A 72,089-nucleotide genomic window follows, 5' to 3' on the forward strand; every position below is an offset into this window, starting at 1 on the left:
TACTTGTCTTTATAAGTTTTTTAAGCCCCCTGCAGGTTGAGCTAAGAACAGACTCTCTCTTTGGGTAGTGAAGACTTTGAACACTCACTTTCAAGCGTTTAGCACAAAGACTGCTTACTTTTGCAGAAGAGTTTGTGCCTTGCTAACATGTCTCCATGTCATGCTTTAAAGCAAGGATGGCAACTTTTTTCTTTGAGAGTTAAACAAGGTCACATTGTCTCTCTTTTAGCTCAGTCTCCAGAGCTGTGATATTCCTATCTACTGTTATTGAGGTTTTGCAGTCACACAACCACTAACTTGTCACTAGATGTGACAGTTTAAGGTCAAATGAATAAGGCCACGGTTATAGAGATCTAAACACCAGTCCATAAATACGTGGTAAACAATGCAAACAAAGGAGCAACGTGTATTTCCTGACAAGTTGGCAAAATCCCCTTGTGACTGCCATAGTTGCCCAAAGTTTAATTTCAATTTAATTCAGTTCTGTTTATATAGTACCAATTCATAACAACAGTTGCCTCAAGGCACTTTGGTAAAGACCCTAAACTAATACAGAGAAAAATGTCAAATGATTCCCTATGAGCAAGCACTTGACAACTGTGGGAAAGACAAGCTCCCTTTGTACAGGAAGAAATCTCTGGCAGAAACAGGCTCAGAGAGGAGCAGCCATCTGCTGCAACTGGTTCCATGAAACACGCTGACTTTGACTGCAAACACCTTTTACTTTAAAAACATCACACTTTTTGAAGTGTTTCTACCAGTGGGCTAGCAGTTAGTAATGTTTTTTTCCTGACGGGTCTGCAACTCATTTCTGGAGGTTGAGGCTGAAGCTAGTGGAAATCGGTCACAAAGAGTATGCTTCACCAAAAACATCCTTACGATTGCTTTAGCAGATTTCTGCGGTTGCCTGTAGTTTGCATGGAAGACAATGACTTTTCTTCAAACATTAACTACTTGCTTGAGTGGTAGGAATACTTGAGAAAGTGACAGGTAAACCAGAAATGCAAAGTAAAAGTTGGGCCTCAGCACTACAGCTAACAGATTTAAAAAGGAGCAACTTTTATTTTGAAGGTGAATGGTCTCCTTTTCCGGTTTGGACTTGTTACGACTGTTGTTGTAATTTTGTGTAATATGTAAATCTGAGTGTGCAGGTTCCTCTCCGTGAGTGGTGCATCCAGGGGACGGATCGTACAGATTGGCTAATGGCCGGGAGACAACATATAAGAAGACACCCCCATATACGGCCTGTCATTCATCCTCGGCACATCCCAGCCGGCAGACTTTGTGTTCCTTGTCTAGCTATGTTTGTTTGATGCAGGAGGATGTAGGGGTGGACTGCCTTTTTGTTTGATTACAGTTTTCTCCTGTTTTTGTTAGTTAGGGAGGTAAGTCGCTGTCATTTGGTTTAATTCTTTTTAGTAGGTAAGTTTGATTTATCCTTGAGATAGGCTCCCTTTGTTTGTTATTTTGGCCTTAGGTCCACCCCGAAGATATAATTGGCTCCCTTCCTTTGTTTTTTAACATTCACTCATTGTAAATAAATGTGTGATGTGCTGCTTGGGGTCAGATTAATCACCCTTATGTTATGGTCTGGCCAGCCCTAGATGGGCCATAACAGGACTATATTTACCATGTTTTTACTACTGCTTGGAGAATAATTGGTGAAAGTTTGGAGGCAAGTCAGTGTCTTTCATGCAGTCTACAAGTGACTGTGGTAATTTGCTAGTGTCCAAAGCAGTCATATGATTGTCTACCATCAGAGGTTTCATTTTAAATGAATGTTCCACAAAGTCTTTGGTGCTGCATGATGTGACTTCCAGTTGTTTCGGACTCTTTAGTTTTCTCTGATATATTATGAAAACTAATATCCTACTTCTGTTAAAAATACTCCCTTTAATGCCATGTGACAAACTAATACATTTCTTGTCTTTTCAGCCTCGTTCTGGAGATCAGTACAGTGTTCCTGCTACTGGTGGAGATATGTTATGGTTAGATGATTGATGGACAAAAGTATTTAGGGGCTTTAGAAAGTTCTCCTCGGTGTCCACAGAGCTGCCTGTGCATTTGCAAGCATTGTCCAAATATTTAGTCTAATGAATTGTTATTTTTCATTTTGGATTCTGAACACCTACAAGGCGACACCCTTCCTTCCTGTCTTTTCCTTTCCACGCAACGAGCAAAATAACTCCAGCTCTTTGTGCCTTCTGCATATCAGCTCCCACAGATTGCTCAGATTTACATGTAGTTATAGGTTTCTATTTTACCAAAGTTCTTTTATACAAAGATGATGTGGTTGAGATTCTTTGCACTAATGATTAAATGAAAGCTCTGTGGTCATCTTAGGCATTTCCAAACCCACATTAAAACGGCACATCCTCTTGTGAAGTGCTCTCTCTCACATTTTGGGATTTCAGTGCAATTGGCGCAGGACCGAAGCCGCAGGATTCACACTTTGCTTCCCCACAGAGATTTGGATACAAATATGTCTTCCTGCCTTGCCAGACTTGGCAAGACCACTCGTACATGTGTCACAGGCCTCACCTCCTCTGGTCTCAGGCATCGTTCTCACCGATATATTTTTACAGTGGGTTTTTTTTTTTGGCAGGGGAGAGGGGTCCATTCTGCCTTGGTGTCCAAACTAAACAGAGAAGCATTTGGGATGGCAAAGAGGAATCTAAATAATTTTGTCACACCAAAGATAGTTGCCTTTATCACACATCTTCCATTTTTGACAGCATCTTCCAATAAAGGAACATTAACCTCATCTATACATGTGCGTGAACTCAGAAACTGTAATGGCAAAAAAGGGCCAGTATGTGGTGGAAGCAAGTAACATCTAGATAATGTCATGCTTTTAAAAATATACCCAGGATTAGTGTTCACTTCTGAGTTCTTACTCACTGTAAACAACAGACATTAATTGGACTAGCTTTTAGCTAGTCCTGGTAAAAAAGAATGTACACCATCTTTCAAAAGTAATGTTTTACATATTAGGATATAATAAAAAATATCTAATCCTTACCAGGTCTTAAAATTAGGTAAATATAATCTCAGTTGAACAACAACACAGTGGCATAATACAGTACATAATACATAATACAGTATTAGTATTTATTCTGTAAAAAATGCAAAGTAGGGTGTGAAAAACTAAGTACATGACGTACCCCATACCTTATAAAATCCCCTCTGTCATCAGCAACTTGAAGCAGTTAATATCTGTATGACTTAATCATTCTGTCACATTATTGTGTAGGAATGCTGAGGTCTGGACTTGGACTGGACCATTGCAACACCTTGATTGTTTTCTTTTTTGCTATTCTGTTGTAGATTTGCTGCTGTGCTTGTGATCATAGTTCTGATCCAATTTCAGCTAAACTTTAGCTGTCAGACAGCCTCTAGAATACTTTGGTATACAGAGTTCATGGTCGACTCAGTGACTGCAAGGTGCTCAGGTTCTGTTGCTGCAAAACAAGCCCAAATCATCATGCCTCCACCACCGTGCTGTGTTTAGCTTTCTCCAAACATGATGTTGTTGAGTATGGCCAAACATCTTCACATTGATCTTTTCTGTCCAAAGGACATTCGTCCAGTAGTTTTGTGACTTGTTCAGATGTAAATTTGTGAGAAGAGGCCTTGGGGAACCTTGGAGGAAATTTGCTGGGATTTGCTGGTCTTGAATATCCCCCATATCCCCCCATTTGTAAATAATCTGTCTCAATGACAGAATTGTTGCTGTCGAATTGTTTGGAAATAACCTTGTAACCCTTCCCAGATTGATGGGCAGCAACAATTACTTCTCTTAGATCTTTGCTGTTGTCTTTTCTAGTTGGCATTGTGTTAACATGCACCTGCATGCTGCAGTCCAGGAAACTGCCAAAACTTAAAAGCACTCACATTTGTTGATGATCAGTTAATTAAGTGCATTTGATTAGCAGCATCTGGCTGCTACTTACTCTGGTGTAATATGTCACTTTTTAGTACACTTGAGGTTATATTCATCTTTTAAACTGTCCTGATAGGTGTATCTGATATCCCTGTGTTGGTGTTGTTCCTGCATGATCATAAAAACATCGGTCTAGGATCAATATTGCAATTGACCAATCACATTCTGTTGATGCCATAGCTTTGAAATGTGGTAGAAAAAAAATCCCTTTGTTTATATAAAACTTGTAACTCACATTTCAAATGTTTTCTTTTTTAATTTACACAGTATAACAGATATATTATCAAGTTAGGTTAGCTGTTATCCAGATTTAGGTCACTCATGTTGGTTGTTAGTGTATTAACCACCTTTTTGGCTAATGCTAACTAAATACACAGATAATTGTTATGATGATGTAGGAACATCACCAACACTGGGATATCAGTTTGTGCATCCTGACATGTAAAACCTCAGAATTTAAAGACAGCATCCTTTCTTTTTACTGTGTCTGTAATGTTGCTATCTGAAATAAAAGCTAGCCGGCTAACCCTAGTTTTCAAAAGTTGTCATTGTGATATCTAATTATGTTTTGACAAAGGTTTTTGGTTTTGTTGTCCTTAGGGGAAGTTTGTATTGGAGTGTTGCACAAGGAGGTGGTTTGCTGTAATAATTGACCAGTGGACTTAATTCGTGAGCTACTATGAACCAGTGTTGCTCACTGTTGATGATGGAAGCCAACCCAGCATCACAGCAAATCATGTAATAGACCTGCTGGCTCATTGTGTGGATGTCACGCTTTGCCTCTCCTAGGAGTGAAATGGACACACCTGGTTAAGTTGCATTACTTTGCTGTAATATCGGGTTGTGGAAGTAGAAGAGAGTCACTGATATTTGTCCTGAGAGAGTCAGGAAGGGTCTCCTTTATTAACATTACAGTACATTCACACATTGGCAAAATTCACCCAACACACATTTAAGTAAAAGTCTATCTTAAAAATTTTAAACAAAGTACTTCTTACCAGTGCTTTCTTTGCCCATCTAATAGTCCCAAATCCCAATTATTAAAAAATAAGGAGAAATATAACATAGATATTTACAGAAGTTCAGGTATTAGAGTCAAAAAAAAAAAAGAAAGAAAGAAAAGTACATGGCACTGGCTTGTAGATAGCACTGCCCTCTACTGGAGGCTAATAGTAAATTCATCCATTTAAAACTATTATTGACAGTCTACGTCTTATGCAAAATGATGATGACTGAAGTAAATGGAAAATAATGGTGCTAAAGTTTTGTGAAACCTTTTAGTCATTATGATACACTTCAAAGCATTAAACTGAAAAAACTAACATACTGTGAGGTTGTAGCACCAGTGCTGCATATTTTGTAAATAGAGGTCATTTCATAAGTGCCTAAATACAGAGGGAAGTTTATCCAGCCACAAGGCAAAACACATGAGTAATTTGTATGCAATGCATGACCCACAGTGTCCGAGGCCAGGATCCTGACTGTCTGCTTGGACTCGGTCCGTAAACAAGATCTGATTTCTAAAATTGACATATTTGAGGTAACATTCCCATGCCTTGATTCTTAAAAGCAGTTCAGGGTTCCAGGTTTGGCAAGCACATGCAAGAAACACAGACGAACATGAGCAGGAACGTTTAAAAAAAAAAACAAAAAAACAAAAAAACAAAAAAAAAAAACAAAGATAAAATATTCAGTCAAAACTAAACCCATTTTAGGGAAAAAAAAAAACAACTCTTGCTCACAATATACTGGAGGAGGATGAATTTATTGATATTAGAGTATTAAATTTAATAGCAGGATATGGAGCCATCCTTCCCACCCTATACTTGTATTACTTTGGTCTTGGCTGGGTTGCTGCTATTGACCTTTGGATGAAAATTTCACCAGTTGTGCTTGTGTAAGTTTGAGTATGTATGCATAGCTGTTAGAGCAAAAAGGGGAGAAAAAAAAAAAGGGGGGAAATCCCTCATCACGTTCTGAGGATTACAGTCAGACTGAAAGCGAGCCTCCCAGACAGCAGGGAAAGACAAGGATCAAGACCCAAGGTGGAAAATAACAGAAGTCTAGCTGGTCAGATAGACGTTACTTCGGCTGTTAAGACCGCGGCAGTTCGTGAAGCGGATCGTGGCAAAGGAGTGAAAGCCAACTGTCAGATCAAACTTTATTTGTAACTCAAGAAGGTGCCATGAAACATTCCTACTGTCAGCACATTTTCCCATGTTAGTGCAGGGTGTTTTTCTTCCACCCTAATGCAAGATTAACGATGGCAGCCTGCATCCAAATTGAAGTTTGGCCTCCTAAGAGTTATTAGAGAGGAAATTACAGTGAATCCCCAGTGCTTGTGACTCATTTCCAACTGTGACAGTGGAAGAGAGATGAGGTGTGATAAAACATCAGCTCACACCTACAAAAAAAATGGGCTACAGAAACATCTCATTCAACATATTTGCTACATTAACATGTGCTGATCTGTATCTAGGTTTACAGCTCAGTTCTCTCTTTGAGGATGAAACGGTCCGTAAAAATTGCACGGGCATATTCAATTCAGTTATTAAAACAACAAATTAAACATCACTTATAATTCGGTTTGTCATGAGGGTTCGGGCTTCAGGCCCCAGTGCTGGCAAGTATTCACTCCCCTAAAGGTGTTTGAGGGAACATGGAAACCACAAGTCAACTTTAATGCTCCTGCTCTGCAGCTGACCAGCCTTTAACCTCCCTGAGACTCTGTTACATTTGACAAATTTCTCTCCATTAACTCTCAGGCCAGCAGTTTTCTTATAAGAACAATTTGTTTCTCATGTTTTTCTTTTTTGTAATTGTACATACACATTTAGTGGGAACAACTTCATTTCACCCTGCACTGATTAACACTCAGAAATAGTCTAGCTTGTAATGCAGCCATCGGGTTTCCAAAGTTCAATTAAATTCAATTTAGTTTTATTTATATAGCACCAAATCACAACAACAATTGTCTCAAGGCACTTTTTATTGTAAGGTAAAGGCCCTACAATAAAACAAAGAAAAAAAGAAAACCCCACAATGATATGAGCCCCTATAAGCAATCGCTTTGGCGACAATGGGAAGGAAAAACTCCCCTTTAACAGGAAGAACCCTCCAGCAGAACCAGGGTTTAGGGAGGGGGCGGTCTGCCGCGATGGGTTGTCGGTGAGGAAGGAAGACAGGACAAAGACATGCTCTGGAAGAGATCCAGAATTTAATAATAACTAAATGTAGAGACATGTAGCCCTTAACACTAGTCCCAAACCTGGATAATGGATGGGGTGGGTCTCATCACGAAGGTCCATATGGGTTGGTCAACAGCTTAGTTAACAACCACTGCTTCCAGTGCTGAAACCTGTACTACTAAGTGAGATTTTCAGTTCTGTCTCTCTCTTTACTAAATCACTATGGTAACTTATGCTGAACATAACCTGGTTAGCAGCAGGTTATATTCCAAGTCTAAGAGAAACACAGAGACAGAGAGAGAAAAGATGCCACTGCATTATTAGAGGAAAAAAAACAAAAAACACAAGTCTACCTTTGAGAAAGTTCCACTTTATTTTTTTAGTAAAACAAACAAAACAAAAACACATTTATGATTAAAATGACAGTTAAAATAACTTAAAAGAATAAATTTTTTAACTTTGAAATAAACGTGTTTGTAATTAGGTTATAATGATAATTTGATAAGGCTAAAAGTGTGCACCTCTTCACTTCTTGCTGGCGATCCTCTTGGATCTCCTCAGACCTTCGTTTTGTGCCTCCTCTCCAGCATTATCTGCAGTGGTGGCAGCAGCTCTCCTCCTGCCACGAGAGGGCACCTCAGGTTCCCCAGTTTTCACTTTACTTTGACTTTTCTGTTGGGAAACCGTGGTCTGAGCAGTCCCAGCAAGCTTTCTTCGTCCTCTTACAGGTTGTACTGACTCTTGGGAATTTAAGTCCTGCCCTTCAGCTTTCTCATTTTCCCCTCTGGTTGCTTTAACCTTCTTTTTCTGCTGCTCTCCTGCAGCTCCGGACCGAGTTAGCTCTTCGGCTGAGGTTTTCAGAGTGTCCCTGTTTCTACTCCTTGTTGATTTACTTGTGTTTGTTGCGTCTTGCAACCTTTCAGTAGATTTAACAGCTTTCTTTTGTCTCTTTCTTGGCAGCGTCATTTGGCTTTTAGTGAAGTCTTCTTTGATTTCTGGTGCTTCTGCAATGTTCACCTGCATTTCCAGAGACTTGCAGGCTTCCTTTGAAACCACATAAATGGAAAAATAGCAAGCCTTTTGTTAATGTGTGGATACAGGCACCAAACCTCAAGTTTAAAAAGATAAATGAAGGGGTGTAAGATGAGATTAAATCAGGTCCTCACCTCTCGCTGTGCAAGTTCAGCTTTCAAGTCAGACAACTGCCTCATCAAACCCTGTATCCTCAGCTGAAACAGATACAAATAGTCAATAAATGTAGACTTTCAGGTTGGAGCCTCTCTTTTATGGAAGACAAAAACTGCCAAATTAACCCCCAACAGCTCAGTTCTACTTTGGTTTTTCTGACAGACAGTCATCTTCTTTACTGCTCTTGAATTTAACTACCACCAAGAAGTTGACTTCATGAAGGACTGAGTGACAGCCCCCTGCTGACTATTCAAAAACTGGGAGAAGGGGAGAAAAAAACAAAAACAAAACAAAAAAAAAAAAAAAAAAACCCCAAACACATTCAATAGAAAATACTTTTTCCAATTACAAATTATACATTTATTGATGGCTTCCTATACTCACTTTAAAAGGTATCCCTTTTATAGGGATACCTTTTCAACCACTTAAAAATACAAATCTCTAATCAGTCAGTCACATGGAAACAACTCAGTGCATTTAGGTATGCAGACATGGTCAAGACCACCTGTTGAAGTTCAGCCTGAGAATCAGAATAAAGGGAATTTAAGTGACTTTGATTGTGGTATGGTTGTTACAGAAACCGCTGATCTACTGGGATCTTTCACGACAAAAATCATCTTTAGTGTTTACAGAGAATGGTCTGAAAAAGAAAATATCTAGTGAGCAACAGTTCTGGGTGGAAATACCTTGCTGAGGTCACAGAAGAATGGCCCGACTGCTTCGAGCTGATAGTAGGGCCATACTAACTCAAATAACTGCTTGTTACATTACAACCACGGAAAAGCATGTGTGAACACACAACATGTTGAACCTTGAAGCAGATGGGCTACAGCAGCAGAAGAGCACACTCCTGTCAGCAAAGAACAGGAAAGTGAAGCTACAATTTGCAACAGCTTACCCATATTTGACAACACTGGTTGCCACTTCCTAACAGCTAAGAAGAGGAAACTACAATTAACATCTCAAACTGGTTTCTTGAACATGGCAATGAGTTCTCTGCAGTCAAACGGCCTCCAAAGTCACAAGATCTCAGTTAAATAGAGCTTCTTTTTCATGTGTTCATGAAGAGATTCACATCACGGTCATGCAGCCAACAAATCTACAGCAACTGTGTCACACTGTCATGTCAATATGGATCAAAATCTCTAAGGAATGTTTCCAGCAACTTCATGAATCTGCACCATTCAATCTTTTCTGAAGCTAAAAAAGGTCCAACCCAGTACCAGCAAGGTGTACTTAATGATGCAGCCAGTGAGTGCATATTTTGGCAGTTTTCGGCCTCCATATTCTCTTACCTGTTCATTGGCAATTTGCCTTTCCATCTGTCCTCTCTCTTCAGCCTCCTCCTTCCTCCTGTGATGTCAAACATATGAACAGTAATGGGATTTTTTTTCTTTCCTGCAGAAGCCAAGATGGTGACAGCATTCATCAGCTACGCAAACCATTACTGCAAAACATGAATAGACAGAGCCATAACCCTGGCCCTACATCGCTTTATCCAAGGAAGACATTACTTGTTTGCCACCATGTTCTCTATTTGATACAGTTCGACCCTCTTCTTATCCATGGCGTCCTGGATGTCTTTCATTGTCATCATGGATAGGAGAGATTTGGCGTCCGCGTCAGTCAAGTCAGCCTGTGGGCATGCTATTCTGAGGACCACCTTTGCCCACTCAGTGACCTCTATACAGGATGGGAACTGACAAAAAACAGGGAGGAGACTTATCAGAATACATTAAAAACACATTTCCAGTGAAACTTCAACTGCAAACAATCTATACATGTCTCTATTACAAGGTTTAGTTTTTTTTTTTTTTGGGGGGGGGGGGGAAACTAAAGTCTGCAGGTTCAGTAGGTTAGCGTTTGATGTTGTGGATTAAATATGCCTCTTAACCTTTGTTAAGAGCTTCCATCATTTTGAGGAATTTCCAGTGAATGTTATCTAACAGGCTGTAAATGCCAGAAGGAATCATTCAGAGGATCCATCTTTTTAAACTTCATGTCTGTACCATCGTTGCCCTTCAAGTAAAGACTTTTCTTGGTGGTGGGGGGGATAATGCTATTTTAGGGGGAAATATAAGATGCCAGTGAAGATGCCTGTAACACACTGAAGTTTGAACATACACTGAGTTATTACGATAATAAAAAGAGACAGATGCGCCCCAGGAGCAACTGTAGAAGTAAAGAAACATCAAAGAGTTGCTTTTAAAGGATACATTTTTGGAGGCGCACAGCATAGGAGGTCATGTTGCATGTGTGAAAGTTTCCATTTCTATTGCATTTCAGAATAACTCACCCTCTTGAGCTCAGCCTCTGCTTTCTCCTTGGAAGCACATGCCAACTCTAAGGCCACCGTTTCCGTTTTTAACAGCTTCTGCACTTCTTCTAGTTTAACCTGAGGACCGCCAGAACATCCAACTGCATCAACGCACTATAGCTGTTCACGGTGAAATGCCCATATACGAGGCCTACCTGCAGTTTTTTGACAAGCTGCTCTTCTTTCATCTTTTTTAAAAATTCCAAGTCAGCAGCAGTGAGCTGGTAGCCCTTCATCCCTTTCAGCATGGAGTGAGGGTCATGAGATTCTGGAAGTTCTTCTGAGCAAATAGACATTAAGAGAAAACTTTGTGACAAAAACTTAAACGTGAAGCTTTCTTTACAAAAACTAAAATCTAGATTTCAGTTTGCTGCTCAATAAATTAGACACCTGTTAAAATCCAAATGGGAATGTTTAATATTTGTATCATTTTCAAAGGATCTAAAACAAAACTGTTGATCACCTGTATTTGTCTGCCTTTTTTGGTTACCTTCGTCTTTATCTCTGACACCATCCTATTTATGAAAGCACAAAAGTTTTATGGGTCAAGTCAATGAAGGAGTCCGGATTTAAAGAAAAAAAAAAAAAAAAACCCCATAACGTTTATGTACCTCCAAGTTTTGCTCTGGTTCCTCAGAGTTGGTGAAATCCAGTTGTCTCGTTACGTTTGTTAAGGGCGGCGTCCTGGGGAGCTGCCGACCTGACGGGATGTAGTTCCCTGAACTGCAGCTCCGTCGCAGAATTTCAAAGTACGTGTCAGACATGTCTGAGGATTCCCTTCAACATAACCACGAAAAGCACTGAATGTCTTGAATGATAGCAGCAAGGGCTCAGCTGACAGGTGCGACCAATTGGTGCTGCCGACACATGCTTCCTTCCCCACTTCCGGCCTTTAGGGCAGGTAGCTCCACCCAGAAGATGAACCACATGTGGCCTTTATCAGTTAGGAGCTAAACACTCTCAATCAAAGCATTTAACGAGATTAAACAAGCAGACATTTCTAACAACATGACAGTATTTAATTATCAACCAAATGTGTTTCTGGAATCGTTCTGAGTATTTCTAGAAACCTTTTGGCCAAGCAACCTTAAGTCTAGGCCTTCTTTACTGTGGCGCTAGTTGGAATCTCCTACTTTGTTTTTGACTGTTTAGACCAGGTGTATCCAACTCCTGGCCTCAAGGGCCGGAGTCCTGCAGGTTTTAGATGCGTCCTTGATCCAACACAGCTGATTTAAATGGCTAAATTACCTCTTCAGCATGTCTTGAAGTTCTCCAAAGGCCTGGTAATGAACTAATCATTTGATTCAGTTGTGCTGACCCAGGGTGATATCTAAAACCTGCAGGACACCCTTGAGGGCTGGAGTTGGACACCCCTGGTTTAGACCCATAATCCATGCTTTAAACATAGTAAATTAAAATCAAGTGTGTACAATAATCTCTCAGGTTTTGAAAAAATGTGTCTGACTGTCTAGTTAGGTATAGCTATGATACCGTCTTAAATAACTGCCACATATAAAAAATACAACTACGACCCAACTCTATATGCAATGGTGCTGCTTTGTAGAAGTGTGAAGACCTGTGAAGGTGTTTTGTCTTTTTCTTTATCTGACAGGCTATCTCCAGACCGCTGATTTTGTCCGCTCCAAAAGTCCACTGATAAAAGGGACAATGGAAACATTGCACAGCGCTGCACCGTGACAGGTCCGGCTCTGCAGAGTTGTTCTGTTCTTCTACCCTGCTGTGCTTCACTCATCACTGCATCACTGTTTTCAGCTGTGGTTCAGAGATGGCTGATTTCTCCTTGTTCGCCAGTAGGTGGTGACAGATTCTTTCAGATGTGAATTGTAGGGAAGGAACGTTTTGATTTCATATCTGCCCAGAAAAGCCATTAACATAACAATGCTTACACTTTATTTTATTATTTCTTTTACATTGTTTATACACCTGAAGAACTTGTATTACTGCAGGTTAAAAAAGGTTTTAAAATACATATGGACAGCAGTGAACACTACACAGGCATATTCACAAAAAGGCTAATTTTATAGTACTAGTACTTAACAATGCTTGAATTTTCTCATTTGTGTTATTTTATATTTAAATTTTTTAAGTTTTATGCAAAAAAATAAAAACAGATGAAAGTTGAAAATATTAAGATTTTCACTGAGAGTGAGCCGGACGGACAAGATTTTTGGTTTTGGCTTTAAAATGTGAAAATAATTCTCATCTTTCAGGAAGCATTGGAATTTTCTCTCCAGCCCAAAATCGTTGAGGAGTAACAGTAATGTGATTTTCCTTTGTGCTACTATTATACACTGAATATCCCCATAACGGCTATCTTCTTTGTGAAACTGTTTGAATTTTGCCTCTAGCTCTCACTTAAAGCGCACTGGTAAATGGGCCTACTGCCGGGTCCATGTTAAATATAGAGGTAAAAGGGAATTACTCCTCTCCACTATCACATACTTGCTTAGCAACTTTCTATTTACAATATTTTAGGTTCTTTACTTTTTCATTGTAAAGTGGCTTGAGATGACTTCTGTAAACTGCATCACTTCTGAGTTGATTATCCAAGCCACAAAGAATCAAGAAGAGTGCCCAGACATATTTGTGAATATAAAAAAGCTTCAGTTTTCTTTCTTAAGCTGACCTTACTTACGTTGCGTAACTAGGAAATGTTCAGTCCTGCTTTAACAGACAGACAGGCAGGTGTACAGACAGACAGATGGACCGTGACATAAAATAGGCACAACCAAAACCCAGTCTATCTTTAAACTGAGCTGCCAGACCCACATGTCGAGAGGAGCTCCAGGAACTCAAAAGGAAAGGGCTGAGTCGTAAATACCTCTGTTTTTAAATGGCCCGCTCCCATAATGCCGAGCGAGAGAGGAAGGAGGATGGGGGTCAGAGTGTGTGTGTGTGTGTAGCTGTATGTCGATAAACTGACTTGGCATAACCAAGTGGAAAACATTTGCTTGGTTTTACATGGCAGCTAACAAATCATGCCTCAATAAAAATCAAATTAAAAACTACTTTTCTCGTTTTCCTCATAGCGATAATTCCTCTCCGGTGTAAGTAACCGTGTCTGCTGTGTATCTGTTCTTCATCTGGCAGAAGGTGTTAAGCAGGGGGTTCAGTGCAGCTTTGCTGGTGTTAAATTGTTTTAACTGCAGTTTCTTTATGATGAATGTAAGAATCCCGCTTGTTTATTTCTGTCTGAAACAAGGACCAACTGTTTCACAAATGTCCCTGTGGCAGACGGGTACGACGGGTGACATGGATAGAAAGTTTTCAGAAATTAGTTACCAAAAACAAAGATGAGGCACACTGACATACAAATGCATGTTGTATGTAAGAATGAGCCAATTCTACACATTTTTCAGCACAAACAGATTAGTTATATACAAAGTCCCTGAGATGACATTCAGACCCCCCCCTTTCTAAAAGTACACACAACACACATTTGTAAAGTAGCTCTTTTGTTGTGTAAAAGCTCTTTAGTGCAATAGCAAATGCCCCAAAAAGGCCATTAACAGCTGCTTTGACATGTACTGTATTGAACTGCTGAGCAGACAGCTCATAAAGGGAGTGATTAAACAGCACCCATGGTGCCCGTGGATGTGGATTGGATAGAGGCAGGTGCGCCAACTTACCAAGAGACTAATGGAAAATGGGTTAGAGTCATCACTGTGAGAAAGATGGGACAATGGAGAGTTAGTCTTACCCAGGAGATGGTTACAAGCTGATTTAATGACAAACAAAGTGGGGAAAAAAACCCCCCACACAGACACTTGGAAAGTTGGAGAAATTCCTGTTGTACATCTTACAAAGTTATTTACCTCAGAGGCCAAACATGGCAGACGGAGGCAAACGTCTGGTTGATTAGTTGCTGCACACTTAGATTAGTCAGAAAAGTTATTTAGTAAAAGGTCAGGAAAGGAAATAATAGACTAGAATTGATTATCGAGATGTTATTTAAATATTTCCTTGCGTCTTTTTTTGTAAACATTACACATTCTGGCTTAACAGCATGTGAATACAACAAAGTCAGGAGAATGGAACCATCTGATAAACACACACGTGCACAATTAGATTATTATGTAACTCTTGTCTTGAGAAAAAAAGAAAAATACTATTTAAGAAACAATTAGAATGAATCAGCACATGCATGGTCAGTTTCTAGTCTCAAATCTGTTTGGAAACAGATTTGATTTCTTGTTTTAACAAAATGAGCAGCAGTTTTCTGGGAAAAATACCTTGTTGATGCCAGAGCTCGGAGGAGAATGGCCAGAGTGCTTCAAGCTAATGGGAAGGTAAAAGTAACTCAAATAACAACACGATACAACTGAGTTATACAGAACCTCTGAATGCACAGCACATCAAGTCTTCAAACAAATAGATGACAGCAGCAGAAGATCACACTGGGTGGAACTTCCTACAGCTTTGAATAGGAAAGTACAATTAACAGTTTCACCAAAACTGAACAACAGAAAATTGGGAAAACATTCAGATGGTAGGATCAGAATTTAGTGTCAATAACATGAAAGCATGGATCCATCCTGCTTTGTCCCAACAATGTGGGTTGCCAGTAGTGAAATGGTGTGGAGGAAGATTCACTGTGTGATGCTATCATGTCAATATAGACCCAAATCTTTGAGTGTTTCCAGCACCTTGTTGAATCTACGCCATGCAGAATTAAGACAGCTCTGATGGTAAACCCAGCACAAGCATCGTGCAACTAACGAAGTGGCTAATGAGTGTATATTCATGCTAGCTAGTTTATGACTTGTGTGGTGGTTGGGCTGATTAAAGTATAATATTCTTTAGACAAAACAATCTTCATCATCAGATGAAAACAACCTGTGTTACATAATCAAAAGCTCCAGAAAATGGAGCGGTTGAGCATTGTGGTGCTTTCGGTTCGTTGCCATTTCCAAGGCAAAGAACTGAGATTCAGTTTATACTAAACAAAAAAAAACAAAACAAAACAAAAAAACCCCCAAACATTATGGAGTATTGCACATTTCTATCTTTGTTATTTGTACATATTCTGGAAACTTATCTGTGTGTCTTCCCTGTAACTTATCATGTTTATCTTGTCTAATCAACGACCATAAACAAACCTGATGACTGAATATGGTAGTGAATGAGAGTAAAGCAACATGACACCTCTGAGCATGTGCACATCCAGATCAGAAACACACGTGGACACATATCCATTTGTGAGTGATGAGAGATGGCTAGTTGGAAACTTCGAGGCCTGCACTTTCTGTCGTGCCACCTTCAGAGCTGTCAGTGAGGTTAATTCTGTGATGTTTGTGATTAGTGACCGGTGTAAGGTTACAGCTTCCCAAGAGCAGTCCAGGACTTACGCTGCAAAACGTCTGGACTTGACAAAAGGGGCGTGTGCACCAGTCGTTTGTTTATTTGTCTTTTGCCACTGTGTGGATCTGCCCTCCATGGTGTAGTTTTGAAACGTATGACATTTCACCACATATGCGTGGTGTTTCATTACATAGTTCGCATAGTTTTCAAAGGCTTGATAGAGCAGCCACACAAAATTTAATAGTGTTAATGTTTAGCAGTGATGAGTGGATTCTCTTGTGCTAAATCACAGACTGTGTAGAAATAGATGGACATTTTTTTTAAACTGGGACAGTAGAGACTTGTTATTCACTTGTTAATCATTTGTTGTCATCTATTTTACTCTAAATTGGTTGCAAATGTGCAAATGAATGCCATGTTCTACTAAATAACACCTGAAACTAATGATCAGGACCATGAAGCTGAGATTATAAATGATTATAAATGAGATTATAAATTATAGACTTCTGTCCAGTCAGAGTTCTTTTTGCGACCTCTTGCTGGCTGTAGGTGCAGAAATGTATTGAAACACCTGCAAACATACATGGGAAGTATATAAGGCAAAAACAGAGGCCATGACTGATAGTGCTCCACTGTGTGTTTTTCTATCCAGATTGGCAGTGTGTTTGGGATCATTGTCACGATGAAAAATAAAGCTGTGCCAATCAGTTGCTTTCCAGATGGTATTGCATGATGGATCAATATCTATTGCTACTTTTCTGTGTTCATAATTCCATCAATTTTGACAAAATCTCCAAAACCACTGGCTAAGCCTGAAGCATGGCAGAGCCTCCACCGTGTTTTACAGATGGCTGTAGAGACTCAATGTTGTACCTCCTTCCTGACCTGCTCTGTACAGGGAGTGCAGAATTATTAGGCAAGTTGTATTTTTGAGGAATAATTTTATTATTGAACAACAACCATGTTCTCAATGAACCCAAAAAACTCATTAATATCAAAGCTGAATGTTTTTGGAAGTAGTTTTAGTTTGTTTTAGTTTTAGCTATTTTAGGGGGATATCTGTGTGTGCAGGTGACTATTACTGTGCAGAATTATTAGGCAACTTAACAAAAAACAAATATATACCCATTTCAATTATTTATTTTTACCAGTGAAACCAATATAACATCTCCACATTCACAAATATACATTTCTGACATTCAAAAACAAAACAAAAACAAATCAGCGACCAATATAGCCACCTTTCTTTGCAAGGACACTCAAAAGCCTGCCATCCATGGATTCTGTCAGTGTTTTGATCTGTTCACCATCAACATTGCGTGCAGCAGCAACCACAGCCTCCCAGACACTGTTCAGAGAGGTGTACTGTTTTCCCTCCTTGTAAATCTCACATTTGATGATGGACCACAGGTTCTCAATGGGGTTCAGATCAGGTGAACAAGGAGGCCATGTCATTAGTTTTTTCTTCTTTTATACCCTTTCTTGCCAGCCACGCTGTGGAGTACTTGGACGCTGTGATGGAGCATTGTCCTGCATGAAAATCATGTTTTTCTTGAAGGATGCAGACTTCTTCCTGTACCACTGCTTGAAGAAGGTGTCTTCCAGAAACTGGCAGTAGGACTGGGAGTTGAGCTTGACTCCATCCTCAACCCGAAAAGGCCCCACAAGCTCATCTTTGATGATACCAGCCCAAACCAGTACTCCACCTCCACCTTGCTGGCGTCTGAGTCGGACTGGAGCTCTCTGCCCTTTACCAATCCAGCCACAGGCCCATCCATCCGGCCCATCAAGACTCCCTCTCATTTCATCAGTCCATAAAACCTTAGAAAAATCAGTCTTGAGATATTTCTTGGCCCAGTCTTGACGTTTCAGCTTGTGTGTCTTGTTCAGTGGTGGTCGTCTTTCAGCCTTTCTTACCTTGGCCATGTCTCTGAGTATTGCACACCTTGTGCTTTTGGGCACTCCAGTGATGTTGCAGCTCTGAAATATGGCCAAACTGGTGGCAAGTGGCATCTTGGCAGCTGCACGCTTGACTTTTCTCAGTTCATGGGCAGTTATTTTGCGCCTTGGTTTTTCCACACGCTTCTTGCGACCCTGTTGACTATTTTGAATGAAACGCTTGATTGTTCGATGATCACGCTTCAGAAGCTTTGCAATTTTAAGACTGCTGCATCCCTCTGCAAGATATCTCACTATTTTTGACTTTTCTGAGCCTGTCAAGTCCTTCTTTTGACCCATTTTGCCAAAGGAAAGGAAGTTGCCTAATAATTATGCACACCTGATATAGGGTGTTGATGTCATTAGACCACACCCCTTCTCATTACAGAGATGCACATCACCTAATATGCTTAATTGGTAGTAGGCTTTCGAGCCTATACAGCTTGGCGTAAGACAACATGCATGAAGAGGATGATGTGGACAAAATACTCATTTGCCTAATAATTCTGCACTCCCTGTATATACCTACATTCATTTCAATTCTTACTTAAATTTTATTTGTATAGCGCCAAATCACAACAACAGTTGCATCAAAACCTCAACAATCATATGATCCCCTATGAGCAAGGGCTTGGGTGACAGTAGGAAGGAAAAACTCCCTTTTAACAGGAGGAAACCTCCAGCAGAACCAGGTTTTAGGGAAGGGCGGCCATCTGCTGCGACCAGTTAGGGATGGGGAGATGGAGGCAGCACAATGACATGATGTGGATGATGATTTCAAGCAATGGTCAGATCCATCACTCAAGAGTTGCCACATTTCTGATTTTCATACTTCAGCCCTTTCCCTTCCTTAAAAATGGCTTCTTGACAGCCACCCTTCTACTGAGACCCTTTATGATGAGGCTTCAGTTAACAGTAGGCGGATCAGCTTAAGGTCCAGATGCATCCTGTTTCAGGTCTTTCCTGGATATGTTCCTTTTCCTTAAGGTCATGACTTTCAGATACTCTTCATCTGCTGTTGTTTTTAGGCTTACTATTTCTTCTTTTGTGTTTTTTAGCTCTGTCAAATTCTATATTTTTTTAACAACGGGCAGTATGATTGCATGGTGGTTAGCACAGTTGCCTCACAAGAAGAAGGGCTCCAGCCCTTCCTGCGAGAATGAAGAGAATGGATGGATGGATCTAAAGAAAGGGGAACAGTTTATCTTTTCAAAGTGGCTAACGATACTATTTAAAATTGGTTCTTTCTAAGTTGTCTGTTACATGTAGACGCAGCCCAGGTTCATCCCTTGAGTTTGCTTTTTTATGCCTGAATGATTCAGAGGTCAGTATTAAGTGGCTTAACAAACAAAAACATTCCAAAAAAACATGGTCAGGTACAAGGAATGAGTGAAAAAGCAGCCAATGTCTAAAGAAAACTTTGAAAGACCTTCAGAAAGCCTGGAGGACTATTGCTCAAGAGCACTTTACTCATTGGACTCATTGGAAGCAAAAGATAAAGAAATGAGTGGTAGCTCAATTTTTTTGCACAGTAACTTCATTAACATTGTGCTGTACTTAAGGCATGAGTAAAGAATGACAACATATCTGAAGGAGACTGTCAGCTGGGCACCGCGGAATGCCAAAAGTCAAGGTGTCAGAGTATAATCATTCCAGCGCCTGCTGTTTTATCATATCCTGTTACTGTTTAGATTTCAGACACACAGTTTGCAGTAAAACATTTGTAGCTTTTTGCTGCTTTATAAGATTTGAAACTGTCTTTAAACTGCGGATTAAAACGAGTAGAGTCAGCCAACTTCTGAGCTTACCACAATCGTATCTTACATGTTTTTTTTTTAACATCAAGGCAAAATGTTTGTGTAGGTGTGTGCCCCATTTTTTAAAGCTCCAGTCAGAACAGCTGAGTCACCGACCATATCCCACTGCAGGCTTAAAAGAAGGTGGCTTTTAAGAGGATTCCCACATTATTTTCTTCTTTCTGAATCAGACTGGTAAACAAGTAATCAAAGAACTGAACAAACAATTCTCATACAGACAGCCATGGCACATATACTCACACATGGACACACACACACCTCTGGGTAAATAGAGGTGAAAGAAAAGAGAGTCTGCTGTAGATTTATGGCAGAGTGTCAAGGAGAGGAGCCACTGACAGCTGGAGGACTCTCAGTCCTGATGCAATTCAGGTCACGCAGGCAAACATTAAAGAAAGACACATCCACAGGTCAGTCCTTGGTCTGCTTTTTTTTCTCCTTCAGTGAAAGGCAGACTTTGAATAGAAAACTAATTCATTTGGAAGCAGTTTATTTTAGCCCTGCATGCCATTTGAAGCTGAACAATGCCCATAATTCTATTACTGCTGTGATGTCCGCTGAGGGGAAAGAAGCTGCCTGTGACTCAACCGTCTGCGACCCTCCTGCCTCAGACTGCATCAGAAAGTAACCCTTTTTTTTAAACCAGCACTCAAAGTGCCAGGTATCTATTTCTGGTGCATCCTTACCTAGGGCTGCCAACTTTTTAACTATCAAAGAAGGGACACTTTCGTGCTAGAAGCACAGTGCACAGCCAGCTGGGCATAGTGTAAATATGCACTGCATGTTCATATTCTTATAATAAAAATGCAGTAAAATGTTGGTATTCAATTTAATCATTACCTCGTCTAAAACAATAAAGAAAAATACAGTAAATAATAATTTGGGCATTTCCTTTCAAAATTAAGCAAATAATAATAATAAATAGGGGCTTCAAATACCCAGTTTATTATACTACGCAGACCAAATGGCAACTTTTTACAAATCATGTATTTCTCTGTACATCTGGTGTGCCTAACTAGCTGTCACAGACTGTTATGATTGGACACAAGCACTCGTCTGATAGAACTGCCTATGGGCTCAAAATGTGGTCATAAATATTTTGTACTTGTAAATCAGTTTTGTACTTGTAAATCAGGATTTGTATGTGTAAAAAGAATTTGTGCGTGCGTAAAAAAGATTTGTATGTGTAAAAAGATTTTGTGTGTGTAAAAAGATTTGTATGTGTAAAAAGAATTTGTGCGTGCGTAAAAAAGATTTGTATGTGTAAAAAAGATTTGTGTGTGGACTTAGCCAAAAAACCCCCTGCAAGTTACAAGTACGAATTTTGACCCTATTTTTCTTCCTGTCATCTGATTGGTCAATGTCATGTCAATCACAAATGTAACAATCCAATCAGAGAACAGATGGGTTTGGCTGTCGGAGGGGCACTTTTTTGAACTGCAGGTCCTTGAAGGGTAATACAGTTTGAAGCTGGAGGATCTCTATATAAATATCCGATAGCAGCTAGGTCCCCTTACTTTCAGCAGCTGTTGAAAGGATAAAGTTGTGGTATGTCAATGGTTAGAAATACCATTATTACTTTAGGATTAGTTTAACACAAAGTCAGGGCTGACCCGGGACCATTGCTGTGAGTCACAGTGCGCAGCATAAAGGTCCTTTCACATCGGACGCAGGATGTGCTGCTAATGCTAACTGCTAACTAAAAGCAAAGGATCCAGAATTTGTTGCGCTGGCTGCTGAGCTCTGTGGGTTTTTGCAGCACCTGCTCCTTGTCGTTTCTATCTCTGACTTTATGTCCTCTACAACAGTTTCTGGGTTTTTTGCTAGTTCTTCAAATGTTCAATAAAAACATGTATGCTAATTCATAACGAAGAAAGCTTTGTAATGAAGACTGTCATTTCAAAACACTGCCCCCCGCGGTCCGCAGCGCTGTTGAAAAGGCTGTGGAAGTCCCTGTATAAAGCACGTAGACCTGTGACACAAAAATCACCAAACTCGGACGACCACAGACTGTTTTCCTTCGTGGTGATAAAGGAAAACGCTGGGTTGGCATGTAAAGGGCATTTATTCCCTTCAAGGACCTGCAGTTCAAAAAGTGCCCCTCCGACAGCCAAACCCATCTGTTCTCTGATTGGATTGTTACATTTGTGATTGACATGACATTGACCAATCAGATGACAGGAAGAAAAATAGGGTCAAAATTCGTACTTGTAACTTGCAGGGGGGTTTTTGGCTAAGTCCACACACAAATCTTTTTTACACATACAAATCTTTTTTACGCACGCACAAATTCTTTTTACACATACAAATCTTTTTACACACGCACAAATTCTTTTTACACATACAAATCTTTTTACACACACACAAAAATTTTTACACATACAAATCTTTTTACGACGCACAAATTCTTTTTACACATACAAATCCTGATTTACAAGTACAAAATATTTATGACCACATTTTGAGCCCATAAACTGCGATCAAATGAGATTTGGTATTTGTAAGAGTGCCATCTGTTGGTCAGAAAGTGGCATTGCAGATAACGGTCACTATACGGAACATTTAAGGTAGGATAAGGGGGAATGTTCCAGCTAAAGATCAACTCCACCAGTTGTTTTTAAACTTCAAACACTCGCTAATTATATATTCACAGTATTCATTCAGTGTGTCTTTAGGGACTTGCTAGCATCATGGCCTGTTCACCTGTCCCTCCTGCACCTTCTTGTTCAGGTTGTAATGTGTTTAGCTACTCCTCTGCCCGCTTTAGTAATAACTATATCTCTGGAAGCCAGGATCCCTGAATTTGTGACCCAGCTCCACACCCTTGAAAAACTTGTAGCTAGCCAAGCCCCTATCGACTATCGACTAGCATACTAGTAGAAGCTAACCAGTGTTAGCTCCTGCCTGCAGACCGTCTCAAGCAGGTGAGGAGGAAGCTTATGTTTTCTTTTATTTTCTACAACAGCATAACTTTATCAATTAAAAAAAAACTGGCATGTACTGTAAATGTATAGTTAGACTTCTTAACCAGGGGTATCAAACATAAGGCCCAGGAGCCAGAATTGGCCTGGCAATGTCACCAATCTGGTCCACTGGGCGGCTTTGGAAAATGTGAAAGATGGTATACATTCTCAACTTTTAACTTTATTTTCGTACAGTTTTCCCACTGATAAAGACCTCCTGCATTGTCATTCATACTACAGTTAGGTAACGGATAAACAAGTAAATGATGACATCTACTAGGGAAATGTCTTTATAATAAGTCCACAGAAAAAAAGGACATTTTCTATGAATTGACAAAAGCTTTGTGTTTTATAATTATGGGACAGTCTGGGCAATGAGCCACTGCACTTTTTCTGTACTTTTACACATTTATTTCTTACAATTTAAGCCCAAAAAATTGTGCAGTAATTCTTCATTGCTTTTCACTTATTTCAGTAGAAAATCTAATTTGCACTGTAAATGTTAAACTTCATGCATGTGGCCCACAGTATAAAAAAGTCCCTGTTTTTTACACTGACAGGATAGTTTCACTGACCGGTGGATTTGACATTCCTGACTTTGAAAGTCATTTTGTTCACATCTTAAAGCAGTTTTGGTGCAATGTTTAGTTTATTTGAGCCACCAACACCTTAACAAAACACTGACATTTCCTTTTGACTTTCACCCCTCACACCCCCGCTCACTATTTCTCTTCTGATAGTCACAGACTCCCAAAGGCTCGGTCTTCTGCCGTGAGCCATATGGCACCATCAGGGATCCGTGTGCACTTGCGTCCCAGTGTGTTAGTGTGCTGGAGAGGGAGAGCAGCCGTGGCTCAAGGTGTCAGCAGGGAGGGTGGTTTAAATTTAACCACCACAGGACTGATATCTGCATGGCAGGTCCTGTCTCTCCCCTTCTGCTCTCTCTCCTCACACACAGACACACACAGTCTGTCTTCATAGTCACCAGCCACAGACATCATCACACACAGCAGCAGCAGCAGCTCCCTGTCAGGAGACGCTCCTCTTCCTCCTCCTCCTCTTCTTCTCTTTCACTCATCAGACCACCTGGATTGTACTAGAGGCCAGCTGAGGACGCGGCAGCAGCAGTGACGGCAGTGGAGGAGAGAGAAGGGACGCTCAGCGTTGCAAAGGGAAGGAGAGCGGAGCAAACATTCACACTGAGGATAACACTTCATCCGAGCCAGCAGGCTGAAGGCACAGCCAGTGGCACTGCAGAGGCACATCAGCACCGTGGGCTAAAGATTTGCTGCGAGAGGTAAGGCTGGAGCTTGGCTTGGAGACAGTGTGTGTGTGTGTGTCAGTAGATGTGTGTATATCATCTGTTTCCTTTGGAGGCAAATACACAAATGCAAAAGGCTGTGAGCCTGTGTGATTGTGCATGGATATCATGGAAAATTATCACTGAGTCATGTTTGTAATAAATTACAAGTATTTCATTTTCAGCCTAGTCAGTCTGGCATTTTCAAAATTTTATTTTATTTAATAAATTTTTTTGATTTTTTTTGAAAAAAATCCTGAATTTATTATTTAAGTATAGTCTGTATTTCTGCAAAGCCTTTTGCGCAGATGCGCTGAACTTCAGTGGATTTTCAGAACAACGACTGAGCAGGACATAATCTGCACTGTGGCAGCTTTTCTGCAAGGTTGCTGCTAATTGAACAGATACAAAGATTAGAGGCCAGAGGAGACCCGAGGCTCTGAGGAGGGGAGGGCACAGTGAACTCCTGCTGATCTTAATTCAATCTAATCGGGTCGAATTTGCTCTAATTAGGTTTATTTCTTTGGCTGAGACAGAAAAAGGCTCTCACACATTTGGGTTTCTTTTTGCGTTTGGCTCTGCGTGACACTTTTGTTTTGCTTTCTTGGAGGGAATCACCATTACAGCTGAATGTGCTGACGAGGGCAGAACATGATATGGCCCCGGCAGTGGCAGCATGCCTCGTGATCAATTTGCCCACCACATCAAAGCTGGCGGTGATAATTCATCCACTCCTGTGCGGTGACACTGGCTCGAGTGGACGCTGGTGTTACACGCCGGGGTTGTATTAGTTGCAGCCGGGGAATTTCCAAAGGGCAGCGTGTCCATGAGAACCCACGGCAGAGTCATAGAGTATCTGAGACCAATCAGAAGGGGTGGGTCATGGGAGGGAGGGAGGGAGTCAAGTTACCAATGCTGACTCAAGTCTCAGATTGAAAGACGTGGGCGAGAGTGGTAGTAATGAAGCATTTCCATTGGTTTAATTCTGAAACACTCACTTTATTATTTTTTCCTTTGGCTTAAAAATGCCAAAGCCTTCATCACATTATGGGATTGGGGAGGTGCTGTGCTGGCATCCATAGTTTGATGACGTGCTGGTATGTGGTGGTCAGCACAGTGAGAGCGAGAGATGTTACTAATAAAAGGATTAGCATAGCCTTTAAAGATCATCACATAACATTTTGGTTTGTCGTTACTCACAGGATGTGAACGAAGATGGCTTGAGGCTGGTATTTATAGGTGGAATTTGGGGCTCTTTTTTGGGCTCCCGGAACAGTTGGCCATTTCCACCCCTTTTCTTTTTTTCTGATGTTTAAAGGTCTGCAATAAAAGCATCGACAGGTGTTTGAAACACTCCTTCCCGAATGGAAGAAACCTTCTTCCTGTGAGTAAATATTTGGGCAGAAGGATGCTTTGCCGTTCAGATCCAGGTTTAAACGCCTTGCGGTTTAGCGTGTGACCGGAAGTGACGGGTTAATCGGGTTAACCATGTATGATAGCGGGGCCGAGAGCCACCGCCTTCTGGTGCTGGTAATCTGCTGTAAGACAACAAGAGGCGGCTGGCCAGCAGGCTGATCAGCAGGTTTAGTGTGAATGGTGTTTATAGTATGTGTGTGAATGATTTATAGACAGTTCACCATAGGTTGTGACAGGAGTGTTGAAGCAATGACAGGCCCCTCACATGTCAGATTTTAGATTGACAGATATGCTTGAAACTTTTCAAACTCCATTTTTTTTTTTCCTGTTTTTGTATAAAATCCCTCAAATGACTTTAAAAATGACATCCTGCCCTGCTAGAAAGTGCTTTGCTTTCAGTCTGATTGACAGTTTGAGGGTAGTGGGGCAGAGATCGTTAAGCAAGACACGCATTAAGGCAAACCTCCTGGCACCCTGAGCTTCACCAGCTGTAGGCTGGATTACAAGGTCTTGCTCAAAAGGTCTTATTGAAGGTGTTTGATTCATCGGCAGGAAGCGACTGGTGGTTAAATTCAGGGTTTAAAAACATGGATCAAAGATGCTTGAAGTTTACTCCCTTTTCATCCCCTTGGATATCAACTGAGTTTAATCTTTTCTACTCGACTGGAAAAATCTTATTCTTAAGCTTTTTTTATTTTTTGTTGTTCATACGCTTACATCTTAAGGCAGACAGTCCTATATTCAGTAAAACAGAAAGTTGCAGAAGCTGTGAAAAGTCTGAGTGAGTTGAGTTGCAGTCACTGACTCTTTATAACTACCGAAGGCCTGTTGAAGTGAAGTTTCAGGACACTGCATCTCTGCAAACAATGAAAGGCTCATATTACAGTTTTGCAAGATTAGATTTGCAACATAGAAACACCGTCACATAACTCACCAAACTGGGGAGAGTTTTCCCCACGTTGCCTAACTGTGACATCACATCAGTGTGATTGGTCACCTGCACTGTTGAACCTGGACCAATATTAATTATGATGATCCAGAAACAACTGCAACTTTTAGGCTGACAAACTTATAACCTACTCCAACCTACTAACCCCTCCAACCTCCAAATGTGGGCTTTTATACTTTCTAAATAGAGAAACTTTATCTGTCAATGTCTAAAACAGTATTTGATTTCCCTGGATGAGAAAACCAAAATAAGGCTCCTAACTGACTATCCGCTTGCATTGTGTCAGTTGTCTGCACCTAACTTTAACCATGACATCCACCCTGTCGTATTAGTCTGTAATCGTTACACATATTTCGGGTAGTCTGCCTGAACAATACAATCCTTTGTCTTGCTTTTTCAAGGCAGTTTAAATCAGTCTAGTAAAAAATGTGGCAGTAATCGTGAAACTGCCATTTGTGAACGAAAATTAGGTGATTGCCGTTTAATTTGGAGGACTTGTTGAAGGAATGCATCAGTACTGAGCCATTAGCGGGGGATTGGGCTTCTCAGTTTGATGGTTGAAAGTGGCTCCTTAAAAAGCTTCAGGGCCGATACGCTAAAACTGCGGGTCTTGCAGATTGCTTAATTGAGCTGGGTGTAGTGGGGTCGACAAGTACAAGAAGTGCATGGGTAGTGGGCCACGTGGTGCTTGGCTGCAGGAAGAGTGACTCGTTTCATTGGTGGGGATCCTGTTTCTCTCACAGAATACCAACAGCTCACAGCTCTGGGAAAAGAGCACTATATATACGCAACACTGGGAGAAACCCCAGTGTTGTCCAACATTAGTCTCTCTCTTCATTTCTCACAGCTTGCCTTCTGCTGTCAAGCAAAGTCAAAATAAGCCAGCCGAGATCAGTTTTTCAGGCAGGGGTGGGTGTGGGGGGGGGCACTGAAAGATCAGCTGGAGTGTGCTTTCACAGAAGACGTTCCCATGAGAGCAAGACAAGACAAACAAACATTAGAGTGTCGGGGACAAGTGGCTATAAAAAAAGTGAGGAAGGTGCACTGGTGGCCGTGGACGGTGTGTTTAGTGCAAAACACATGAAACACACTCGGGATGGGAGCTCAATTATCTTTACGCTGCTTCAGCAACGCTTTTCTTCCTGCAGGTGCTTCACTACAGGAACAGCTCGACTCCAAGCGCATAAATAATTCACCAGGGTATCTCCAAGCCTGTGCTGCGCAGAGCGGTTACGGCATGATTTGCTGCGGCAGACACGGTCGTCGTGGTCGTCGCTCATCTCAGTGCAAGTGTAAAGCAAGTAACACTCGCGGTGCATCAGTACACTGTGGAGCATTAGTGACGGATGACTGCCTGTGCTGCATTGAAAACTATCAGCGGGAGGTGGGAGTGTGGGGGTTGGCTGGAGGCTTCAATTTTATGTGTGAAAAAGGCAACATGGTGAAATCCAAAACCCACAAAACTCTTTGAACACACTTTGAAGTTTACACGGTTCTGCATAATCTGCAAAGTTCAATAACTTGCCAGACAGCTCAGATCATTTTCTTTTTGTCAGCTATGAGTCATATGTATATATTTCTTGTAACCATTCGTTCTCATTTGAATCTCGTATTGTGTCTGCATATGTTGCAACAAATGAAGAAAGCCTGAAAAGGAACATCAGAAGCAGAATAAACAAAAAAAAGGTTTGCGTTGGCTCTCGAGAGACGTCCTAAACTACAAAGGAGTCGCTACTTTGAATCGAACTGGTGCTCTGAACAAAACACATGTCAGAAGCTGAAGCTGTAATAACAGAAAAATATGATCTGGCTCAGCCAGTGAAGATTAGCTATGTTGGAGGGACATAGCTTAATATTATTAAATAATATAAATAGACATCTAAAATCTATAAAACTCTCAAACAAGGGACTAATTCTACTATGAACAATATGTAAAAGTATCAAACAAAGCACAATATTCATTTGTCTACAGGTCGTAACCCATTAAATGGTCATATTATTAAACTGCTACTTCATACAGCACATAATGAACTATAGGACTCTGATAGACATGAAAACTCTCGCCTATGTGCGCTTATTATAAAGAAACCAGAAAACATTTGTCACCTTTATCGGATTTGTAACCCCGGCTGTCTTTTCATTTCCTCGTGCTGTGAATGTTCGTCATTCGCATTGTTGGCATTTGTCGGCGCGTCATCACTTTTACTTTATTTAGTCCCTCGACTAAAGTTAAGTTAAATATACAATAAGGGGCCACTGCAGAGCTGTTTCCATGATGCAGCAGAATGTGTCAGGATGCTAACTGAGGCTGTGGAGTCTGAGCTGTAGGTTTTGGCATCTTTCAGTTGCTCAGACTATTGCTTTGTCTGACTTTGGGGTGAATTTGCTGGGACGTCCACTTCTGGGAAGGCTGACATGTGTCTTGAATGTTCTCCACTTGTAAATAAGCTTTCTCACTGTAGAATGTTGGACTACATACCGTTTGGAAATGACCTTATAACCCTTCCTACGTTGATCAGCAGCAACAATTGCCGTTCATTGCTCTTGTCTTTCTTCCTTGGCATTGTGCATACACCACACACCTGAATTCTGACAGCAATTCCTAGTTTTTCGTACTGGAAAAAAAAAAGTAAACGCAATCACGTCACGCTTGTTCTAACAATATGGGATAAATATATGGTTGACTAAAACATAGCTTGTCCATGGGTGTAGCTTAGCCTGCTTTGTGGAGAAACATTATATAAATCTAATCTCTATAGAGCTCTGTACAATCCAACCTCAGCATGAACCAGCTCACATCTTGCTGCTATATCTGCATTGTGTTCCCCTCGGGGCCTTGGCTTTGCTTGTGAAATTCTTGGCATATGCAACACGATGGGATAAAGTGACAGAGGTGGCAGCCTGATGCTAAAAATTCTCTGCAGGGGAAAAAAATAAAACACCCAAAGGAGTCCATCAGTGTGTCTGTGCTCCTCTTTGGGCCTAAGCCTCCATTGTTGCTCCTCTCTGTGTTTGGTGTTGCCATAGAAATGGTCCTAGTTGAGATGAGGGCTTAGCATGGATCCGTAACTGTGAGTGGCTTTTGCATTCGTTAAATGACGGGGTCAATTATCAGGCTATTTTCTGATCATCCCCCCTCCCTAACATTTTCCCTGCTACCTCTTATTTAAGAGAAGTGAAGCATGTGGACAGTGGCAGAAGTGGAAAGGACACAAGTGTCACAGTGAGAAATGTCACTGTTGCACCCTAGGAAAGCATATTTACTCACTTTCGCCTGGATGGACTTGGGAAGTTGTCCTAACTTGGGGTCTTTTGCACAGAGAGAGACTGTGTTTGGCACGAGTGCTGCAGTGTCCGTCTGGGACGAGGCCAAAGGCTGGGCAGCAGACAGTGTTGGTGCGGATGAAGCGGAGAACGCTACACCCTTCTGCCAAGATGACTCATAAGCAGAGCGGGCGGGGGGCGGGGTGGATGGGCAAAGCCACAATAGTGCTTCAGAGTTTGGTGTCCAAGTTGGACAGGATGAACTGCGGTTTTCCACAGCTCATCATGAAAGTGTTGCGGTTTTATTATAACCTCTCGTCCTCTCTAGCGCTGCCATCCCTGTGCCTGAATCAGGGATCTTTTTTTTGCACGACGTGTTACGTTGTTTTTGTCGTCTGCTGCAAAAAAATACACAAATGCAGCTAACTTGAAGGATTTACAATTTTCCTCAGCTGATACACGGCACTGATGACTCAAAGAATAATGAGCAAAAAACAGAACAGATCTGCAGCTCTGTTCTTTACAAATGAAATGCTCAGATCTTGTTCAAAAGAAGCCATGAGTCAGCTCCTGGAGAAATACTGCTTTGCTGCTTGGATGCAGCATAGCCACTGAATATTGAGTTGATACAACCTTGGGACAAACCTCATCTTGTTATGTATGATGATATATTTTTACCTATGATGACAATTAACCTATACATACTTGTCAGTCACCTCTAATGGATCAAAATGAATGACCAGCACAGGTAAACCTGAACTCAGCCCACTTTCTGTTTAGGAAACGAAACCAAAAATCCTGATCACACATAATGATATTCCAATGAGACGTTTCAGACAATCACATCTGTGATACCTGTTTGTCGATCAGACACATCCACCTGGTTTATTACAGTTTTCAGTGGCATGTTGTGCTGTAATTACAGACATTTGACTTGTAAATTGCCGGTGTTGTGATTCACTGGACAGCTTACTGAGGATGTTGCTGGGCAACTGGGTTAAGTTAAAAACTGAATAAAGATGCTTCAGGAACCATAACTATCTCCCTTCCCTACATAGTGAGTAATTATTTTTCTCAAAATTAGCTTTTGTAATAATTTTATACAATTGTATTAAACATTGCATTTCTTTCTTAAAATGATCAACATGTATTTTTAATATACAAATTATCATTATAATTGTTATCCTCAATCTATTCCTGCTCTAGTGAGCAAATAATCATGTGTGACGAGGTCATCTTTTCATCTAGAGGTTAATCAATACCAGGATCCCAGCAGAAATGTCAGCTTATCAGATAACCAAGGTGTTTAAGCAGTCTAGCCAAAGATAAGGCTATTTAACAAGAAAATAAATAAGTAAGATCACGATATTTGAAAGCAATAAAAAGGGGACTAATACAAAGGTAAACAAATAGAAATAATAATTAATTCATGCATTTGATAAACTATTTGACGTGTAGATCTGGTTTCAGTATTTTATGGGATATTGATTTATTTTTATGTAGTCACTTATTAACTTTTAATTATTTATTATTATTATTTGACAGCTTCAGTCCTCTATAGACTGCAGTACATAGCAGCAGCTCAGAGATTTCTCCAGGTTTCTTGAATCTTTTGCTGCTATTATTCACTAAAGATGATGAATTTTACTTTGGGGAATATCCATAATTTGTAGATGCAGTTTTTTTTGCAGATTGATGAGCCTCTGCTTTTCTACAGTGTTAGAGTAATGTTCACTAATTAGCTGCAAAATGTTCCCCCAGCTGTTTCTCTGTAGTACCACTTACTTTTACTTTTTTGAGATGTGTTGCTGGCAATTCAAATTGAATAAATATTTTTCAGGAAATAGTGAAATGTCTGTGTCAACTTTCAGTATGTTTTCTTTATTCTGTTGTGAACACAATACAGGTGAGTAAAATTTGCTAATCACTGCATTCTGTTCCTTTTTCTATTTGTACCAATTCATGTACTCTCGTGTATAGCACACAGTATACGTGTGCACACCTGGATAAATGCAACTTGTTTTGCTGCAGCCAGTACTTTGGCTCTCAATATGCTGTAGCAGGTTCACGTCGTGTGCTTTTAGACTTTAAATGAAGCTAACAGACTGCTAACCTTTCTGTAATCACCGACCGACAATCTCACATCAATTAAAAAAAAACCCAAATGTGAACTAATTTAAAATGCTCAAAGGAGCAGGGCTGTGCACCTTTAAAGCTTTCAGTCCTCACACATTTTTAGAAATCACACGAAACTCTCCACTTCTTCAAACCCAGCCTGGTGAGTGACTCAGGTTTTCTTTGTGTTCACTGTACTGTTACAGTAGCAGCTTCAAATGTCCCATTTAAGTTTATTCAAACAGCTTATTTTGGAATATAGGACAAATCTGCAGCAACCACAGGTCTAGTGATTTAGGCCAATCTGTGAGAAGCACCTTCACAGCTTTCTAAATGAAACCCTGGCTGGAGCTGACTAGAGTTCTTATCTGACTTCTTGCCTTCTCCTCACCTCTACCGTGCAGGGGATTGGATGACCTACTAATTTTAGCCCAGGCTGATTTGTTGGCTGCTGGACAGTTTGGATTACAGGCAAAAGGGAGCTGACACATCAGTCATCATTCAGAGGATAAAGAGGAATATCACCACATGTGTGCTTCATTTATTATTTAATTCGCCCTACTATTATAATTTTCCAATTTAAAAAATCTCACATATTTAGACAAAACGACTCCCACAAGAGTGAATCATTACAATGACTTGAAGCAGAATAAAACGTGTCCAATAATAGTTTTACCTTCTATTTCATCAATCTATGACCTCACAGCTACGCTAGCACTACTCAGAGGACTTATAAAGCACAGCAATGCTTTTCTCACATTGACAATGCTAATATGCTGCTGTTTACCATGTTCGCTGTCTTAATTTAGCGCTTTAACATTCCCTGACGAGCACCACACACTTGGAACAGCTGAGGCTGGTGGGAATGTCAACAATTCTGCTGGTGTTTTTACTCAGTTCTGAATTAGGACTAACATCATGGCTAACGAACATGAATACAATTGATTTAATGCCATTTGATGATCTATGTGTTGTCACGCCCACCTTACGTTACTGTTGTAACATGCATTCAGAAATCTTGGTCTTAATACCAAAACTCACATTCAGATTTTGGACTTTTCAGTTGATGTTGACTGAAGACTTTGAGCCAACCTGTGAATCATTAATGAGTGACAGGGAAAAGCCCCCTGCTTTAACAGAGGTAATCTGTTAATCAGTGGCATTAGGTGTGAGGGCAAAGTGACACCATGTGGGCCAGCTGATCGATGCTGCGAACCTGTAATCCTCTACTTTCAATCTGCTGTCACCGCACAGATGGGGCTGACTGGGATCGCATGCATGAATGAACACTTGCATGCCAATGCCTGTGAGGTTTGTTATGTAGCGAACGCTAAAACATCCAAGTAACACACCCCCTCAGATTTAATTATTTATATCATGAGTGATGCGGCAGATTTCCATGAGAAGACAAATTAACAGCCTGCTTACCAGCTAATCTGCCCTCAGACCACAGTCTGGCATAGACTGTGAACTCACAATACATTAAAACTTTGGGGTAAACCCACCGTGACCCAAGAGGCAACATTAAATGACACTAAGCCAATCCTTTAACAGCCCAACTTGTTCATCGATTCGTTAATCTGTGAGAGGGTCTGCTTGCTTAGTGCCAGGTCCTTGAAGGGATCTAACAATGCAAGCTGCCATTAATGCAATGATCCATTTACCACACAGTAAATTAGACAGCAGCAGTGGTAAACTGGAAGAGCAAAACACATTTATGCTACATAAAAACAGACACTGAATGCTAAAATAAATAAGAAAAATATTGCTAAACTCCCTAACACTCCCTAACAAGTATGTACAGTGAAGCCAGTGGTAGTCTATGTAGCTAAATGAATATTTGGAAAAGATATTCACAGTCCAAAAGTTCCACAAGGCCACTCCCCAAAACATAAAAAAGTGCTGCCCTCTGCTGGCTGTTCGAAGCAGAGGGTCCTGTGAAAACTACTTTAAAACAAGACTCAACTTTAACCTCAAATTAAGAAAGACTCCAGCTGTTAAAACAATTTAGAAACATTTATAATGCCATAAAACTGTTGCTAAAAAGAGTGAAACGCCAAAAGAACATTTTATATCTTTTAAATGTTTAACAGTGCAGCTCTGTAGCTCATTGCCTTTGAGTAAAAAAAAAAAAAAAAATGTAAATCATATAACACCTTAACATGTTCATAATACTTGTGGCAAACACCAGACCAAATTGGCACCTACATGATTATATGGAATTAAAAATTAGGGAAACTTTTGAAGTCACACAGAAGTCAGTGAAGTATGTAAATAAATAAGTATTTAAATAAGTAAGTAACATTTATTTATTAAGCACATTTCTCAGACAAGTGGTCACAAAGCACTATACACAAAATAAAATCAATAAAAAAATTAAATGCCATAGAAACAGTACAAAAACAATAAATGAAATCAATAAAAGTATCAACAGAAATCCTGGTTAAATAAAAAGGTTTGTAACAGAATCATTTAGTTAACACACACTTTCTGATGTGAAGCGCTCTGCACAAAAAAACAATAAGCCCATCTCAAATCTCAAACCTAGCCTAAACCCTGCCTACACCGATCTGCTGACTATCTTGTAGAAAAGCATGTCCATGTCTTCAAGTGCCTGACATGGGAAGCTTATGAAAACGCATAAACAGCTGCAATATTTTTTGGTTGTATGTTTCTGTATCAGTTGATTTAAAGAAACTTGCTGCCCTTCACACTGGATTCATATACAATTGTTGACTTTTGCAGGTGTTTATATGTGTTTATCTTTGGGATTAAACAGAGGAGGAATGAGGTGTTGGGATGTGGGAGTTTGTGGGTGATCCATCATCTTACATGGTGGCCCTCGTGGTGACAGGCCATTTCAGCTATTCACACCTCCTTACCATCGTATCCATCTGGAGCTGCTCCATCATGCTGGGTACACAGGAGGGAGAGCAGGAACAGAGGATCAAGTTTAAAGAGAACTGGATGTTTGTTTGTTTTTTAAATTCTGCCTAATGTTGGAAAATTTGTGAAGATGTGCCTTGTTTGAGTGCTATAGGTGAAACTGGTATACATATAAGTGAAAAGAGAGCGCACATCCAGGCTCCAGTTGAATCTTTGAAGTCACTTATAAAAACATTCTTTTGAAGACAATGTTTTCAGTCCACAGGATCTTCCCCAGGCAAGTTTCAAAGAGTGAAAAACAGGCTCTTCTTTTACAGGCAATAATCAGCTCAGATTACTGTCCCTAGCAGGTGACAGTGGATCAAAACATCACCTTCAAAAGCAGGTTTCTAAAGAGAATTTAATTATTAAATTGTAGCCTAACAGTGTGCAGTCTGTTTCCCTTTTGTGGCAAAATATAAATGAAACTCCAAGTGAATACCAAATGAGGGGCGTGCAATAGAAATTCTATTTCACTGTGAACTAAATTAGCAGCTCTGTCAGCTTTAGCGCAACGAGGATGTGAACAGGATACAAATTTGTTTGGATACTGCAGAGCATCTTCTAAGCACTTTTTGAGTCCTAGCTTATTTTCATTGACTTCTCTTATTTCCTATTTCCTATTACAGGTTTCATTAAAACTATTGTACTTAAAATAACACATAAGACTTAGGAAGGCTCTTTTCATTTAGCACTATGAGTTCCACAGGAGGCCGGGCTACCTCATGCTGCACCTGGCTGCACCCCATCGAGTAAAACCAGCAGCTACTCAAACCCCCTCCCTGGGCCTTTTTTCAGGGTCAGGCCCAGGTAATGCTGTCCCAGAGTTGGGCAGTTTGCCTTGGGAGATCCTACCAGGAGCATATGTCCCTGACAACAAAGGTCCTGGGATCACAAAGGCACACGAACCCCACAATGATTCACGGAGGCTTGTCCACATTGAAAGGAGGCAGTTGAGGTTGTTTGTGCATTTGACTAGGATTCCTCCTAGGTGAGGTGTTCTGGTAATGTCCTACCATTAAGAGACCCCAGGACAGACCCAGGACATGCTGGACATATATATTTATTATGTATGTATATCTTGGCTGGCTTGGGGATGACCCAGTGTCCACCCAGGTGAGCTGAAGGAGGTGGCCAGTGAAAGGGGGATGTGCTTTTCTTTCCTTACTATCCTACCAATGCCCATAGCTTTTAGCGGTCAAAGTGGGCGTCCAGTTGGACAAAAATACCTTCAGTGCTGGAAATGTGCCAAACTTTTCCTTCTGAAATACAAAAGCGGTGCTAAAGCTTCAGTAGTAGCCATCAAAATGCAGCCAACATTGAAATACTTGACATCAAACCTGCACAAACATTTAACATTTAAAATAATTTTTAGCAAAGCAAATAAAATGCTATTAAACGTAGATGTTGCATAAATTTGATTAAAAATCAAGGTTACCACTCATCCTGCATTTCAAAAGTAGCCTTCCTAACATTGAATATTGATTAGTGCAGCTGTACAGCCAAGCAACAATCAACACTGACAAAGTCATGCAAACGTCTGAAACACACCGATGAACCTTCCACTGAACCGGATGACCCCTCACATTTGGTTTGTTCATTGTGCCATCCAGTGGAGTGACACCCCCTGGCAGCTCGTGGACAACTCAAGCTCCATCACTCCTCTTTCTCATAATCACCTGCTCCAGAAGCGACAAGGTTACAGTCTGATGACACTGAGCAAGAAGCACCTGCCAAAAAAATGAAAGCCAATACAGGATATTAAATATATCAGGCATGTTTAGACCGCGTATTGAGGCTGCCATGGGAGTCAGCTTGGCTAAACATAGAGCCTGTTTGAGTGGGTTTAAAGAGCAACAGTCACAGCGTGAGGCTCACTTGGTGTGCGTCATCTTCTGTTGCGCTCATGTTTGAATCAAAACAGTGTGACAGGCGCCATTAAAAAGTCATTTTGGTCTTAGTTCTGGTTAAGAGGTCGAAGAAGTTCTGCGCCGCTGTCTGGCTTTGTTTTCACGAGCTTGACCTTGTTAAATGCGCAGACCTCAACGTGAGGAAGAACAACAGCAAATCTCTGACATACAGTGAAGACCTAGACAATTAAAGATATTACTCACGCCTTCATGCAGACAAACACACACACTGTAAAACGCAACATTTGAAGCCAGCCGTGAGGTCATGAGAAAGATATCCTCTTGGCACCACAGTTGCTCAAATACAGACTAATACCAGGCAGAATACAGTACGTGTGTGTCTTTGTGCGTGCATTTACACATTTAGAGCAGCAACTGAAACAAACTGCATGTATGCTCGACCGCATTTCATGTTTCCAACTCGGGCCTTCTCCCCTATTCCTTTAAATGTAAACTAATGCTCTTCATCTGTTTTCCCAGAGGATTAATCTCCTTCCCTGTCTTGTTTTTTATACGTGTTACCTGAATGAGCTCATCATTTGGAGAACAGTGTTTTGGCCATAGACTGCTTATATGGGTGTGAATAGTGAAGCCAATGGAGAAGCACTGAACCTGCTTCATTACTAGTGACCAGCAGAGGGTGACTCCTTTGGATGCAAAAAAAGTCAGATTGCATGGAAGATTTTGAGGACAGAAGTCTACTTCTCACTTCGTTTATTACCAAAGTCGACACAAGTGGCTTGCAGATAATGAGTGCAAAGGAAGTCAGGCTGTTTCAAAGTGATAGGGGACAACAGTAACTCAAATAACCACGGTAACCAAGGTCTGCAGAGTAGCATTTCTGAATGCACAATATGTCAAACCTTGAAGTAGATGGGCTCCAGCAGCAGAAGACCACATTAGGTCCACGTCAGTCAGTAAGAACAGGAAATGTTCAGAATTTGGCATAAACACATAAAAGCATGGATCCACGCTGCCTTGTATCAGCAGTTCAGGATGGTGGTGTAATGGTCTAGAGGATATTTTCTTGGCGCACTTTGGGCCCCTCAGTGCGCCAAAGTGCGCCACTCAGGTAGACAACAACACAGCCTACCTGAGTGTTGTTGCTGACCATGTCCATCCCTTTATGACCACAGTGCACCCATTTTGACGGCTGCTTACAGCAGGATAACACACCATGTCACAAAGTTCAGATAATCTAAAACTGGTTTCTTGAACATGACAAAGAGTTCACTGTACTCCAATGGCCTCCACAGCCACCAGGTTTCAATCCAGTAGAGCACCTTTGGGATGTGGTGGAACGGGAGATTCACATCATGAATGTGCAGCAAACAAATCTGAAGCAGCTCTGTGATGCTTTCATGTTAACATGGATCAAAATGTTCCCGGCACTTTCTTGAGTCATCCATGTGTATGAGTACCTTATTTCATCAACACCAAATGTCTGTAAAACACTAAAATCTCTCCATCAACAATATTCTTCATCGTGCAGATCCCTAAAAAAAAAGAAAAAAGAAACACTGATCCTGCAGATTTAAATGTTTTCTTTTGTGTGCCCCCTTTTTTACATTTACATTCAGAAAACCCAGGTTTGACTTTGAATATGCCGAATCACATTTGGAATATTCAACTGGATGTACCCAGAATGGCAGCATGGCGCCCCCTGTTGATGAACAGATACGTCCCTGCTGCCCACTGTGCAGCAGAGTGGCAGCACATTTTTACTAATCCAACAAGAACTGATGCCAAAAAACCCCAAAACAAATAACAGATATTCACCATGACTGTGCATGCAGAGCTATTTTTCTCTAGTCGATACCAGTAAAAAGCATCATCAGTGCTCCACTTGTGAAATGCTAGATTATTACTGAATCTGATGCCTGTCTCTGCGGCATAATCCATGTATTGGAAACGTGCTAAGATGACACTGTTACAGTTTCTGGCCAGTCCAAACATTTCATTGGGTTGCATCATCCCGCTGAGAGGAGGCCTAGATATAAGAAAAAAATGCCCAACCGTGCTCTTTTTCATTAGACGCACATTTCAGCAGCCATAAGCCCTGCAGCAGAAAGTCGCCATCATCCACCCTGCTGCTTTACAAAAACCAGCATGCCTACATCTGAGCTGAAACATCTCAATTCGTCTCCGAGCGTAACTCCTCCGCCGCTCTGGAGGAGTTACAGCTTGTGCCTGAAGCTGTGGACGACTTCAGTGCAGAGGAATTCCCAAAACTGCTTCTCCTGCTGCTTTACACTAATCCTCGCAGGAAACATCTTCAACGGTTTTACGGCACCTCTTCCAGCCTCGAGGCCCGAATGCTGGTCGCTACCTGTTGCTGCGGCAACCGCACTGTTTGTAAACATTTCACTGTTTCTCTTGGACTGGCGAAGGAAACCCCTCCAGCTGAGCGTGTTACTCTCTGACAGCCTTTCTCTGGGTGCTGACCTATTTAACAGTGTTTAATAACACTTTAAATGAAGCAGTATGAGTAGAAACACTAGACGTATATTTTTATTTTATAATGGAAACACTTTTCTCAAGAGGACCCACACCTTTTTTTTCCACAGTTTAAAAGTGTCCCTGTCCTCTCTAGAGGTGCCTATTTGCCCCTTAATGGGTATTACTGTGGCCATTAACACACAGTATGTGTGCCTGTATATGAGTAAAACACCTAGGTGCTGTTTCGGTGTAAACTCGCTGACTTTTGTTACATTATTGGCCTCTAAACTCGTACACTCTTAAACAGTTAAATACAAAACAGCAGACCTCTGCTAACAGCTGTGAAGCTCACTGTCTTGAGAGGTGCTTTTTATTTATTTCATTGAGTCTTTCTGTATTTTTGTCAAGTATTTTTTTTTTAATCTTTGATTTAAAAAAATGCTATAAGTAGTTTCTGTGGTGGCCCTGAGAGGTCACTCAAGGAAAGAGCAGCAAATAGAAAAACGTTGTACAACAAAACACAACTCAAGTTAAATAAAACAATGAAAATAGACATAAAAACAACAAACCCCCACAACAACACACTTTTGTGGCATTTTTTCCCCTATTTACTGGCGTTTTCTAAGTTGCAGTCTGTTTGACCTTTTAGGGCCACCATAGCTTTTTCTCCTTTCTGGCAAAAAAGTGATTTCCGGTATTTGAGATGTTGTAAATGGCTTGATTGTGTATAATATATCTCTCATTATGAGCCAGAAAGGACATCTCCGTCACTAGGGAGAAGCTGAAATCAACTTGATGTAGAGTGACGTTTATATATCTTTTATTTATCTGGGTAAAAAGTGTCACTGACATTAAAATGTCTTTTTCAAAGGAGATCTGACCGAGAGGGCAGCAGAAATGGCAACAAATGAAACAGCACAGTTCTATCAAGATATTGTAGGTGACAATAACACAAGGTCAAGAAGATCATTTCAAAACAGGTTATTTCTTTATGCACTGTGCAATCCGTTGTAAATCCTGTTTACAGCAGTCTGTTTACCAATATAAGCAAAGATATTAGGCATAAAATAAACACATATAAACATCAAAATCCCTTTTTTGGTGCAACTAAGTTTGAGCTAAAAGGAAAAGCGCTGATTTGGGATCTCACGGCATTGTGACCTTCTTTGGCTCCAAATGTGTTTGCAGTTTAATCATCGCTGACCCTCAAATTATATGTGTTCCTTTTTGCTATTAGAGCACATGGCCTTGCATACACGAAAACGCATAATTATGATTGTGAATAATGATGCGTGTGATCGAAAACGAAGATGCCGTGACATCATTCAGCAGAAATGCATGCAGAGTTTATAATAACTAATGCAATAAACAGACTTATACAGTGACATGAAAGAACAGCATAGCTGGGACCAAACACTAAAACTGGACTTTGATTACACCAAACTCTGGTGGTGTTAAAAATAAGTGACATGTTACAGTTATGTGTGATAATGCACAGCGTTAAGTAAATTCTTCAAGGATTTCATTATGAATTTCCCCTCCATGGAGAACAACTTTCTATTTCACATCATCACTTTTAATGGTTCAAAGAGTAATTTTTTTCCATCTTCTGGGAGTAGAATAAATAGAATTTCCTCTTTACAGTAAAGGAACTGCTGTAAAATTGCAGGAACATTTGTACAATGTCCTGATCTTTGTAAATACAATTTGTGGTAAATGTTAATGCTGTTGAGTAATAAGACAGCAGCTGTAAAATGTTATTTTCAGTTAAGTCAAACTTGAGCTTGAGCTCATCTAAGCAAAACAATGATATATCAAGTCACGACACTGCCTGTGTTGGTTACTGCACTGGGTGTAATAATGTTGCCAAAAACATTCCTACGCTAGCGAAGTTTGAGGGGCTTCTATTTTGAAATGAAATTCTCAATATCCTCTTCTTAGCTGATAGGATGGTGTGGTCTTTTGCTAATGCAGCCCATCTGTTTCAGAGATGCTCTTCAGCATACCTTGGTAGTAACGAGTTGATTTTTTTGAGGGTTTTGTTTTTTTTTTCCTTTTTGCTTTCCTGTTATTTGAAACAGCCCAGTCATTCTCCTCTAACCTCTGGCATCGGCAAGGCATTTTCTCCCAGAGAACTGCTGCTCACTGAATAGTTTCTCTTTCTCTATAAACCCTAGAGATGGTTGTGTGGGAAAATCCCAGTAGTTCAACAGTTTCTGAAATAGTCCGACAACCATGCCAAAATCCACGATTGTTGGAGTCCACTGTAAAAAAAGCAGCCTCATGCTGGGAACGACTGTTTTTGTACAGCTTATAGTTACAGAAACCTCACATTTAACATCTGTTGTTTCTTTTTAATAGAAGCTTTTGAGGTAAGCTAACCTGTTGCTGCCTCAAAGCTGAAATGATTTTTCCCAGTCCTGGTTTAGAGGTATTTTAATCTGTAACCCGGCTAACACTGACAATTCTGTTTGCGCTGAATGAAAAACATCTGTGTCAAAGCTTTTTAGGAACCACGATAAGCGAAAAAGCTGTTGTTTTTTTTTTTTTAGTAACACTGGGTATGTTCCATCCAAATCCAGTGGGATTTGGGAAAGGTTACCTCTTAAAGTGATTCTAAGTGGTGATTTAGTCCACACTCTGTTCAGTAAGCTGCACACTACCAGAAGATCCTCCAGAGGATAAACTGCTGCCCCTCCATCTTTCCCACCCCTCTCTTCCCTTTCTCTGCTCTCTTTTGATCTGCATTTCTCTTCCCCTCAATCATCCCGACAGCAGCGTGATGTCAGGCTGCAGGAATTTTCTCTGTAATTTCTCGGTGTGTGTGTCTTTGCAGCGGTGGGTGTGTGCACGCATGCATATGTTCTGTGTGTGTCTGCGAGATTTCTGCTCGCATGCCACCAGCTTGCTGTTTGCATTTCAATGTATGTGTGTGTGTGTTTGGCTGGAAAAGAGTGAGGTACCTTCTCTTTGTAGCACACCTGTTTGCTCACCTTTCACCCCAGCGACTTTAATGGCCCTTTTCCTCTGCTTCACTTCCAACACACATAAAAAGTGAAGTCATCACTTCAGTAAAAAAAAAAAAAGGCCTCTTTTATCTTTCAGGGATACCAAATGCTTATAGAAGAGAGTCCTGATGCCCTGATGAGTTGTTTTCTTAAAAGGCTGAATAACATCTGGGGAAAGGCTTTTTTTTCTCGTGCCTTAATGTGGCACAGAACAGGCCTGGTCTAAGATTGTGAGTCCCAGCAGTCCTAGAAAAGACCTAATATCATAAAGCTCCATAATAATAAGCCTAATCGCTTTTTGACGAATTCACATGTGTGATAAAATAACTTAATGGCCATTATAACTGGCCTTATAAGGCTTTATGAGTTAGTGACTGCCTGGCTGGCTGGCTGGCTTGGTGAGTTCATTGCGTAAAAACTCTTTGAATGAATGAGCCTTTTGACCTGGTAGGAAGTCAAAGAAACCTTGGTGGTCTCTGCTAGACAAGACTAAACTGCCAACTGTTTCCAGTAACAGCTCTGCTTTTGGCTTCGGACATCGTCCTCTTTGCCTAATGAGAGCACAAGGTAATGGAAGGGCCTCGGGAAAGGCAGGGGGGAGAACTCATGACTAAATAATTTAGCTCTTTTCATTAATAGCGCCACACCAGAATGGACGCCAGTGTTCGTCTGTCAGTTTGTCAGTACATCATTGGCTCCAGACAGATCAGCCCCAACATTAAAACCACTGACAGGTGAAGTAAACCTTGAGTCTTACTGTGAAACACACCACATGTCCAAACAAGCTCATAGATAGATAGCTTGACACTTTATTAATCCCCTCAGGGAAATTCAGGTATCCTGTAGACATAAAGTAAGCACAGGCAAAGCATAAAATGTCCACAATACATAAAAGCAGTAAAAGAAACAAATAAAAGGTGCAAATCATCCCCGTAAAACTAATGATCAGTGTTATAAAATATAATAGCAGCGGGGCTAAAGGGGTTCAATATAAGGAGATATCAACTCCATGCCTCATGGCAATGGGACTCCACAGTGGCAGCAGGAAAATACCAAATGCAGACAACACTGACCTGGCTGCCAGTCCCCTCACATCTCCATCAGATCAATCATTCATGCGATGGGTGAGAGTGAACCCAATCCATGGAGGCCTCACCACGCAGCCCTGAGGACCCGATGGATCCCCTGCCAACGACTTGGTGGTAATATTAGACCATTAATTTTAATGTCGTGGCATTTTTCAACAGCTGTTGGATGGATTACGATAAACTCTCTCTGTGTTTATACACCACTCTGTATTTAATCATTAGATATTAATAATCTCTGGATCTCTTCCACAGTCTGTCTTTTTTCCTGTCTCTACTTTTCCCCACCCGGCCTCCCCCCTCTGAGCCTGGTTCTGCTGGAGGGTTTTTCCTGTTGAAAGGGAGTTTTTCCTTTCCACTGTCGCCATGTGTTTTGTCATAGTGGGGCGTTTGATTTGGGGTTTTCTTTCTAGTACTGTGGAGTCTTTACCTTGCAAAAACGTGTTGAAGTGACTGTTGTTGCAATTTGTTGCTATATAAATAAAACAGAACTGAATTGAATTAGATTGAATACAGACTCTTGGGGTGCCCAGATGATGACTGTCCAACAAAACTGCTTGTTGTTGTCTACAAAAACTGAACCGTAGATGGATGGGTGTCAACATTGTTTCCAGATAGAATAGATTACAAATTAAGAGCAGATTACTGCAAAAAAGAAATGAAATGCATTTGTTTTTGGTTGTGAGCAGACATCCACACAATGTTTTCACCACTTAAACTAATATTGCTGAACTTTAACTATTTATGGTTTTGTACATCTAAATTCAGTTTCAGTTGTTGCATGGTGAACTTCATGTGAAGGGTTGTGAGCTTGGGCCACAACGTTGTTACTTCGCATTCTTTCTACTGAGAAACTTTTTTAAAATTTTGTTTATTCATTTTAGTGTGATCTATAAAGACAACAGAAATAATAATAACTTTTCAAATTAAGAGCATTCAAAAACAACAAATATAAAAAGACATAACTAACATTTAACATTAACATTTCCACCCTGTGGCCTGTTCCTGGTGGGGTGGCAAGCAGGTCCTGGGTTCACATTGCTGCATGTTCTCCCAGACAGGCCTAATTCCACAGTCCAAAAACACACATGGGGTTAGGCTAATTGGTATTAATGGTTATAGGCCTAAATGTAAATTTGTCCACTAATTATTTATTTAATTGATGCCCAGATACCCACAAAATTAATTAAAATTTCCATCAGTTATGCTCTTGTGTAAATAAATGCTAATATGAGATGAATGCAGAAGTTTTTTAAAATTTCATTCTTTCTGACAGTTAGCCAGGGGAAATGACTCTGGCTGCTTAAAGGTTGATGAGAAAGTGACCCCCACTGGACTAATGACCTCAGTATAGACTTCTTTAGTGGTATATAGTTGGATGCACCCACTTCACCTCTACATTAACTCAGTGCCATGTTCATTTAGTGAAGTCTGCTCCCAAAGATGATAAAGCAACTTGTGATTTAGGGCGGGGCTGTGTGGTGATTGAAAATCCACTACTGTGTAAGCCTGCAACACCCCTCAGCTTCACGGTTTGTCATCGCTCGTCACATTTAACTTCAAAATATCAAGATGGCATCTTCACCAACCAACAGGTGGTGTCATGGTGGTTCACACCCATCTTTTATATACAGTCTATGTCTACAAGCTGGAAAACTAAGATTGTTGTTGTTTTAGCTTACTCACTGTTTAGCTCAAAACACCACTTAGCCAAATTATATCAGGAAGCTGTGCCAGCATGGGCTCTGTGTGTGGGTACACACCCACATGTAAGTGTATACACACCTCAAAATGAGAAGCTGTTGAGATGTTTAAACCAAACGCACACAGACATGCACACACACCTATTAATTCTCCCTCTGTGTCCAATTGTGTTTGTGCTTGAGTGATTCTCTTTTAGTGTGTTTGTCTTTATTGCCAAAAAGCACACTGAGCGGCCAACTGTGTTGCATAAGATCTGAGCACCTGTTAATCATAACATCAACTCCTGGCGCTGATCTTCGCTCACAAAATGAAAAATGAGTGGAGTTTATTCAAAGCGCGCTGACAAGCACGCCTTACTCTGGTTGGATGGGATTAGTGAGAGGACAAAGCGCGGTTAAGTCATCCCTGGGCAGTTTCACACATGTCGCACGCCCGTTCATTCATGCTGTTTGTGTCAATAAGCACTTCGGCAGATGGAAATGGTGATCTGTTGTTATTATATGAGAATCGCAGGTAGAAACACGATAGCTTGAGCAGGTTGACAGTTGGATAATACGATGACTTCATCTGAAATATTGACAGGTCTGAACTGGTTTTCGGCTTTGAACACAGTCAAAGTTTTCCCCAGTTATACTTTGGCTATACACAGAAACTCCCACCCATCCATTCATCCGCTTATCCAATCAAGGGTCACGGGGGTGCTGGAGATGATCCCAGCTACCATAGGGTAAGAAGCAGGGAGCACCCTGGACGGGTCACCAGTCCATCGCAGGGGTAACAAAGGCAGACTCCACAGAGAAAGGCCCCGGCCAGATGGTGGATTCAAGCCCTGGCTAACCCTCCTACGCCCCCCACGATAGAAACTCATTCACTAAAATGGTCCTGACAGGGTTATCCAAGGTTTCTGTCCACACATGGTGACCAGTTACCGGAACTTGGTCTTCACACCTTCTCTGCTGACAACAACAATGTCATGGAGAAAATATGGCCTCACACCAGCTTTTGAGAGCTATTGTTTTTCCGACTCCTCGGGTGAAGGAAGGCCTGAAAAAAATTTCCAAACAGCATCTTTTTTTTTTTGTTTTTGTTAGTTTTTTCTTGCTTTGTTTGTAAGCTTTGCTTTCTCTTGGCACTGCTGCCTTCCAAAGTCTATTTACATCCTGTGTTTGTTTAGATTTGGACGGTGCTGCTGATCCTGCAGAGCAGATGATGGGATTTTAACAGTTAACAGCGATTAACTCCAGTGTTATCACATCGATCAGCCGAAGTCTGCTCCATCAAATCGTTTTGTTTGTTTTTTTACCCCCTTGCATTTAGAAAGAAAAAAGAAAGGTGTTTTGTGCTGTGTAACTACAGTCAAACAAATTAGTTTCCCATCTGTTTAAAAATACATCAGCACAGCTGGCCGGCTTGCTTTCGCGCACCCTTTCTAATGTTTCCAAAGATTCCTCTGCTTTCATCTTGGTTTCCTGTAACCAATAATACAGATCAGAAAAATCAGGGTCATCACTCACCAGAGATACAACGCTGATCTCAAAACTCATTTATTTGACTCCCACCAGGACTGCAGGGGACTGATTTGGAGAAACATCAGATCCGATCCGATCCTGAGCTATTTTCCCGTTCCCTCAGTGAACATTTTCATTTTTTTTATGAAGTATGTGATGTATTTCTGATCCATCTTGGAAATTTTGCAGATACGTGATACTTGCACATGTAAGAATCCCAGCAGGGCTTTACGTGTCTGTGACCCTTGGATTTGTTGCGCAATCCCAGATCAAATCTGCGCTCTCCAGCCCCAAATATGTATCTTGCATTTGTGAACTTGAACAGGCTGCAGTTGTGCTGTAGTGACTAATAGCTGCGTTTCATTAGGACACTTACTGTTCTGATGACACAGGCTGAACCGCGTGTTTGCTTTACATATTGCAAGCACATTACTTAATTCTTCACAGACACACTTGCTCACACATTCGAAGAGCTCTGTCTATCGCCTGTAGCCCAGATCTCTGAGTAAGCCGATGTGGAGTCTGTCTTAGACTGCAGGGAATTACCTCAGCTCTGAATCATGTGGCGCCTTGCCTAGAGTGTGCACAATGCAATCAGCCAGCCATCTTTCTTACTCATAAACTGTCAGAGGGCCTCACACAGAGGCTGGACACGAACTGCAGGAGTCGAGTCAAACACACTGTTTCTTTCTGTGTTCCAATTGGGCCGTATTAGGATTAAAAATACGACTTGAACTTTGTGTTAAATAGTAAGCAGATACAGTTCAAACAGAGCGCACATAGGCACACATCACAAGCCTAGGTGTAGCTGGGGTGTCTCCAAATAAGCTGTGCAGGTGTAGCTGAGCCACACTCAGACATATGGCTGTTGGGCCAGACATCCTGGTAAGATGATGGAGGAGCACAACGCTGGAATGACATAGGCTAAAATAATAACTTTTGTAACTTTCATGGTATGTGTGTTGTTGTTGTTGTTGTTGTTGTTGTTGTTGTTTTTTAATCTAGTGTGATCTGTAATTTTTAATACACATGCACAGCCCTAAAGTTGATCTTCTGTTTTCTAAGTAGATGTTCACTGTATGTAAAATGCTTTCAGTAGAATTGTATTTAACACAAATGGAAGGGGAAACTGTTTTATTATAGGTGCAGTGAATGCAGTGGCTTTCCTGGTCAGGCAACTTGAGATAAAATTTAACCTAAATGACTCTGAAACACCTAAAACTACTCTTGCACAGTGTTGTACTGTAATTAAAAATCCCGACCCAGCTCTCATTTCTTCATACTTTGCTTCCAAGCTGTCAGACTTTCTTGTAACTTCTAAAGTGGTCTTGAGCAACAGTTCTCCAGGCTACTCATTTTCAGTCCAGTCCTTGTACCTGACTGTATTGCGAGGATTTTTTATCTTTATTTTTAAGCCACTTAAAAATGTGGGAATCCTCTTAAAAAACATAAGCCTGCAGTGGGATATGGTCGGTGACTCAGCTTTTCTGACTGGAGCTTTAAAAAATGGGGCACACACCTACACAAACATTTTGCCTTGATGTTTAAAAAAAACATGTAAGATACGATTGTGGTAAGCTCAGAAGTTGGCTGACTCTACTCGTTTTAATCCGCACTTTAAAGACAGTTTTAAATCTTATAAAGCAGCAAAAAGCTACAAACATGTTTTTACTGCAAACTGTGTGTCTGAAATCTAAACAGTAACAGGATCTGATAAAACAGCGGGCGCTGGAATGATTTTACTCTGACACCTTGACTTTTGGCATTCAGCGGTGCCCAGCTGACAGTCTCCTTCAGATATGTTGTCATTCTTTACCATGTCTTTACTCGTGATTTAAGTACAGCACAATGTCGATGAAAGATGGACTTTTAGTATTTCATTACATACAGTACTGTACAAAAGGTTTGACCTACCCTTCATTGCTTCCAATGAGTCAGACCTCCAGATTTTCTGAAGGTCCTTTAACATTTTTCTTTGGACACTGGCTGCTTTTTCACTCATTTTCAGTCCAGTCCTTGTACCTGACAATTTTCAGATAATCTTTGTGTGTTAAGCCACTTAAATCTGACCTACGAATCAGTCAAACATAAAAAAAAAAATCATGTATGTTTGCACGTTTCAATAACTCACTGCACACATCTCAGATTTTTCTAGCAAATTATAGAGAAATGAAGGGTGGCTTAAGACTTTTTCTATACTATATATATTGTACTATATATATAACTTGTTCTGTTATTAACTATTTATTAATAGCATCTTACCTCCCTTTCCCTTGTCCTTGCTGTCATTTCGAGCTGCTTTAGTTGGTTCCCCTTCAAAGAAAATCAACATACTCTAATCCCAGTATTTCTGTCACTGTCCCTTTCATATCTATTTACCAGGAGTACAGTATTGCATTATGTTATGTTGCTCAGTTACAAATTACAAAATAAATGTAACCAAGTATACTGTTGTGAAATATGTCTGTTAGCCAGAACTGCCACTTTTGAGCTCAGTTAGTTGGACTCATTTTGATGTGAGTGGAGCCGGATGAATTATGATGTAATGCCTTTGGGCAGCTTATTCTCTCTCACATCAAACAGAAATGAGTCTCAGCATGTTTCAGTTCTGGTTTGTCTTTTGAATATATTTACTTTAGCCGAGCATAATGCTGAAAAAGTAATAAATTACTTGGCAAAAGAGCTTTCAAAGGGGTTTCTTTGCCTGCAAGCTTGTAGCTTGCATTCATCTATTTATCATAGTTTGATTTGTCATAGTCAATGAGCCCCTGAATAGCCCATTCATGAACCAGATGCCACAAAGGCACACTGTATATGCCAAACAGACATTGGTAGGTAGCCACAATGCTTTTTATTCACAGCACACACCATCATCTACCCTAATGTTAACCCTTTTTCTAACCACACTCTGGGCCCACCTATCATCATATGTAAAACTAACAGAGTAGGTACACATTAAGAATACAGAACTCAGGGGTCTGACTGATTTTGGCTGCTTTTTCTAGGTAAAAAAAGAAAGAAAGAAATAAAGCACTTTCTGGGAAAATTCACCAGCTGCTAATGACTGTCAGCAGTTCTGGGTAATTCGCTGCGACAGGACTAAAGGTCCCGGGTCCAAAAACGGTTCTGGTGCTGTCAGAAAATTGGTGGACTAATCGGGCTTTGTGGCCAGTGGTACGACGTGGTGATGATGAATCAATTCCGCTGAGTGACTAGTAATAACACAGTAGGGAATGACGACATGCCGCCGCGCTGTACGCATTGCAAATATGGAACTGGATGCAGGTCTAGTTTATGACCTACTTCTGGACGATGACAGGTTACATCTGCTGTGTGTGATGAGATCTCCCTGCGGAGTCCAGCATGTTAATAAAAACATGCTTCAGGATACAGACAAGACACTGATGAGAAAGGTCCCCTCTTAAACACTTTTCCTGTCATTGAATGAGTACTTTTGGTGGACTATTTTCATTGTTCCTCTGCCCTCTTTAAATATGCTTGCAGAACCAGTCCTGCAAGTGCACCCATCAAGCATTCGAGGGCTCTTAAATGGCACCATTACCCACTAAGGCCTTAATCAGGGATGTCAAACTCACTGTACAGCCCACTTTGATCTTAAGTGGGCCGGACCAGTGAGACTCCCCTTTCTATTGGTATAAAGAAGTTTAACTACACCCTTAATCCCTGAGATATGTTTGTATTAGAGAAAGAAGTGAAAGTCCTAATGTACATCTCAGATTTCCTGCAACAAAGCTACTGTAGTAAATGAAAGAAAGCTGTCACCATGACACGCAAAAAATTATACGTAATAAATGTGTAAAATTGCAGAAGAAGTCCTGGTAGCTCGTTGCCATGACATGCCATTAAACTTTTTGTGGTAATTCACAGAAGATGTCCTCTTTTAATGTAATAATAATAATAATAATAATAATAATAATAATAATGTGGATCATTGTAGTTAAAAAAACAAAACAAAAAGGTTTTTGTTGTTTAATTCCTTATCTATTACTATCTGTTGTAATATGAATGAATGGTCATGGGGGAAAAGCTGTAAAACTAATAAAAATACAGTTAAAGGTCAAAACTTTATGCAATTCTTCACTTGTTTCAAAACTGCCCATCTGAGTTTTTTGGAGTTGGAGTCTTTGTCTGGCCAATTTTGTCCCGTGAGACGAATGACAGAAAAGACAAATATATAAATGTACATTTATCTGCATACAGACAGTAACAAGCGTGTTCCTGTCTTTCACTGAACAGGTAGACGAACATGCGATCCCGCAGCAATAGTCTGGAGGATGTAACCAAGGCCAAGCTGGCGCAGCAGGCAGACACTCGCAAGAGATCTGCAGAGCGAGACGAGCCCTCTGGAAGGGCAGAGCGTCGCGGTCGACACCGCGAGCCACCAGATGACACCGGCACCATTCAGAGGAACAACAAGACTCCCAAGAAGAGCACCAGCGCAGGAGGAAGTGGGTGCAGCAGCAGTGCCAGCGGCGCTGCCAAGGGTGGTCGAAGGGAGAAGGGCAGGGACCTTTCCCGTGATGACCTTGTCTTTCTTCTGAGTTTGCTTGAAGGAGAGCTACAGGTAATCCAAACAGTAGAGATGACTAGGTGAATGTGGATTTAGCCCAGACAACATATAACCATTAAAGCAGCAGATAGGCCTGCAGACATGGCACCAGCCCCTGGCTTAGCGCGCAGTGCGCTCTCAAGTTGGTCTGTGTTAACAGACAGCTGACAGCTGAGGCTACTTCCTGTTTCCTACACTAGAGCCGAGAATTGCCTGGCAGTAGGGATGGAAACTGATAAGAATTTATATTGATTCCATTATTAATATCAGTTATTCATTTGATTCCTTATCAATTCCCTTATCGATTCTCATTGGCTCCATTTTGAGAGTCACCACCATCGCTAAGCAGCAATAAAGAAGTTACACTCATGAAAAGAATTGCATGCTGTGGGTCAAATGTTTTCACGTCTGTTGAGGTATTTCTCCTCTTTGTTGTGATCAGTGTTGGAGTCGTTACTCAAAAAAGTAATTTTTACAAATATAACACTGAACACTTTTCTTGAAAGTAATACAGTACCTAACTTAATTACTCCCGGCAAAAAGTAATTCTTCCTGCTACTGGTTACATTACTCCAATGGTACTTTGTAAAACAACTGAAACACACTGTCTCATAATCACCATTTAACAATATAAACCTGAGGCTACAAACCCCACACACCAACACAAATCCCTAATGCAGACACACACACGTCTCTAAGATCTCTCTCTTAGTAGAATACAAAGCTGGCTGCACAAAGCAAAGATGAAAACCAGCACAAAAAAAGCAATCGCCACAGTGATTCTGCTTTAGAAATGTGAACAGGTAGAAAGGAAGGCTGCAGCCTGACTGCTCATCTGCTTGTTACCTGTTGAAGTTAAGAGTCTGGCTGTTGGGCTCGACATTCACTCAGCTTTCACTCTGGGTCCCTCACTGGCCCTCTATAGCTTGCATAGCTTCTGAAACTTACTCAGTATGTTTCACCGCAGAGAAACCCCTTGTGTGGGTTTCTGGCATGTGAATCTATACAGGAAACAGTAATCCTGTAAATGGTGGTGTTTAGCCTTGGTCTGTTTCATTTCTTTTTAGATTTAATCAGTTTGGCTCATGTTAATGAGTGAAAAATGCTCAATATTTCTGTGATTTATCTGCCAATTTTGACTGTTTTTGTACTTCTGAGTTTATTGTAAGTATACATAAGGTCAGCCCCATACCAGTTGGTAATGCCACATCTATGTTTGTTTTTAATTACATGAATATGTAAAAAAATGTATTTTTGAACAAAAAATCAAATGCTCTGGGTAGCGCCTGAAAGAATGAGATCGTGGATACAAGCAGTGGAAATGAGCTCTCTCCAAAACGGTGGCTGGGCTCAGCCTTAGAGATAGACTGAGGAACTCAGCGATTCAGGAGCTGCCAGTTTAGGTGATTTGTGCATCTAACCAGGATACCTCCTGGGGGCCTCCTAGTTGAGTTGATCAAGGCATGTGCCACTAGGAGACGGCCCTAGGAAGGACCCCGGACATGCTGGAGAGATTACTCTCGGCTGACTTGGGAATGCCTTGTAGTTCCCCTGGAAAATTTAGGGGAGGTGGGCAGGGATAGGGAGGTCTGGGCTTCTCTGTTTAGACTACTGTCCCTGTGATGTAGACACAAATAAACGGCAGAAGATGGATGTATGCACTAAAATCAAAATTCCTAATATATTTGTCAATTTACTGCAACAGTGCTCCACAATGTTTCTATACAATCCGTGGTAACTGCAGAACCTACACTCTTGCTGTCTTGTTGCTGCACATTAGCAGGAAAACAGTTTATTCCTCTGCATATTAATCCTGCAATACGAAGTTCAAACCAGCCACATTCCTTTTCTTCTCTCACTGCAGGCCAGAGATGAGGTGATCACGGTGCTGAAGGCAGAGAAGATCGACTTGGCCCTGCTGGAGGCCAAATATGGTTTTGTCACACCACAGAAGGTCCTGCAAGCTCTGCAGAGAGACGCCATCCAGGGCAAGTGTGACGTCTTCCAGGAAGACATCTATGAAAAACCCATGGCAGAGGTAACAAACAGTCACTCAGAATCTCTAATCTACTAATCCACTGTCCAAGCAATGCAGTACAGTCCAGACATGACAGATGTTTTTTTATTGCTCCCATCACAGCTGGATAAGCTAGTGGAGAAGCAGAGGGAGACGCACCGGCGGATGCTAGAGCAGCTGCTGATGGTGGAACAATCACACAAGCAGACCTTGTACAAGCTGGAAGATGAGAAGAGGAACCACGGGGAGTTCATAAAGAAGAGTGACGAGTTCACCAACCTGCTGGAGCAGGAGCGAGAGAGGTCAGTGCACGAACTACCAAGAGAAGTTGGGCAGTCAGTCAGAAAACTGGCAGCCCCCCAAAAAATGACAATCACAATTTGCTTCAACATGGAAGTGTCTGACTGTGTTTATGCTGGTTTCCTTGGAGAAATCTGGTGACCTATAATCTGATAGCAAATACAGGAAATCTCACCCTGGGTTCAGGGAAAAGGCGTCAGTGTCACTCTATAATTTATAATGTCTGATTTAAAAGATTCTGGATGCCCTTCAACTGCATTACAGCAGATTTTTATTGCGCTATTCTCATGTTGTGTTTAAAACGGAGTCCATGAGGAAACTTAAAGTCTTCAGCACAACTGACCCCGTCTCAAGTGGCATCACTTTAGAACGCTTATCAGATTTTAGAAACCCAGAAGGCTTCCAGGAGCTTCATTTACATGGACAAAAGTAGTCAAGCTCTGGAGTTCTTCTTGAAGTAGATGTTTATATGTGAAGTGATGTAAATCAAAATGTTGCAGGACAGCCATTCTAACCTGCACTTCATGTTTCATTGACCTCCAACAGGCAGCGACTCCAAACATGTGCATTGTATCAAGCTGAAGCCAGAATTACATCTGATGCAGATTTCTTTCTTAAACAATAGCTGCCATCTCCAATTGCTTCACTGTCGCGGTGATATGAGTGTCTTTCTGAGTCAGTGTTGACGTTTTCTTTGGAGTGAGAGGTCCTCACTAGAGGTCCTCCTAGGAGGTGGCGTCCACATATGTGGACATCACATTTTGGGTTGTCTAGACCAAAATACAAAATTTTGCTCTACAAGGGCCTGATATCCACTTACGAGGACATGATACTGCCACTGTTCTATTGAAATTTAAAACGAATGTCCTCATATGTGGATCTAATTTTTCTCAGAAACAAAAATCAGGTAAAAGAAAAAAAAATCAATTAATTCTTTGTTTTTACATTCATCAGGTTCCAATCAGCCCAAATAGCAAAGAGAAATTAAAAATGAATGCCATGAAAGAGTTCGGGTCTTAGGAGGTTAAATCATTTCAGCCAGCAGAGGGGAAGTACACGAGGAGTGATCAAATCTTTTTCCTTGAACTGATAGTATGAGAAATCGACTGACAGCCAGCCTCCTTCCAACTCAAGCCACTCAGTGTCACCAAATAAATGTAATAATAATAATTAATGTATTCATTAACAGTGTTAGCAATAAATCAAAGTGTTCTTTAAGAACAGGAGGAAAATCCCCCATAAAAAACAAAACATCCAATACTTTTGTTCCCATGACCTAGCCCAGGTCTTTTACTTTTACTATCGCTTTTTATTGAACAACTTTGCAAAAACCTGGAACAAACCAAGAGTTGTTTCTGGAGTTAATCCAGTGACCAGGAATGGAAGGCAGGACAGATAATTTACATGTGCGCTTAAAAAGAGAAATAAGCTTTACATTTACAGTTCTGCTTTATGGTAGCACTGTGGATATTTATGAAATGGGGGGGAAACCATATCCCTGGAAAACTGTCATAAGGGCTGCATAAGTCTGCATTTCGTTGCCAGTGAAGCTTTGAGGCAGCACTCAGCACGAGGGACACTGACTGTTGGTGCTGCCATTTCATGATGTGCTATGATGTAATTCTTTAAACTCTCCAAGATCAGCAACTGTATATTACAACTGCTCAAATCTGAAGGTTTATACACACCTTTCTTAATGCAGTGTCCTGTGTACTACAGCTTAGCACAAACCAAAATCACTTTTCCTCAGTACAGTGTTGATGCATCAGCCCACCAATTTAATTTGCTTTCAGAGTAACATATTCTAACATTACCTAGTTGGACCCAGTGTAGTACAGGGATTTATAAAATCTAACAATGAATGCTATAACCACCACAAAGTTTACATTTTTGGTGTAGCTCTTCTAATGGCTTCAAAAAACCTGAAAAATCCCTATACAGTAGATTACATCGCCACAATGCCAAGCTCAAGGCCTTAAAGCTGTAGCCTATGTAGCCTAAGGCTACTTTGAGTGCAAAAATAATTCCTGACAGAGGTTGAGTGCCGAAACTTTATTACACTAAAAGACTGCAGTAAGATGCTGGAAGCTTGTCATCTCGGACTGAGAGAAGCTGCTCGGCCATTGAAATTCATGCCACAAAATGCCTGGTGCACATTTTTGATGCTTATGTTAATACCAGAGGAGGTTTAAAGCGCTGCAGCTGTTGAGTCAGCAGAGCATTGCTGTGGTTCCTAAAAACTTCTACTTTGCAATAATACCACTTACAACTGATTGTGAAATATCTAGGAAGGAATAATGTTTAGAAATAAACTTGGAAATAAACTGTGGCATCCTATTACCAAACTCTGCAAGCTCTTTACAACCATGCGTTCTTTCATTAATGTTTGTAAAGGCAGACTGCATGGCTAGGTGCGGATTTTATAACCCAGTGGCAATGGACTTGAAAACATCTGAATTAAAAATTAAAATGTGTGGCCCAATACTTTTGTTCATATGGTATTTGTTACTTTAAGCTAATTGCTATCATCATCACGCTGTCTTGGTCATGACAATGTTAACATTTAGCCCAACATCCCTGAATGTATATTTTTGAATATTGCAGAAGTCCTAACACTTCCAGTGGAGAAAAATATTGTAATGTGAGATGAAGCTAGGATGAATTATTTAGCAGTCATGTTCAGCACTGCAAGCCAAGACAGAGGCAGCTGGAGGTCTGAGGTGGAAACATGTCTGATTTCTTCTGTAAATGTCACATAGAGAGCAGTTACTGGGCCGCACTCTTTTTACTGCTTCCTCAGCAATATCACATATCATACACAAGCACAGTGTGTGCACTAACCTGGAAACTCACCTGCAAGACACACACACACACACAGACGAAACACACACACACACACACAGGCAAAACACACACACTATCTCGGCAATTAATCTCACAAGGGAAACACAACTGGACAGCGGCCCGTGACCTATTTGGGACAATCACATCATTGCACTTCAGCCATAGCAGAATGTTTGAGTTGGATCGAGAGGGCAGTGTGACGATGGTCTGTGCTTTGTCAAAGAGCATGTCAGGAAGGACAGGCTGCCATGAAAAATAGACCCCTGTCCAGGGTCGAGCTAATTACCTTGTGAGAAAAGGCAAAAGATTTATATGACTGAGAGAACAAAAAAAAAAGAAAAGAAAAGAAGAAAACGTACCAAAAAGCTCTGAAAAGTATCAGTCATAGTGCATGTTCAACAACATGCCAGATTACCATGGAAATAGTGGACAAGGGTCTATTTTTTTAATAATGAGTTTGCCAGTAGACTTTAGCATAGGCTCAAGTAAATGTGTGTGTAAAGGCATTGAACATTTGCCACTGTCTTCTGGCCTCTGGATTGTGTATTAGCTGAGTATGTGTGTAATATCCAACATTATTAGGCAAACGTGTGTGTTCAGAGGTGTCCTCTTACCTCCCCTCCCCTCCCTGTTTGTCCAGACAATCCTCACATGAGACATTATAGTTCTCAGTGTCGCCACTTGGATAATTATAAGTTATACTATATGGTAATGGTGTAAGTGTGCTCTCTTGAGTGACTGTGGGTAGCTTTTCTGGTTCATAAAAAAAGGGCATATAGTTATCACAGCCAGCAGGAAAACCCAGTTGTACACTATGCTATGTATCTGTTAACAGCTTCATTTGTAATTATTCAGTCTTGGCCATCATTTCTATTGGTTATGATGATGCTCTTGTCTCAAACAAACAAGACCTGCTAAGCTGCTAACATCCCTGTTTGAAAGGGAAAATAAAGGTTTCAGATGGGATTATGAGTGGCAAATAATGGAAAATGAGTATGAAGAATCTGTAGGCAAGGGATGATATTTCTTTCTGGTTTTCATTGGGGGTCTGCTTGTAGTCCAAGTTCTACTGAACAGGTAGCAGGTAGACAGAGTGAACAATGGCACATGGAACAAGAAGTCTGCAATTTAATTTTCTTTATCTGCTATCTAATATCCAGACTACACCAGAAGCCCCGGAAAACTGGCTCTCATTCACAGAGGCCAAGTAAGCAGACTAGCTGGTGGGTTTTCAGAGTTAGTGCACAATAAATTCCTGGAACTCACTCTGCCAGTGTTGATCGCTTTCCAAATATTAGATTTTAGGTTAAACGCTACAAAATCAGATTTAAAATAGTCAGCATTTTTGTACAATTTAATGTGATGAATCAATTTGTGAGCTCAGGCTTATGTGCTACACGTCTGATATGGAGTTAACAAATGATCAAAGAATACAGCCAAAGTTGTCATCTGTGCAAGCTGTTATCTGTTGAGGGTTCAGTTACATGACCCCAAGTCATATGACAGTAACTTCTCCAGCTTTTTGAATGTGTGCCTGTGTAAAGTCAAGTGAGTTAGGCCTCAGTCAAACAAGCCTAGATAATGGTCTACAACCATATGGCAACCAGCAGTTGCAAGTGAAAAATTCATATTCCTCTACCAGTTGGCAAGTGGCAGTCACTATCAAATTGATTGCTAAAGCCCCAGTCATGCAGGCCTTGAGACCAGTCAGTGACCCCTTGGCAACCACTGGTTTCTAGGGAAGTATGTTCATTCCAATAGCAATCATGCAAACTGTGGGCAATCGACAGAATCTGCAACAGACCAAAGCAGATTTGCCCACAGTTTGCATGAACCATGCGAGTTGTCTGTAAACACTTGTTAATTACTCTCTGAGTGGTAGTGAAAAGGTGGAAAAAAGTGCAATGAAGACCTGAAACAACATTGCAGCGTTAGCCTTCAAAGTAGAATTCCTGCCTTTTAAAACATGTTACTTGTACCACTGAGGCATAACTTTTTCTTTGAAAGCAACCGTTTACCGTTTTCGGTTCGCATCCTGCCTTTTCAAGTTTGAGTTTGCAGAGAAGTCTATGTCTTCTATGCAATCTAAGAGCATAGAAGACCAACCAAAGCAATTACAAAAAGGTCCACTCTCTTTGCAAACAATTTCACCTAGCAACAGCCAGAAGCCATAGTAACTACTTGCCAACCAGCTGGGGAGTACAAATTTTCCCTCGTGACCAGTGGTTGTATCACAAAGAATATAGTTGACAACGTATGAGTACGGTACACGACATCAACCTCAATAGTTCAATTTTAAAGTAAAGCAACCTCTAGTGGCTGAGTAAAGAAGTGCATGATCTGGTGTCAGCACCTTTACATTAGGTGAAACTCCAGAAGTAAAAAGCTGAGCTTTTTCACATGTGCAGATATCTGTCGAAACCAAACAACTACAACAAAAAAAAGCTATGAGGAAAAGTGAAAGTAAGAAGCAAATCAAAGTGAAACTTATGAAGGTTGTGAAATATCTCCTGATTTATATTTTTCCCCATTTAACCCCATGTCAATCTTAACACAGACTTTCACAATCGTATGCGTCATATCTGCTATGCTTTCATGGATCATATCATTCATTAGGAACTAATGGTGACGTAATCATTGTTGAAGGACTCGATCGTTTTCTGGCAGCAGCTTCATAATAAATCTTTCATGTAAGTCTAGTGAATAAGGATCTCAGTGCTGATCACAAGGCAGACTTAACGAGATCTAGTGAACATATTTTTCTGTTATATAACCATTCAGTCACCCTTTAAAGAGGCAGACATGTCATCACAACTGCCTCATGCAAGAAGAAAGAGAGAATCCCCCGCGGAGCTTAAGTAAACACCATTTTAGTCCTTCTCCCATGCACAAAACACAAAGTTTGCTCAGTGGTTTCTGCTAAACTCTACGCTCCTTCCAAAATATTATTATAGAGGGCTTGAAATAATAAAAGAAACCCCAAAACTTTGACTTCTGAAAGGAAAAAGCCACTTATCGCTTGTTTAAGGAGAGCTGAAACAGCCGTCTGTGTTTTTAAGAGCGCCTGCTACGGCTTCAGCATGTACAATATGAAAGACACCACATCACACCGGGCTTTAATTCTACTCTCGTTAATCCACTGTTATATGATGCATTTTAGCTGCATGTAATCATTTCCTTTAACTGGGTCCTGGAAAGCAGCAAGTTGTGATTGCATCCTGGGGTAATGTGGAGCAGCGTTTGGAAGTGGACAAACCTTATTCCCCCCATCTTTCACTAAATTCACACACAGTCAGCCTGTATGTTCAGAAACTCCTCATCGCCAGCGGCCATTTTTTTATTCTTTTACTCTTTTCATAGCAGGAGGCCTGTGATTGACCTCCTCCCTGCGACCTCTAAAGAGGATGTAAATCCGGGCAGGGGGTCGGGGATGAACCCGGTTCCCCACCGATTAATTGTCAATCGAGCAGCCATACATGAGTGATGACCTCATCGCGCGCCGAGCACTGCAGGAGCAGCAGGGGTGTGAGAGCAAGAGCGGCATCTTAACCTTTAACAGATGTTACTTTAAACATGACTTCAGCTCGCTGATACACACAAACACACACACACACACACACATCTATGCCTCAACAGGCCGTTTGCTCGCCTTTGTTCTTTTGCAGAAAACTACAGAGCAGGGAGGGAATTTTATTACCACGAGAATCTTCTAACTGATGTTAGTGTGACAGGTTCCATCTTATGCTGTCATGCATTGCCCTGAACTGAACATATGGAAGAGTCAAACATCCAAATCAACCTGCTGTCTCTACCATTTAAAGTTTGCACAGCTGTCGGTGACAGCAAATAAACCAATGAGACAAACTCAGAGAAACTCTGTGAAGTAATGTCAGTGAAACACATACCAAGCATGGTTGCTTGAGATTATTTTATAGTCAAAAAAAAAAAAAAAAAAAAATTAAAATAGCTTTTAGTTAATAACTGTATAGTTTGTATTTTGTCTCTCTTTTTTTTTTTTTTGGATCATGTGAACATACCCAGTGCCAGAGTTTAACTGAAGAGGAAACAAAAGAGATCGAACAAAGACTTGTAAATGTAAACTGGTACAGGGAACACAATACAGATAAATGAGAGGGATGAAGCCAGAGAATCACAGAAGACACAGTGAAAAAACAAAAATTAAGAAACACAATAAAGTACATCTCTGACTAAAAACTCACAAAAACAGACATCATGACAAATTCTAGATACTTTTACTAGTTTATGCATTGAATTACACAGACTAGGAACACAGTCTAACACGCTCCCTATTAAATCCAGAATTGAATTTAAAATCCTTCTCTTCACATACAAAGTCTTAAATAATCAGTCCCCATTCATTTCAAACACCTCATACTACCACATTACCCAATTACAGCACTTTGCTCCCAGACTCCGGGCTTACATGTGGTTCCTGGGATATTTAAAAGTAGAGTGGGAGGCAGAGCCTTCAGCTTTCTGGTCCCTCTTCTCCCAGTTTGGATTCGGGAGACAGACACTATCTCTACTTTTAAGATTAGGCTTATCTTCCTCTTTGATAAAGCTTATAGTTAGGACTGGATCAAGTGATCATGTTGTTGGGGGGTTTCCCATGATGCACTGAGCATTTCTTTAATCACTGTGTTTATACACCGCTCCGCCTTTAATTATTAGTTATTATTAATCTCTGGCTCTCTTCCACAGTGTGTCTTTTGTCCTGTCTTCCTCCTCTCATTCCCAGCCAGTGGCAGCCTTCCTGAGCCTGGTTCTGTTGGAGATCTTCCTGTTAAAAAGGAGTTTTTCTTCACACTGTCGCCAAGTGCTTGATCACTGGGGGTCGTTTGGTTGTTGGGGTTTTCTCACTATTACTGTAGGGTGTTTATAAAACTGAATTGAAGTTACAATTGGGTCCTACCTGTGGCCCTTTGGAAAAATTAATTGCCCACCCCTGTCATATTAGAAAGACTCACTTTAAGGGGCATTTTCAGAAGATTAATGATATCTTACATCAAATAAAAAGCATCGTTTTAAAATTCGTTTTTTGCTTTTATTCTTGTTCTTTCTGAATACCTTTATAATTTTATGCCTTTGTAATTTTATGCCTTTAAATCTTTTAAGAAAAGCAAACTTTTCGCTCAAACTTAAAATCACCTCATCGAGGCCATGATTTAAAGCGAGGCCATTTCAAGTGGCCATAAATACAGCTCGCTAATATCACTTATATCTGTATACATGTTGGCTGAAAGTAGAGCACACAAATACCAAATATTTATTTGAGGTATTTTAGAGACAGAAATGCTGTTAACTGAATAGATGTCTGCAGCTGCTGTCATTCTATTACAGCACGAGTTGATGATTAACACTAATAAAACGGGTGCACTTTCCAATAAAAGTCCTTCAGTTGTAACTGTATTTTACAAGTTCTCGAAAAATGCCTCAAGGCCTATAGGAACGAACAAAGCGGTGTGACAGGAAATAGCCTGCAGATAATTTGAAACAACACCTCGCTGATGTCATTCACTGGCACAGTGGGTTATTATCAGCGTTATAGTGTATATATAAATTGCAGTAGCTCCAAACATAACACTACATAACCTTCATCCACCTCTTAACAGTTTGCAGGGCATACGGTACATGTTCATGCCATCTGGTTGACTTAACAGCAGCGGTGGTGACATCACTCCCGTGGATCAAATTGAGAACATTCTTCAGCGATTTCTTCATCATCGCTGAGATGCTTATTATTAAGTCCTGCCCTGTTTTTTGAAACCGAACACACGAGTTTTTGATTTTTTTATGATCTGGGATCTTTGGTTATTAATGATGGTCCTGCCTCTGCAAGTTCACCTTAGAGGCAGGCTGTTAACTCTGCAGTTTTATGCAAATAAAAGAGTGTTTTTGCACGAATGACGGGGTGTTTTAGGAAGTTGTCGAGCAGCTGCCATGCGGTACGAACGCATATTCCGTTGGGTGCAAGGGATCCGTCTTCACCTACGCATCGTTAAGATATTATCAGTGCTCCCGAAACTGTTGGTGAGGAGGCGGAAATCAGCCTCATTCATCAACTGTTGCTGACACGTGATGCCTAAACTTTTTGCAAAGGCTGTTATTTCTGTGTTGACTCCACGGAACAGCGCACCTGTAGTCCTCCCAAAAATGCTTTAGCCTTGTGCATTTCATACATTCCTGTACCAAGCAAGGTTCAAGCTTTTGGTATGAAGGTTGACAAATTGAGAAATGTGATCTGAAATGTTTAGAAACTGTCTGGTTAGTTTTAAACTGTGCAATATTTAACTTTAATCAAATGTTAGCTTGGGAAAATACACATCTCAGTAATGAACTGCTGAAGCCAAACAGTTCCCTCTATGAGAAGGAAAGCTCGTCTTCATGCTGACTACTGCATGTACAGCACATTCAGTGCCACCTTCTACATGCAGCCAGTTATATTACAGATTTTTGTAACACACTTGCTTGACTTGTACATTCAGCATCGCAAAGACTTTATGGAATTTGGTTTGGTTTAGTTAGACATTAGGAATTAAATCCAGACAGAGGAGAAGACAGACAAGCCAACAATGTGATAGCAGTTCATATCTTTGTGGCTCAGTCACTAAAATTTACGGTGATGCCGTCTTTTCTCAAAAACTTTTAGTCTGTTCAGTTTAAAAGCCCTTAAAAGATGTTTTCAGTGGTAGACAGTAAAAGACAAGTAGGCTTATACATTTTCTTAAGTAATGTATTTAAATGTATATTCAGAGATGTTAAATGTGTTAGCTCTGCTTCATGGATGGAAGTCATAATGCTATGATATTGTTGTTTATGGATAAAAAAAAATACGTTATCATAGAGACCGAAAGGTTGCTGCCTGTTGCCAGGTAAAATTGGTGGGTAACTGCCCCAAAAACCTCCTTGTGATTGCAATAGTTGCTAGAAGATTGCCACAGTCATTCATAGTTTGCATGGGAGGCCTGATGTGCCTTCCAACATGTTTGAAACACTGCACCTTTACTTATGTAGCCAAAGGCACAGTTTTACTACTATTTGGCAAGCAGTTGGCAAGTGTTTGCAGACAAGTCAGTATCTTCCTGGAAAGTGCTGCAGCTGACCACAGCAATTGCAAGCAGGTTTTCTGTGCAGACCCTCTTACTTTTGTGTGAACAGTTTCACACATCAACTGCCAGCAGCCACAACAACACCTATTTTTTGCCCAGGGGGGCCACCAACTGGTCTCTAGGCCAGTGTGACCAAGGTCTTAGGTCTGTTTGATACACTTCTGCATCTAATACACAAGTCATAAAAAATCACGAACACACTCAAGGACATACTGTTGAAGATAGTCAGCACAGTAGGAAAATAAAACATTCACTTAGACAAGAGGGATGATTGAGAAATAGAAATATGATGAGATTTTAAAAGACAGATGAGTCCCTTCTGCGTTTGCTGTCTTGCTCTTTGTTTGTGTGTCTTGATGCTCGTCACTGTATCGTTCCCACATTGTAGGAAAAACTGAGTGGCTACTGACCTAATTCGTGCTGGTCAGCCAACACTCCCTTCCCTGCTTTAGCCAGATAACAACCAGATGGCTCCGCAGTCTTCTTGACCTCAGCCTCTTTTATCTGAATATACTGTAACAAGGTTGATGGGATTAAGACAAGCCCGTTCATTCACTTAACCTTTAAAGCTTTTGGATTTCATCAACTTTATCTATTAATATTAACAGAAGTACTTTCTAAGGAGTGTTTCCTTATGGATAATTATATTTTGTTTTGAAGGAGTGATGACTTAATCTAATCAAGTCCAGTGACTGACCTGGCATTTCACTAACGGATTTGTTTTTTTCTAATTTATTTTACGTGAAAAAACACAGCGAATATATGAAATCTGCATGATTAGAATATATTTAACTTTTGTTGGGTTGTTTCCGTTAAATTATGGAAACAACTGTAGGTGTCCATCAAGCACGTGATTTGCTTTTTGGATTTGTGTTTAGGCTGAAAATAAATTGTTGCTGAAGTTGAAGGTGAACAGTGATGAAAAAGTTATGGTTTTGTGTTATTGAGCATAACCACCGGGGGTTGGTTATGTTACTGAACACCAGTTTGCAAGTAATGCAATTCAATAGGACATGTAAAGGTGATCACGTTGTGATTAATATGGTGGCCCTGAAAGGTCAAATGACGGACGGACCGTTTTGTTTCGTGATTTCTGTTTTTTGAGCTTTTGAAGCATTTTTTCTATTTATGTTGTGTTCTATTTAATGTTGGATGTGTTTTACGTGCTTTTGGAACATTTTTCTGTTCGCTGGTGCTTTCTTGAGGTGCAGTGCATTTGACTTCTTAGAGCCACCACAGCTTAATGTCTGACCCTTACAAGTACCTATTTATGCATAACCTTAAGCACACAACATGTTTGTAGTTAAGAATATATTGATGATATATGAAATTCTGTGACAGGAAGGATTCAAACATGTATTGCTGGTACGATTGTCTGCCAACTTAAGCCTGCACCACTCCTCTAACTTCTTTTGCTTTTTAATGAGGACACATGAGAACGGACTGGTGGAAAAATAATTTTAAGGGAGATGAAATAATGTTGAGGAATTTAACTTGAGGAACACAAAACATGTTTAAAACTCATGTTCAGAAATGAGAATTAATAAATTATAGGTCATGAGTATATCACAACTGGAAGTTAAAAGGTGTGCCTTGGAGCATAATACTTTCTTGTGTCACAGCTCCATGAACACAGCAAATGTTGAGCAACATTTCCTGGCTGGAAACAAGTCACCGTTTGCTTTTGTTTTATTAGGGAGTCGTCAAAGACAAAAATATGGAGGTAATCTTTAAAAAAACAGAGACAAGACACTGACAGATGCATGGTTTAATCCACATGCTTTCCATCTCTGTACTGCAGATGTGCAGGTACGAGCGCTTCACAAGGTGCCGGGAGACAGAAGCCAAAGACACAGCTCACATAAAACGTACTCTTATGTGCCATGAAATGCGTGTGTCAAAATATTGCTCCGTTACATCTGTGCGCTGGGTGGTAATTAGGGCCAAGTGATTCGTCACTGCATGGCGTAATGTGATTACATCTCCCTGACAGAATGTAGCTATTAGACCTCACCAACCACAAGGACTCGGGGCCTTGCAGCTTGTACTTTTCCAGCCTTTTTTAGACTTGTTATAAAAGAGGAATCCAGCTTAAAATAGCACTTACGTGTTGTGTTCTATTTCTGTAGCAGTGCAGGTAATGGATTTGAGTGTTTCAATGTGGCACTTCTCCTAAAACATTACATTTCTGCTATAAAAACTCAGTGCTAATGTTTTACAGTGAAAGAGGCACATTTTCTTGATGTGTCTTTTTAATTCTGTGGCAGATGTGGGATGTTTTTAGCACGCCAAAAGGTATTGTTCCCATATTATTCCACACTAACAATGAGGAGAAAAGTGCTTTTGTAACCAGTGTTTATACGAGATTGTGTAATTTTAGGGTTCATTTTCCTTTAAACCTAACAGTGAACACCTCAGGGCTTTTGCATGAGCCTTGACTACATTAACAGACTCAACTGGATTGCAATCAAAGAGTGCAATTAAAAACAAAGCCGTGCATAATATAGCTCTTTGCGATGATTGGTGAACTTGACTAACTATAAAGAGTTTTCCAGTAAAATGAACAGAGCCAAAATGTTATTTGAGCATTTCGACGGCGAATTTGTAACTTATAACATCTGTCAGGGTTATAAAAGAGCAGGAACAACTCAATAGTGAACTGAATAGAGCTTGACAAATGATTATGCTGACTGGGAATCCGCAGGAGTGATGTATGAGCTAATCTTCTGTTTGTGAAAGGAAATAGCACCGAGGGTGGAGAGATGGAGGTCAAGGAGGAAAACAAATGCGGCTAATGTAGACTTAGCATGACATTTCTACGCTTGCTGTGAACCATGCGTGGCCTCTGCCAGCACTGGAGACAGCGAGTGATGGCCAGACTGAAAATGCAGCAGGCAACAGAGAAAATCCGACATGCAGGCTCAACACTGCGGAGGACACTTTTACCCGCCAGCGAGGGCTAATCTCTCTGATTTACTTTTTTTCTCACATTTGTTACAGCAGACACTGTGTTGAGTTATGGCTTGGCAAAACACCGCAAAGGGAAGCCATTTTTCCCCTCCTGTCCTGTCAGGCTGGAAGGAAGCGACAGCGAGAAAGTTGCGCTTTTTACGTCCTCGTTGCTGGCAGCTGCTGTGTCTGAACAATGAGTGCACGCCTGTGCTCCCAGTCAAGTCAGTGTTGAGATAGTGAGTGAAATATGGAGGGAGGAAAGAGCCTGCCTGTATCTGCCAACTCCGATGTCTCACAGTGGTGAATGGGCTATCTGGACAGGGCCACAATGAACTGAGCAAACAGGGAGAGAGCGGTGACATTTTCTTTTTAACAAAGAAAGAGTCACTGCTGTGCTGTTGTTATTAAGCAGATGGGATATTTCTTACTCTATCCAAATAGTAACTGTTTATATGCTAAATCATTTTAAAAACAACCTTTGTCTTTCTAAGCTTCCAATCACATTATAGCTACACGAAAACACATAAAAATGTCCTTATCTCTGTGTACAAGTGCATGATGCTGTGTTAGAAACGTTTATTACTCGATGTTAGAGAGGAACTTCTAAGCTTTTCTTTATTTTTTTTACATTTTCTGGCATGTGAAGTTAAATAATTCACTGAACTCTATGCCATCTTGTGTAAAGTAAGTAGCCCCGTGCTGGTGGTATCAGCCAGGTGCTCCTAATCAACTACATCTAGTTCAGTGTGATCAACTACATAAAAACAAAAGTCTGGAGCAGGTGTGTTTAAAGACAACACCACAACCTTCCCAGGTGTGCATTACCCACCAAACTCAGAGAAACTGCAAAAAATCCAAACGCTACTTCTCAGACTCTAGAGGCCTCAGCAAGCATGTAATATGTTACATTTCATGACAGCACAAATAAAAAAAGACTGAACAAGTACGACTTCTTTGGAGGGTTGTCAGGAGAAGAATGTGGTAGCACAGTCTAGCTTTGCAAAGTTGCATCTGAACAAACCACCAGACTTCTGGAACAATGAACTTTGGACAGATGAGACCAAAGTGGAGCCATTTCCCCATAATGCACTGCAGCATGTTTGTCAGCACGGTAGTGGAGGGGTGAGGATTTGGGCTTGTTTTGCAGACACAGGTCCTCAGCACCCTGCTGTCATTGTCGACCATGAAGTCTTCTGTATACCAAAGTATTCTAGAGTCAAACATGAGACAGTCTGTCTGACAGCTTGGTTAAAACTGGATCAGCGGGACAATGATCCCAAACACTGAAGCAAATCTACAACTGAATGCCTGAAAAAGAAAGGAATCAAAGCGCTGCAATCATCCAGTCAAAGTGCAGACGCTGGGGTGGAACATTAAGAGTTATGAGTAAATGAATACAAACCTCAATTTCCTCCACAGTGATGTGAGACTGATAAAATCATACAGAAAATGATGACTTCAAATTATTGTTGCTAAAGATGCATCTACAAGCTACTGAATCATGGGGTGGACTTAGTTTTTCATGACTGCATTTACACTTAAAATATCCTGTTATTATCAAACCTCATGCTTCAGAATGTTTCTCCCCTCCTCTTGGCTCTGTATTATCTCATAGTGATATCTTTAATAAGGCTATCACAGGCCTTCTAGTTGTAAGGGACAGCCAGTCAGAAAAAAAACTAGCTTAAGTAAAGGTTGCCCTTAAAGGAAGAGGAGCTAAAAGGCTTGAGGTCACTACAAGAACACCAAAGATGGTGATGTAGTTGGAAATGTGAACTGTAGAACGACTGTAAAATAATTTGCATAAAAAACTAAACACGTTGATAAATTTGATTTAGACAGAGCACATGTTCAAATAGATTTCTATACTGACAAGTCTATGAAGGAAATACATGTCAGCACGTCTCACATCCTGTTTCAAGTTGAGGGACAAAGTTTCAGTTAAGCCAGGCCCTACAGGAAACAAAAATCCACCAGTGGGACCGTATCTGACACAAATACAGTTTGCTTTGGTAAAAGGTTTTTTTCTTTTTTCCCCCTTCATTACAGTATGGAAACTTCTGCCACATCTCACCACATGCGCCTCGTCTTGATGAAAGACACTTTTCCGTGTAAACAACACAGCGAGTCGAAGCATCCTGCGTGTCAGTGATTTCCACCAATAATGTTGCCCTTAACATCATCCCAAATGCAGCTAATCACACTCCAGTCTAGAAAACACTGCCACAAAAAGAAAGACATAAAACACCAAAAACGAATTCCTTTTTAATCATGAATAATTATATTTTTAATTCATGTAAAAATCCTTCTACTTTCTCTTTTCTGCCACCCATTAAACTAATCCCCTTGCTTGAAACACTGTGTGCTGTTTGGATTTGTGTAAAATTTGAAATACTCACACGGTGCTAGGAGGTGTCTGATTCAGAGGCAGTAATCGTGTTAATTAGGGATGTTTACACAGATTGGGGTTCAATTTACTTTTCCCTGACGAGGTTTGTCCGATCCGCTGGAGACAAAGCCACTGTTTTTGGATTCTGGTTAAAATGCTGTATGTGGCTCCTTATTTTGTGGCTCAGGGAGATGGATTTGCACAATATTTACCATTTGTCATCTTAAAGGAATTTAAAGATGTCAGGTACCCGACACCATAAATCCCCCGTGCAGCCTGAAGAAAGAAAGCCAGAAGTCGGCTCGTGGTTGTGTGAAGGTAAGAAAAATCTCAAGGACCTGCCTTGAGAGGGAGTGAGGTAGTCGAGGAGTCAAAGCTGTGATACTGAAACCAAAATTTAACGCTTTGGGGACTGACTCTTTGGAGAGGGAACAATAGAGAGCTGTCAGAGGGACCACCCTATCCCAGTTCATCCCGGCTTTTGACAAGAAAACCCAGAAAGCAGGAAATAAGAGCCACGCTTTAGGGTTTTAAATTCCCTCCACCCCAGATCTGCTGCAAGGTGCTTGGGATGATTGATGAGAACGTTTTCCTGTAAGGTTATGAGGCTGTAGAATAGCTGGCACCGCTGTTCTTCAGGGTTGAGATACAAGGGTAAACATTGTCCTTTCAGACCCACATTTCCCCGCTTGATAGTTCACGCACATCTCAGGGGAAATTAGTAAAACTTCATAAACATCTGCTAGAATAAAAGAATGTGGAAGAAACGTTCATCGGTTTAATCTTTTACAAGCTCGACAAGACTCTGCAGAAACAGTGCAGACGTGTAATTTAACTTTCAATAAGATGCATGACTACACACAAAAACAGATTGCTTCTTTTTTTTCTTCTTTTTTTTAATGGCAGGAGGTGAGATCATCGCCAAGCTAATTAACCAGCACAAACAGTGGTACAACAAGGACAATGGCATTGTCATAACAGCAAAACAAACACAATCCACCTTCCTCCGCCCAAAAAACTCTGAGCCGCACTCTTCCTCGAAGTCCTTTCCAGAGCGGCCCTCTCTAATGCAAACCCCAAACCTCAATTACACTGTATTTTTCCAAGATGAAATTATGCAGTCCATTTAGTTTTACTCCAAAATCTCCCATCCCGATGTCGCGTTGACCTGGGGAGGAACTGCAGCCTGAGCGAACCATAAATGGCTGGCATTTATAGCGTGTAACAGTGATGGATGGAGATGTCCGGTGGATGATGTTTTGAAGGGGTAGCAGCAGGATTTAAGATGGCTTGTGCACTTTGCCATAAAAGATTAGAGTGATGAAACCAGACTGTTGTCAGAGTCCACAGGCTGATATCTCAGGACAAATGTTTTTTGGGCCTGAAACCGAGAAAATCCTCCTGGCAGTGGCAGAGGTGCGGGAGAGTAGGCGGGTTGGGAGTATGACTAAAAGGGTGGAAAAACGGTTTAAAGGGTCTATCCAGTTTCAGGAGCCTCTCATGGCTTAGCGAAGGGGAATAAAGAGGAAGTATCCATATCAGCAAGGAGACAAGTAGGGTTGGACAGCAGTCCTGCAAAGAGGTGCGAGAAAATGTATTTTTTTGCTTTATCCACCTCAATAAATCCCCAATTCCTTATCTCACTCCCCTCTGAAAGACACTCATATTTTGTTTTATCAGTCTGCGTGTATTACAATGTCTCAGTGCCAAAGTAAAGAACGTCAGTGAGCCTTCTTCCCTCGTATCACCTATAATCTGGTTAAATGGATCTAACAATTTAAGAAGGCTTGTTGAGCATGGCGAGGAGGAGGTACGCTATCTGCGGTTTGGACACAGAGCAAACACAAGACAGAATAAATGCTATGCCTGGATCTCTCTAATTTAATGTAAGTATAGCGTGAGCTCATTCCTCAGGCGCACTCTTTTGCTTTTTTTTTTTTTTTTTTTCAAACAAAGAAAATTATGAGCTCGCATTTCGAGCAGCCGTATATTACAGCCAGTTTCGTGCTCAACCCAAAATAACATAAAAATCGGATCGAGCAGCTATTCTTTTTCTTTGCTCCGTTAGCCCCTTGGCTCAGATTCAGAGGGACAGCGCTGCATCCAAACTTTAATATTACATTTTAGATGAAGGCCTTTCTGTTCTAGCTTGAAGGGATAAAATTAAATTGATTTTAGTATCAAATTAAAACCTCATTTGGTCTGTTTGTTTTTGAGGCAAGACACAAATATATACTCAAATACAGAGGTTAGTCCTCATTTTTTTAAAAAAAATTATGGTTCCCCAACTTGAGTGCTTGGGGAGACCGAAGCAGACGTGTGATGGAAGGGTTCAAAAAATGCTTCCTTGGGTTCTCTGGGGAACTTCTGGAGGGGCTGCTGGGTGGTTGTAGAGAGTAGTAAAAAACTGGTGTTGCATAAAGAATTCCCAAAGTGTGCTTGTACATATAGAGTGTGTATAATTCTGCAAAGTAGAGCATTCAAGTACATGATTTGCTATTCAAAAGCATGACAACAGGAAGAACTTGACCACTCTTGCATGTAAAGTTTTTAACTACATCCTCGAAAAAACTGGAAAATAATTGAACTAGCATTTAGCCGTGGTGCGGTCGGAAACCAGTGACTCCGGTGGCTCGAGGCGCACAAAAACGATTTGTACGTTTGTACAGCACGCAGCTTGGCACGAGCCAAGTGTGACTGATCCATGCTGTGATAATGCCATAAGGCCAGTACAAATGAGACATCCACTCTGCAGCTGGCATGTGTGACAAAATGGAGGAAAAGTTAAGACAGAATGTCTGAATTCCCTGACTTTGTATTCCTGATACAAAGTATGGAGACACTGGGAAGAAAAGCCTTCCTTGGAACCAACACGGCCTGAACAAACATTTTTGTCATTTCTTTAAGTAGTCTTCAGGAATAGTTCTCCAGGCTTCTTGAAGGACATTCAAAGCTCTTCTTTGGATGTTTCTGCCTTTTGTTCTGTTCTCTGTCAACATGATCCCACACTGCTTCAGTAATGTTGAGGTCCAGGCTCCAGGGAGGCCGATCCATGACTGATAGTGTTCCACTGTGTGTTTTTCTATACAGGTATAATTTTACTGCATTGGGATCATTGTCATGCTGAAAAATCAGCTGTCAATCAGATGCTTTCCAGATGGTATTGCATGGTGGATTAAAGCCTTATGGTACTTTTGGTGTTCATAATTCCATCAATTTTGACAATATCTTCAACACCACTGACTGTAATGCAGCTCAAACAATGACAAAGCCTCCACTGTGTTTTACATGACTGTAGACACTCACTGTTGAACCTCTCTCCTGACCTCCCCTGTACACACTGACAATAATTTCATCCAAATATTTCACATTTGGATTCATCCTCACCTGTTGCCACTGATTGTCAGTTCAGTTCTTATGCAATGTGGCATATTCAGGCCTTTTCTCACTGTTTCCTTTCCTTAAGAATGGCTTCTTCACAGTCGCCTTTCCACTGAGGCTTCAGTAAACAGTAGATGATCAGCTGAAAGTCCAGATCCATCTTTTAGGTCTTTTATGGATTGTTTCCTGTTTTTTAAGGACATGCCTTTC

The 72,089-nt window shown here is 40.7% G+C and overlaps 2 protein-coding genes across 2 annotated transcripts; one reads left to right on the forward strand and one right to left on the reverse strand.

Moving 5' to 3' along the window:
* Positions 1-7,490: 7,490 nt before the first annotated feature.
* LOC116312277 (stress response protein NST1-like) lies at positions 7,491-11,907 on the reverse strand. The gene is made up of 9 exons (XM_039606594.1): positions 11,885-11,907; positions 11,248-11,413; positions 11,100-11,151; positions 10,792-10,916; positions 10,616-10,714; positions 9,834-10,018; positions 9,615-9,672; positions 8,298-8,360; positions 7,491-8,175 (listed from the first exon to the last, which is right to left on the reverse strand). Exons 1-9 carry the CDS (start codon positions 11,893-11,895, stop codon positions 7,657-7,659), a joined length of 1,278 nt encoding a protein of 425 aa, XP_039462528.1. The 5' UTR covers positions 11,896-11,907; the 3' UTR covers positions 7,491-7,656.
* An 11,610-nt stretch (positions 11,908-23,517) lies between these two features.
* Positions 23,518-57,766, forward strand: LOC116312242 (filamin A-interacting protein 1-like). The gene is made up of 5 exons (XM_039607024.1): positions 23,518-23,970; positions 50,554-50,881; positions 52,731-52,904; positions 53,007-53,185; positions 57,670-57,766. The coding sequence occupies exons 2-5, from the start codon at positions 50,564-50,566 to the stop codon at positions 57,764-57,766; spliced, it is 768 nt and encodes a 255-aa protein (XP_039462958.1). The 5' UTR covers positions 23,518-23,970; positions 50,554-50,563.
* The last annotated feature ends 14,323 nt before the right edge of the window (positions 57,767-72,089 follow it).

Source organism: Oreochromis aureus, linkage group 23 (genome assembly GCF_013358895.1).
Source record: "Oreochromis aureus strain Israel breed Guangdong linkage group 23, ZZ_aureus, whole genome shotgun sequence".
NCBI lineage: Eukaryota > Metazoa > Chordata > Actinopteri > Cichliformes > Cichlidae > Oreochromis > Oreochromis aureus.

What these genes read in the sequence shown, in the direction of transcription:
- LOC116312277 (XM_039606594.1), bottom strand. An exon ending in AGCTTGTCAAAAAACTGCAG is followed by an intron (nt 10,715 to 10,791) that starts GTAGGCCTCGTA and finishes GGCGGTCCTCAG; the next exon opens with GTTAAACTAGAAGAAGTGCA. An exon ending in GAGAACATGGTGGCAAACAA is followed by an intron (nt 9,673 to 9,833) that starts GTAATGTCTTCC and finishes TTGACATCACAG; the next exon opens with GAGGAAGGAGGAGGCTGAAG.
- LOC116312242 (XM_039607024.1), top strand. Translation starts at nt 50,564, where the DNA reads ATGCGATCCCGCAGCAATAGTCTGGAGGATGTAACCAAGGCCAAGCTG. An exon ending in TGCTTGAAGGAGAGCTACAG is followed by an intron (nt 50,882 to 52,730) that starts GTAATCCAAACA and finishes CTCTCACTGCAG; the next exon opens with GCCAGAGATGAGGTGATCAC. An exon ending in ATGAAAAACCCATGGCAGAG is followed by an intron (nt 52,905 to 53,006) that starts GTAACAAACAGT and finishes CTCCCATCACAG; the next exon opens with CTGGATAAGCTAGTGGAGAA.